This window comes from Vigna unguiculata, chromosome 5 (assembly GCF_004118075.2).
Source record: "Vigna unguiculata cultivar IT97K-499-35 chromosome 5, ASM411807v1, whole genome shotgun sequence".
NCBI classification, from domain to species: domain Eukaryota; kingdom Viridiplantae; phylum Streptophyta; class Magnoliopsida; order Fabales; family Fabaceae; genus Vigna; species Vigna unguiculata.
Genome location: NC_040283.1, coordinates 13522378 through 13594466, shown reverse-complemented (window position 1 = coordinate 13594466; position 72089 = coordinate 13522378). Strand labels below are relative to the sequence as shown.

The 72089-nt window shown below is 29.2% G+C and overlaps 7 protein-coding genes across 21 annotated transcripts in view; 4 read left to right on the top strand and 3 right to left on the bottom strand.

Annotated features, from left to right (window-relative positions):
* Nucleotides 1–709, top strand: part of LOC114184375 — a 2189-nt gene extending 1480 nt beyond the window's left edge. The window contains exons 2-3 of the mRNA XM_028071688.1: nucleotides 1–142; nucleotides 248–709. The exon at nucleotides 1–142 is cut by the window's left edge and continues 218 nt beyond it. Coding sequence (XP_027927489.1) covers nucleotides 1–142; nucleotides 248–709 — 604 coding nt within the window. The remainder of the gene's footprint in view (nucleotides 143–247) is intronic.
* Nucleotides 710–22198: 21489 nt separating this feature from the next.
* On the bottom strand, nucleotides 22199–24996 carry LOC114185912 (embryo-specific protein ATS3A-like). Its single transcript, XM_028073863.1, has 2 exons — nucleotides 24882–24996; nucleotides 22199–22862 (listed from the first exon to the last, which is right to left on the bottom strand). Exons 1-2 carry the CDS (start codon nucleotides 24984–24986, stop codon nucleotides 22401–22403), a joined length of 567 nt encoding a protein of 188 aa, XP_027929664.1. The 5' UTR covers nucleotides 24987–24996; the 3' UTR covers nucleotides 22199–22400.
* A 1763-nt stretch (nucleotides 24997–26759) lies between these two features.
* LOC114184005 (laccase-17-like) lies at nucleotides 26760–29393 on the top strand. The gene is made up of 6 exons (XM_028071231.1): nucleotides 26760–26957; nucleotides 27087–27238; nucleotides 27334–27578; nucleotides 27680–27808; nucleotides 27917–28891; nucleotides 29039–29393. Exons 1-6 carry the CDS (start codon nucleotides 26844–26846, stop codon nucleotides 29167–29169), a joined length of 1746 nt encoding a protein of 581 aa, XP_027927032.1. The 5' UTR covers nucleotides 26760–26843; the 3' UTR covers nucleotides 29170–29393.
* An 8372-nt stretch (nucleotides 29394–37765) lies between these two features.
* Nucleotides 37766–40098, top strand: LOC114186276. Of its 2 annotated transcripts, none has more exons than XM_028074334.1 (4): nucleotides 37766–37860; nucleotides 38974–39180; nucleotides 39262–39461; nucleotides 39897–40098. In XM_028074334.1, the coding sequence occupies exons 1-3, from the start codon at nucleotides 37824–37826 to the stop codon at nucleotides 39459–39461; spliced, it is 444 nt and encodes a 147-aa protein (XP_027930135.1). In that variant the 5' UTR covers nucleotides 37766–37823; the 3' UTR covers nucleotides 39897–40098. The 2 variants fall into 2 exon arrangements, 1 of the variants encoding a protein (XP_027930135.1); XR_003605002.1 differs by lacking the exon at nucleotides 37766–37860 and adding an exon at nucleotides 37955–38259.
* A 6087-nt stretch (nucleotides 40099–46185) lies between these two features.
* On the top strand, nucleotides 46186–49198 carry LOC114186275. The gene is made up of 4 exons (XM_028074333.1): nucleotides 46186–46286; nucleotides 47828–48070; nucleotides 48158–48376; nucleotides 48887–49198. Exons 2-4 carry the CDS (start codon nucleotides 47875–47877, stop codon nucleotides 48952–48954), a joined length of 483 nt encoding a protein of 160 aa, XP_027930134.1. The 5' UTR covers nucleotides 46186–46286; nucleotides 47828–47874; the 3' UTR covers nucleotides 48955–49198.
* Nucleotides 49199–50590: 1392 nt separating this feature from the next.
* Nucleotides 50591–56066, bottom strand: LOC114185515. 14 transcript variants are annotated; one of them, XR_003604832.1, is made up of 8 exons: nucleotides 55957–56066; nucleotides 54520–54714; nucleotides 54206–54438; nucleotides 52302–52502; nucleotides 52119–52223; nucleotides 51157–51344; nucleotides 50955–51062; nucleotides 50591–50876 (listed from the first exon to the last, which is right to left on the bottom strand). XR_003604832.1 is itself a non-coding variant. In XM_028073274.1 (4 exons), the coding sequence occupies exons 2-4, from the start codon at nucleotides 54710–54712 to the stop codon at nucleotides 53632–53634; spliced, it is 390 nt and encodes a 129-aa protein (XP_027929075.1). In that variant the 5' UTR covers nucleotides 54713–54714; nucleotides 55957–56066; the 3' UTR covers nucleotides 53288–53631. The 14 variants fall into 14 exon arrangements, 1 of the variants encoding a protein (XP_027929075.1); XR_003604829.1 differs by having other exon boundaries at nucleotides 51157–52223; XR_003604828.1 differs by having other exon boundaries at nucleotides 50955–51344.
* Nucleotides 56067–68761: 12695 nt separating this feature from the next.
* LOC114183299 lies at nucleotides 68762–69452 on the bottom strand. Its single transcript, XM_028070269.1, has 2 exons — nucleotides 69184–69452; nucleotides 68762–69094 (listed from the first exon to the last, which is right to left on the bottom strand). The coding sequence occupies exons 1-2, from the start codon at nucleotides 69406–69408 to the stop codon at nucleotides 68774–68776; spliced, it is 546 nt and encodes a 181-aa protein (XP_027926070.1). The 5' UTR covers nucleotides 69409–69452; the 3' UTR covers nucleotides 68762–68773.
* Nucleotides 69453–72089: the final 2637 nt, after the last annotated feature.

The window sequence follows — 72089 nt, the reverse complement described above, 5'->3', positions numbered from 1 at the left end:
AAAGAAAAACTCAAGCAGGTATACGCTGATAGATGGTCACTTATTTAGGTATGGATATTCCAGACCTTTGATGATTTGTGTAAGAAGGAGGGAGGCAGATCGGCTTATGGCCGAGCTTCATGAGGGAATCTGTGGGAGCCATGTAGGGGGAAGAGCATTGATGCTGCGAATAATCCGAGGAGGGTTCTTTTGGCCCACTATGAAAAGTGACTGTATAGAGTACGTCAAGAAATGTGAATCATGTTAGAAACATGCCGATTGGAGTCATGCTCCGCCAGAGGTACTGCACTCTATTAATACACCTTGGCCTTTTCACACTTGGGGAATAGATATTTTGGGTCCGTTTCCCAAAGCGGTGAGGCAATTCAAGTTTTTGATCGTGGCTGTAGAATATTTTACAAAGTGGATTGAAGCCGAGCCGGTTGCTGTCATCTCGGGTGGGCGAATTCGAGAGTTTATTTGGAAGAATATAATATGTCGATTTGGTGTGCCACGTCGAATTATTTCAGACAATGGAACTCAGTTTGCATGCTCACAGGTGAAGCAGTTGTGCGCTGAAGTCGGGATTAAACAGGTCTTCTCATCGGTGGAGCATCCCCAGACAAATGGGCAGGCGGAAGCAGCTAATAGGGTGATATTGAGGGGATTGAAGCGAAGACTGGCGGCGGCAGAGGGAGAATGGCCAAATGAGATACCTCGAGTGCTGTAGGCTTATCATACCACTCCTCAGACGACTACCCGAGAGACTCCTTTTTCTTTGGTGTATGGTACTGATGCTATGATCCCTATTGAGGTCATGGAAAACACTGGGAGAGTGAGGTTGTTTGACGAGGAGATTTCTGAGGTTGGTTTGAGGGCAAACCTTGACGTTATAGATGAGGTTCGGGATTTGGCTCAGATTTCTAATGAGGCAATGAAGAGAAGGTTAGAGAGAAGTTACAAGACTAAGGTAGTACCTCGGAAGTTCCAAGAACAAGATCTGGTATTAAGGAAAGCGCAATTAATTCAGATGGATAGCAAATTGGCACCGAAGTGGACTGGGCCCTATCGTGTTAAGCAAGTGTTGGGAGAAGGAGCTTATAAGTTGGAAACGTTAGAGGGGAAGGAAATCCCGCGAACATGGAATGCAGCCAATTTACGTTTTTATTTTAGTTAAAGTTTGGTTAAGTTGTTTTGCTTTTTGTAAAAACATTTATGCTTTGATTTCTAATACTACAATATTTTCGTTTCACATGTTCTATTCCGAGTTTGTACACTCGAGGTTAAAAATTCCGAGTTTGTACACTCGAGGTTAAAATTCCGAGTTTGTACACTCGAGGTTAAAATTCCGAGTTTGTACACTCGAGGTTAAAAAGAACCTATGAGTTCTATTCCGAGTTTATACACTCGAGGCTAAAAGAAGTTCCATTTTTATTAGTTTGGTGTTTGCAGGATTGAGAGCTCGGTTTATAAACGAGTTATTATTTTCTTTAGTTTGGTGTTTGCAGAATTGAGAGCTCAGTTTATAAACGAGTTATTATTTATTTTGGTTTGCTGTTTGAGGGCTCGGTTTATAAACGAGTTATTATTTTCTTTAGTTTGGTGTTTGCAGGATTGAGAGCTCGATTTATAAACGAGTTATTATTTTCTTTACTTTGGTGTTTGCAGAATTGAGAGCTCGGTTTATAAACGAGTTATTATTTATTTTGGTTTGCTGTTTGAGGGCTCGGTTTATAAACGAGTTATTATTTTCTTTAGTTTGGTGTTTGCAGGATTGAGAGCTCGATTTATAAACGAGTTATTATTTTCTTTAGTTTGGTGTTTGCAGGATTGAGAGCTCGATTTATAAACGAGTTATTATTTTCTTTAGTTTGGTGTTTGCAGGATTAAGAGCTTGGTTTATAAACAAGTTATTGTTTATTTTAGTTTAGTGTTTAAGGAACTCGGTTTATAAACGAGTTAGTATTTGTTTTAGTTTGTAGGACTGAGAGCTCGGTTTATAAACGAGTTATTATTTACTTTAGTTTGGTGTTTGCAGGATTAAGGGCTTGATTTATAAACGAGTTATTGTTTTGGTGTTTGAAAGATTGAGAGATCGGATTATAAACGAATTATTATTTGTTTTAGTTTGATATTAGCAGGTGTCATTGTTGGTTTTGTTTGTAGAGTTCGGTTTCTTAAAGCGAGTTATTGGAGCGCTTGTTTGCAGTGGGAAAAATCATCAACGTAAGGAGCTAAAAAGATTATTTAGTCGATTAAATTGATATAAGTTGCGAAAGAAGAGAATAGGGAAAAGTGAGACTGAAATTTAAAACATAATGTTTCAAGTAAGAGTTGGGAAGTAGAAATAACAAGTTATAAGTGCGAAGAGCAAAGGGAGAGCAAGAAAAAAGGAATGCTTAGTCGTCCGTGTCGACAAGTTGTCCATCAACCACCGACTTGGAGATGTCCGCTGGTGATAAATCTGCATCGGGGTAAAGAACTCGGACTTGCTCTAGGGCTAGTTGGAATCCCATGTTTAGCGAGGAACCGATCTGGTCTTTAAGGAGTTCTGAATTATGGAGAAAGTCTTTCTCTTTGAGAACCCAGTTTTCTTTCTCGGCTTCAAGGGTTTTCAGTTGATTCTGCAGATCGGCAAGTAGCTCGTCCGATTTTTTGACTTGGGTGGTCAGTTCAGCAACTTCGTTGGTCAGACGGGAGGTTTCAGTTTTGGAAAGAGCTAAGGCTCGGTCTTTTTGCTCCAGGTCAAGGGATTTCTGGGTGGATTGGAGACTGAACTGGTCCATTAGCATAATGCTAGATGCCTCTGCCCTATGGAGATCAGCCAGGAGATTCTCATGAAGAGTTTGGAGGTCTTGGGCTCTTAGCAAATTGACGTCGTGGCGAAGGTAATTGTGCTTCCGGCTATGCTGGGAATGAAGGAATTGAGGATGCCAGAAGCTTAGTTCAGTATCATCTGCGGTGTGAAGCGGGGCTATCGGTGTTTGGGAGGTCGAGTGTTGGGAGGTGCTTTCAACAACTTTCTTGCCTCGGGCTCTAGATCTGCGGGTTAAAGCTTCGAGGTCGAGTTCCGAGGTTTCTTCGTGGAGTTCGATTCGGGGAGGAGGAGCTGAAGGGCTAGCACCAGGGGTGGAGGTTTTTTGTCTTTTAAGTTGACGGGCTCGTTTCAACATGTCTTCGTGGGACATCGCCATCAGGTTCTCTGTAAAGATAAATAAGATCGGTTAAAAGGAGAGGGTCAATAGCAAATTTGTTATAATGAAGGAACAGTTATAAAGTAAGTACCGATGTGGAATTTTAGGTCTACCACTCGGAATTCCAGCTCTAAAAGTTTTCGAGTATCAAAAACAACATCCAGTTGTTCCAGCATCAGGCAGTCTTTTTTCTCGGAGGGGTCCAAGTCGTCTAATTGCCGAGGGGATTGAAGATTAGGTGATTGACACCAATACAAGGGGAAGCCTTCTAAAAGGGAAGGGCTCTGGTCGGGGGCGACTATTTTTATGAAGATACCTTTGAAACCTTTGTAAGAGGAGTTATATAAGGTTAGAAGGGCTCGACCGCTAACTCCGCTAAGAGAGGCTAGTAGTTGTTTATGAGGGGATCGCAACTCGAAAAAGTAGAGGAACATGTTGCTTGAGGGGGTAATACCGAAGTGGGTGCATAAAATTTGAAATGCACGGATAAAGGCCCAGCTGTTGGGGTGAAGTTGACAAGGAGAAACGTTCAAGACAGTGAGGAGTTCCTTTTCAAAGGTGTTAAAGGGAAGGCGTAAACCTAATTTCTCAAATAGGGTAACATACATAAAGGTAAATTTGTGAGGGGAAATGGGGAATAAGTTGCCGTCCCTACAGATGGGTTCATCGTTTTCACAAGCGACTACAGTTACGTCAGACTCATTGCTTTTACACAGCGTTTGGTGGCGCCTAAAAGCCCTAACCCTAGTAAGGGTGGTCATGGTGGAGGTTTCTCGCCGTAAGGCCAGGGGGGCCCAAGAATATAGGGTGTTATAATGATCGTTCATGAAGGGCGATTAAGCTATGTCAAAGGAGGGGTTTTCTCAAAATAAGTTAGGGTAATCGAAAAAGAAGGTGCAAGCTAAAACAGAGTACAGAGACAGAAACAATGTATAAGAAGCCAGTACAGGGAACCAGAAAATGCAGGTGTAGAATTTGAAAGGAGAAAAGAAGAAGTACCTGGAGGAAGGAAATGGCGGTTGAGCAAGATATTGGGAGGTGAAAAGCTTGAGTGAGACGAATGCAAGGGAGTGAGGAAATGGTTAATGGAGGGAGTTGAAAAGGGGGAAATGAGCGTCGTTTAATATTCAAAAAGGGGAAGTTGAAAGAGTGACCGTTGGATAGTTTACACGTGGGGGCGCAAATGCAGGGAGTAACGGCAAATAAGTTACATGTGGATGCGTAATTGTAGGGAGTAATGATGATTTTACGGGAAGTGGTGAAGGATAGGGGTGATAAGACAAATTCTGCTCTCTTCGTCTTAAGAGCGAGATCGTGCATAATTTGGAGAGCTATGTCCTAAACCAGAACAATATTAAACAAGTACCCATGAATAACAGGTAATTTGATACCCACTTATTAACATGTCAAAGGTGGATGTTATACTACCCCTAGTCATGGATATCCATCATTTGTTAAAACTTCAAATTACAATTTTATCCCAAACCAATTAGGTTACGTGAATGTGAGTGCATTTATCAAGAATTAGTCAATTTTTCTCCCTCCCTTTGCATCCTCTCTTCTCTCACTTCTTTCGTGTCCTCTCTTCTTCCACCCAATCAGTACACGTTCTCTCTTCTTCACATCATCTTTAACTCTAATTTCGTGCATTTTTTTAATTATCTTATAATGATTATTACTTTCAATTTTGACTTGTCTTTTTTTTTTTCGCATAGAAGTTATAATTCAATGAATATGTCATTTCATCCCTTCTTTGGTCCTATTGATTTTTTGCAATAGTTGACTAGTATTAGGGTGTTTGTGCTTTTAAGGCTTTGTAGTCTTTTAACAAAGTAAGCAATCCATTTTCGATTTGTGTGGGTAAATGCTACATTATGAATGGACTTTTCTTCTCGATAAAAATTTGTCGGTCATTTACTATGTTCTTGTAGTGGATAAAGCTTAATACAATATTAGAATAAATAATTGGTGATGATACTAGTGATTTTCTTTTTAATATTCCATTATATTTTTACTAAATAACATCATTATGCCACTTGTTCATGACTTTATTTGTATCAGAAATTAAGTGGTCAAAGTGAATACATTAAGAAGAAAAACACAAATTCACTAGTGCAGTTTTGACTATTTAACTCGCGTTATAGGCCTTGGTTATCAAGAAATCGAAGCATATAATGGCGCGATGATATTTTTGCAATTTCTGCTAGCTTTTCTACCTCGGTTCCCTCAATACCCGAAGTAGAATATGCTTTTCTGCCTCAGTTGCAATAGACTCGCTGCTATAAAGTCTTTTAGGCTTCGATTTCCCTGGCCTAAAGCAAAAAATTAATTTGGAGAGGGACATTTGGCCTCGGTTAAAATTGAATCGATGCCAAAAATCACTATTTAGATAGCATGTGCGAAATTTATAATTCAGTTGTACAATAGTATTGATTAGGATATTGACTTGTTGTTACAAGACACTTTTAAATGTATTTGGATTGTGGATGATGTTATGTTTCATAAAATGTATAGTTTTGTTTCTGGTTTGGTTTTCTGAAAAAATATACAGGTTAAAAAATGTGGGAATAACCAAAAACAAAAAATTTATTTAAAAAGTTAACAGGACATATGACCTCGATTCTCATGAGAACTGAGGCAAAAAAGGGAAGTATATGACTTTGATTCTTCTTAAAACCGAGGCAAAAATGTGAGTTTCTGTCTCGAGTAACACCTGAGGCCAAAAGCTGATCCTTTTTTGCCTCAGTCTTATAGGCGTCGGTGATTAGAATGTAACTTTTATAATTGAAGTTACTTCTATTTGAATGTATATTTTAAGTATTATTAATTTGGATTTATATTTTAACTTTTATTTAGTTGTCGTTTGAATTTATATTTTTTTAAATATTTAAGAGTTTTCATAAATATCCATGGATTTAGAAAATAAAAACTCACAATTTTTTTAAACAAATAATGAGATAATAGATGATTTTTTTAGTATGACCCATTGTCATTCCTAAATTTACAACACATATATTAACAATTAAATAGACTTTCAATTTGTAGATTCGTGTTTAAACTACAGGCCTAAACTGGATAAAAATATTGATCTTGATGATTTTTTTTATATGTGATCGAATAACCATTTTTATTAATAAATAGATATTAGTAGGAAAATATTTAATGATTTAATTTCAAAAAATAAAACTTAAATATATTTTTAGTCTATATTTTATAGTGATATGTTTTTATCTTTACGCTTTCTTTTTTTTTTTTTTTTTGAGATTTTACTTTTAGATTAGTTTCCGTAAAAAGGTATACCTTAAAATACTTTTCAAAGGCCTAAATTTAAAATGAAAGTTTATTGTAATGGCTAATAAAATATTTTACAGAAACTAGAATCGAATAATCTATATTATAAAGGAAAAATAAAAGGTAAATATTTTCGAGGGACTAATATAAAATAAGAAATGTTAAAAAAAATTACAGATACCCAAATTTAAATAAATTTATTAGCGCCAAATAAAAAATATATATGATCTGAGAAAAAAAATTAAGCCTAATGCATAGTGCCCAAATCTTCATGAAAACATTGTTCGTGTTTAAATAACAAACTACTAGAGTGATTAAACATTGGATTTGTTTGTGTTTAGATCACTCCAATCTTTTACCAAGCCTTAGCCAGAAATGATTGTTTTTCAAAAAATACTCATGATGAACTAGAAGTGGCCACATTTTAAAGAATAATTAGTGCTTTTGTTAGGATTGACCGCCTTCCAAGTAATAATGAGTGGGTTAGTTAGGAATGCCTAAGGTCCAAACAATACTTGGATTTTTGCTTAGAGTTGTTGCATGTTCAAATAACACTTGGGTTGTTTAGCCATGAGGGGTTGAGGTCTAAATAATACTTGTTTGTATCTTCATAATATCAATTTGCTTAATGAAATTTGATCAAATGATTAAGAACTGGGCAGTGTCTATTATTTATAGAGGAAATAGTATAAAAATACTTTGGGTAAATATTTCCTATCCCTTATCTTCTTGAGTTGCATTTTATTAATCTTCATTTGACTTAAGAAGGCAGGACTTGCTAAAAAAAGGTTTTGAAAAAAGTTATTTTGCAATGTATTTGTCATACTTATTATTATTAGACAATGTCTTTAAGAAAATTACTTGAGAGATCATTCGTCAAATAAAAAATTCGTCAGTCAACACTAACTAGATGATGCTTTACAAAAAAGTTTCAAAAAGTTTTAAAACACAATTCAACCATGTCTTCTTGTGTTTTGACATGTGTTTCACTTTCTACCTTTCTTGTGTGTAGATAGACATAGCAACAAAGAATACTTGAATTTTTTAATCTTAAAAAAAATAAAATAAGATAATTAGGAGTGATTTAATGCATTTATGTTTGTCAATAGTGACATTTTGTACTCAATTATGATTTTTTTTTTTGTTTATAGTGGAATCTTGTAGATCTTAGTGCAATAACTCTTTTTAGGATATACACTCTAGTTGTAGATATTTAGAAGGCAATCTAATGATGTTTAGCGATTAAATGATCTAACAAGATTTATAAAGTAGATTATTTAATGGTGTCAAATAGTAAACAATTTAATGAAAAAAATGGTAGATCATTTGATGAATTAGTAATCTTTGTATATACCTTGCTTATTAGTTTGGATTTTGTTTATCAATTTTAACTAAGGTTGTAATTATTTGGTGTCTTCTTTATAAAGGTGAATTATACAACAAAATGAGAGACATACAAGAGATGCAACTTATTACTTATCTTGTATAATATATAAGTTTTTTTTATTTTTTTTATCTTTGTGCTTATTAATAGCTTTTCATTTTCATTTAGTGTGATTCACAACTTTAAACATTTCTTTCATTGTTCGTGGACTTAATTCAATACTTGTTGTACAACAAATTGGAATTAGAGTTAATTTGATCTTTTTTACATCTAATAGTGATAAGTTATTGTAGAAATGAGTATCACTTCCAAGATTGAGAAGTTCCAAATAAGTTCATATTAGGCATCTTGCTATTACATGAAGATTTTATTAAAAAAATAAAATAAAAAAAAAGAAAAAGAAAAGAAAAATATGGGGAACCACACCAAGCTCATAATAAAATTACATCGCACTTATAGGAAAAAAACACCTATTGAAAAAAAAAACCATGATTTCCTTTCCAAAAATCATTTTATACTTTGAACTCCATATACTAGAAAAAAAAACAAATTCCTTACACATTAAAAAAATGGTTTAATTATTCATTTGCCCCTTGTTTTTGTTGAAAAATATTAAGTTAGTCCTCCTATTTTTCTTTGTCTCAATTTGGTTCTGACTTTTTTAAAAGTGATTCAATTTAGTCATTTTCGTTAGTATAGTACAAACGGTGATAAATTCACTGTTAGATGTCAATTTGTGGTTTTTTGGAATTTTTTGATTTTTTTGATTTTGTTTTAATTTTTTTTTGTTAATTTTTTTTTCCATGTATCACTTCAAAGTTGTGCCCCGTGGTTAGGGATGGCAACGGGACGGGGCGAGCACAAGTTTCGCTATCCCATACCCATCCCCGTAAAAAAAATCATCCCCATCCCCATTCTCAAACCCAACGGGTATCAAACTTTTGTCCCATCTCCACCGGGTAACGGGTATAATCTCATACCCATACCCATACCCATTTTCTTACTACTTCAATATTAATTTTAATTAATTTTTATATAATAATAAAAAAAGTATGATAAAGGAAACATAATATTATCAAATATTCAATATTAAAAGGATGGTTGTTTCTTCGATATCAAATACTTTAAAATAAATTATAATTGTTTACATTTTAGATTATAATACCAAATAAAATTTCATGAGAACCAAAACAATTATTAAATTTGCAAATATTAATGAAACATAGTTGATAAAATTTAAAAATATTTTTTAAAAATATAAAAGAAAAACAAATATTCAAATTAAAATATATTTTAAATGTTTGTTTACTTCAATCTTTTAAATTTTAATAAATCTCTTTTTTATACACTAATAAAAGTTATAATACATCATTTGATCAAAATGATACAAAGAATAAATAATAATCATAATAAAAGTTTAAAATAAATTATAATTGTTTACATTTTAGATTATAATACTAAATAAAATTTCATGAGAACCAACATATTTATTAAATTTACAAACATTAATGAAACCTGGTTGATAAGATTTAAAAATATTTTTTTAAAAATATAAAAGGAAAACAAATATTCAAATTAAAATATATTTTAAATGTTTGTTTATTTCAATCTTTTAAATCTTAATGAATATTTTTTTCATACACTGATAAAAGTTATAATACATCATTTGATCAAAATGATACAAAGAACAAATTATAATCATAATAAAAGTTTAAAATAAATTATAATTGTTTATATTTTAGATTGTAATACCAAGTAAAAGTTTATGAGAACCAACACATTTATTAAATTTACAAACATTAATGAAACCTAGTTGATAAAATTTAAAAATATTTTTTAAAAAATATAAAAGGTCAAAAAATATTCAAATTAAAATATATTTTAAATGTTTGTTTACTTCAATCTTTTAAATTTTAATGAATCTCTTTTTTATACACTAATAAAAGTTATAATACATCACTTGATTAAAATGATACAAAAAACAAATAATAATCATAATAATAAAATTTTAACATAGATCTTGTATCTTTTGAACTTCAATTATGTTGGATGGTGATAAAAAATAATTCATGACAATTACATTAAATTTTTATATTGTAGTAAATAAAAGTTATTTATACAATTATAGTGAAAAAATTACAGTATGATTGATAATGAGTTAGAAAATAAAAAATAATTAGATAAAATATATTGAAATAATATTCTACATAATGAAAACAAACAAGAAATAAAAATATTAACAAAATTAACAAATATTTACAAATAATTTTAGAGACTATTGAAAGAAATCGCACAAAGGAAAACAAATGTATAATTAAGGGTATGATAAGTTAAAAAATATCTTAGAAATCTAAGAAAACTTTTCAAATATCAATACAGTGGTTGAGAAATAATAAAAATTATTTTAGTGAAAGAAAAAAGTTCTTCAAATCAAACAAAAACTAATAATAAGAATAATAAGTAAATGATTTTTTTTCTATTACCTAGTAAACAAAAGGTTTGTGCTATTAAATACTTAAATTGAGAGTATTAAACATTCTCATGTGAAAGAAAAATATACAATAAATGAAAATATTAAAAAATAATAGAAATATTCAAATGTGAGACATAAAAATTTTTAATTGACATACATCTTTTAAACATAATTACATAAAGGTTATGATAAGATGAAAAATATAATTGAAATGTGAATGATTTTCATGACAAACCAAATAATTAGAAGAAATAAAAATAATATATATATATATATATGATTATTTAATTAATTGGGAATATTTTAATAATTTAAACGGGGACGATTATTATGACGGGGATATGTACATCCCCATACCCAATTGAAAAGGTCGAGGATTCTCCATACACATACCCATACCCATACCCAGTCAATGCGGGGATTCCCATCAAAATAGGGATGGGTTCGAGCAATACCCACGTGGACGGATTTATTTGTGACATGGTAGTGCCACATGGCATAATCTAAATTTAGTCTCTATATTAAATTCTTTTATTCAGTTTAGTCCCAAGTTTTGTAGAAATTGAGCAATGATGCCCCCTCTCAAATTGGCACAAAATCTATTTTTTTTATGTAAATCTTATGCTAATAATTTTATTAAAGTTAACATTTTTAATAAATATTTCTGAAAAAGAATTTAAACTAACTTTAAAATCTATACCAAATTAAAACTAAGAAATAATTTTTGAACGGGACAATAATTATAAAAAAAAATATTAAATATATATATATATATATATATATATATAAATAAGTATGTGAAGTCATATTTCAATCTTAAGAAATTATACCATTCAATTAATTAATTTCAAATTTTTCATTGTCTGGTTTATGTTTCGTTCCACATTAGATTTAATATTCACATTCAAACTCTAAATAACGTGTCTTCAAAAAAATGTATATAGATTTTGAAGGTAGTTCAAAAATATTTAATAAAAATGTCAATTTTAATAAAAATAGTAGCACAAGATTTATACAAAAAATAAATTTTGTCCAAATTGGATTGGGACAATATTACTCAATTTTTACAAAAGACAATTATAGGGATTAAATTGATACTCTGCCACATGGCATTGTCACATCACACGACTACTTGTCATGTTACACTAACAATGTCACATGACACAACTTTGAAGTGACACGTAAAAATAATTCAAGATAAAAATAAATTAAATTAAATTAAAAAAAATCACAATTTGACATGTGGCAGTGACTCTAACACCATCTTTACAATCCTAATACAAAGGAGCAAATTGAATCACTTTTAAAAAACACAAGACAAAATTGAGACAAAAAAAAATACTAGAGGACTAATTTAACAATTTTCGACAAAAGCAAAGATCAAATAAATAATTATACCTAAAAAAATATATAATTAGAAAATCCTCTCACATTCCAAAACCGGCCTTTAATTTTTAGAAGTTTTTGCTTTGGAGGATTTAATATTAGCTTTCTTTGGCATGCCCTTACTATGTTTCCTTGTAGTTTGAATCGGCTCATGATCTTCTTCAGTATTAGAATCTTTCCTATTATCAAACATATTCGCCCATTTAGAAGCTATTTTTAATTCCTCCACAAAACGAGCCTCCTTAGATGCTAAAGGATTAGGATCTGTCATTGAACTACTATGAGTTGGATCTAATTATTGTAAATCTTGCAAACTATTGACAATGGAAGTGACATCCTCCAAAATATGCATACCGATCAAGAAATCAGATTCCACTAGCATTGACACACCACCATCAAGATTCTTAACAAGAGAAGATCCATTCACATCACAAATATTATCATGATTATCCACCATTGGGTCAAATTGTGACTGAGTAACAAGTTGTACCATAATAGGCTATAACACAAAAGGTTGCACCATAAAAGATTGAACCACAGACTGCACCACATCCACCACCATAAGCTCCACTACAGGCTCTATCACAGACTTCATCACAGGCTCTACCACATGCTCCACCACTTAAGCTAAAGAGCCCTTAGCACCATCATGTGCATCAACCACCTTAGAAGGATAATGTTGTTGTATTTTTGTGCCAACGGTCTTTTTCCCACTAGAAATAACATTGGCATCCTACGATAACCATCTACAATTAGATATATCATATTCAATCATTTTACAATTTAAACAAAATAAAGACAATTTCTCATATTCCACATCTACAACAAATGCATATCCTGGTCTTTCCACTAAAATTTGATTAGATAAATCAAATAACAAATTAACATCAACTAAGACACGTGCAAAGAAACCTCAAGACTTATTCTTGGTATAATCATCTAAAGATAAATGCTTACCAGTTTCACATGCTATTAAGAAAATCACTTTTGACTGTCAATACTCTAAAGGAAGGCCATGAAAGAGAACCCAACATTGAGATTTTGTGAGTTTCATGGAACCCGAGACAAAATCTTTTATCCAAGAACAAAACTTGAAGAATGCTACGAGATAAATTTCAAGTTTCACCAGTAAAAAACCTTCGTATATCTTATAATTCTAAAGAAGAGAAAGCAAATTCACAAAACTCTTTGTCAAATGGAATTGCCTTCCGTTGACTAAAATGCTTCCAAGTCACATCAAGTTTTTTGACAAAGATCTAAATGTGTAAGCGATTTATCCCCTCTTGTGAACAAAATATACCCATGCAAATTATTTTTATGCTCCTCTAGACTAGCAAAATAAACTTCTTCATAAATCTGCATAGAGACCATATCTCCCTTTATATAAGAAGGTAATTGTGACAAAAAAAAATCACACACATTATTGAGAAAATAGACAAATGTACGTTTTTGTGCCCACACATTTGAAGAAAATTTAGAAGAAAATGATTTTCTCTGATATTGATTATGTAAGCAACCCCTAAAGAATATGAAATCTCAAAAAAGAAGTCATATCTATGTTTCATCGAGCGGTGTACCTCTCTCCAACTAACCACCCGTACCAAAGATGTCAAATTCACACCCTATTCTACTAATACATTCCACTAATATAAGTGAACACAATCACAGACTAGCACTTCACAATGCAACTTTTAATTGAACTAGTTTTAATGATAAAAGTTGATAGTCCAGCCTACCAAAATCCGAAACATATTTACTTGATTTTGCTTACATGACCCGAATTATCTAACATGTCCAAAAAGGCCAATAGTTTGTATTGAGATATTTGGCTTTGTATGAATGAACAATTGACTTGGAAAAGTACAATCTCCTAGGTTGTTTTTTTAGAATAAAAAACTATTTCTGCGTTGAAAAAGTTGTATTCAAATATGAAATTTAAATATTTGAGGGAGTGACGCTTCTTTAGTTCCCACTAAACTCCTAACAAAGTTTTTACATAAATTTAAAACAAAAATAATAAACTTTTTAAATGTAATCAGTCTCATAAAATGAAGGGATCGTTCTAAAAGAGTTGGAGCTTGTAATTTATCTCAACTCGTATATATTTCACTCCATTTTTAATTTATATTTCACTCTCATTAAATATTTATTGATGTTATTTTGCAAAAAATGAAGGAGCATTTTCAGCACAATTGCTTTGTTTTTCTCAAATTATTATAACAATGAACAATTTCTGAAAATGAATCCTCTGGGCATGCTATTGATTGGGATAAAAATAATGAAAGAAAAGAAAAAAGAGTATTATAATGATGAGAGGATGATTAGTGTGGAGCTGAATGAGATGGTTTTTGGAAGAGAATGTCTTGTTGGAATGGCAGTGACCATGTCGTCCACTACCTGCTGTCGCTTCCTATTGACTTGTTCTAATCAGAACAACACAAAACAACTCACATTAACAATAATGCATCCTTTTCTTCTTTCATTACCCTTTTTTCTTCCCACTTTTCCCATGCCTTTTTCTCATCCCTTTTCTCACCTCAAATTCTCTATAACACTATCCTTCTGCATCATTGCTCATGATTTTGGTCAACACCACTTTAAATTAATTACATTTTCACTTTCTCATTAATTCTGTTTAATTACTTTCTCATTTTATTTTTAAAAGATGAATTTTAAGTTTAACTCAATTTTATATAATCGACATGTAAATTAATATTTACATCTCTTTCGACAATTATTGTCATAGATCAAAATTTAGAAGAAGATATATCGAAAAAAAAATCTTACAAACTTGTTAAATCAAAGTTGATAGTATAAGATATTTTATACATAAATTTGTTAAAAAAAATTTAGGTATATAAGTTGAAAAGATTGAGTAATTTTAAAAATATAAATTGCTTATATAAGAGATTTATACACTACTTCTGCTATAAACTTTTTAAAACATAATGTCGGTTGCATTTCTTTTATATCACTTAATTTTTTCATTTTTATTTAATATTACTCAGGCTTAAATTTCTAATAAAATTAACTCAGGGTTCGACACATAATGTATATCTATGTGAGAGAAAGTTATATGAAAAAAAAAATATCCTCATATAATCTGATTACTATTTTAAAATGTTTTTTTTTTTAACTTTATAAAGTTGAATGATATATATATTTTTATTGAAGTCACGAAGATCCTAGGCAATAGCACTATAGAAAGTAATATTGATTTATTAGATAAATATGAAAGTTGAGAGTAGTACAATTGGAGCAAAGCAAAGCGTGCAAGACCCCAAAATCATATTTTTATTCTACCTTGTGATTTGGACCTTCATGACCTTTGTGAAAAGTGGGCATAAATTTTAGCTCCATTTGTATAGTGATTTGATGTTACAATGCAATGCAACTGAACTATGAACATTATAACCTTGTGGACCATGGAAAAGACATTATACTTTTTATTCATTCAAGAACCTTCTTTGGCTAAATAATGCTCTCGTATTTCTACATATTCATTTCAACCAACACAATCCAATACCAATTAGTCCTTTTAAATCATAGTTCGTTTCACATGCAATAAAAACAATATATAGGAGAATTCATTAATTGATTGTTTGGTATGAGCTTTATTTTATCCACCCAACAACTTATATAAATTAAGGACATGAAAAGTTTGGTTTGTTTTTTATTGAAAGTTTAATTATATTTATATATAAAACATTATTAAACTTGAAAATGGGTTGATGATTCTCATAAAGGCATTAAGTACCAACATGTATCAAAAATATCAATGATGTATGCACCACCACCCTTTGCCTCTGTAAAAGTATTGGTGAACTTAATTATAGCCATTAATTTGTATTTGCACTAATATACATTTTTTAATCATTATTATGAAAGTCAACAGACTATTGGCCAATAGTTTTCTACTCTACCTCTAATCGAATCATTTGCTATTTATTAATTGGCTAATCGGTTCATTTCTTAGTTATTAAAAAAAATACTTCTTTTATTTTGGCAGATGAAACCATATATTAAAAATTACTTCATAGCTAAATTAATAATATTATTGACTTTTATAATAATGATTTTATAAGTTATATCTTTGATCGATAACAATCCAAAACAAATTTATATTGTCAAATACGACTATGCATGAAAAGGGTGGTTTTTATTTTTTAATTTATTGAAATGGGTATTTTTTTTCTTTTTACGAAAATGAGTAAATCGTGTTTGGAATGATGACTTTAAAATAAAAAAGAATATCAAAGTCGTGTTTGAAATCACAAGTTTTAAATGGAGAATATTAAGGTGAAATATCAAACGAAGCAAAGTGAATGAAATAACATATTATATAAAAGTGAAATAACAAAGATAAAAATTTTTGATGGTGTATTATATTTTAGAAGAGTATTATTGTAATTGAATTTTTTATTAATTATTTTGAATATTTTACTTTGATTAATAAATGTACGTAAATATTGTGTAAAGGGTAAAAAAATTCATTGTTCAAGGTTTAGTTAAGTTTAACTTGGTCCCATAATATTGTTTTTTTATTTCTACGTTTAAAGAATGTGCGAAGTTGAGATTAATATATAAGTGATAAAAGGCATTTTTCGTTTTATATTAACCACAACATTATTTTATATTAATAAAAACTTCACATTTCTTAACACACAAAAAAATAACATAATACGATAAAATAATAATCATATACATATTTAATAAAAAATTAAATAACAAATATTTAATTGAAAAACATTTTTTTAAATATTCAATAGAAAGTGCACCTGATCGGAATTGTTTTAGTATGAAACCAAACGATCTCAAAAATCTTGTATTGATCCTCCTTCCACATACATATGGGTCGGGATGTGACCGATCTTCTCTACAGACAGATGAGCTTGGATGACGTGGCATGTTACCCATACAGAAAGTAAATTAATATAATACTGACTCAATTGAAAATATATATAAAAAGAAACTTAAAAAAATATAATACATTATAAAAAAATAACTAATTTTAGTGATTAAAAATAATTAGTCATTTATAGTGACCAATTTAGATATCAATTTATAAATTAAAAATTATTGATAACTAAAATTGTTTTTGTTATGAATTAATATTTAATTTGGTTACTAAACATTAGATACCAAAGTTTTGACTACGAAAGAAATTAGTTTATAAAAGGAATTTTCTTATGAGAGGTGAATTGGTTAAAAAATGATCCTTAAAAATTTCAAAGAAAATTTTGCTTAAAAAACTAAGAAATTTATATGTAACTAATCTTACAATGAAAATCCTATAACATTATTATTTTTCTTTGTTCAATTTTAAGCACTTATTTTCCCAACAAGATATAACGTATCACGCTTTAATAATATCTTTCTCATAAAATAGCAAGGACTTTTTTTGAAACGTACTAAATGCATGTCATGAATAAGAGAGATTTTTTTAAAAGAGGTTTAAGCTACGGAATAATATAATAAATTACGTTTAAATATAATCGATTATTATATTTTTAGTATAACTAAATATTTTGAATCAACATAATCGATTATTATTAAATATAATTGATTACTTATGAATTGAGATTTTTTTTAATGAATATATAACATAAATGATTATTTTTTGAAATAATTAATTATTTATGAAACGTGTGAAATTCATATTTTGACCAAATTAATTTATCATTTTTTAACATAATTAATTATTTTTCAACAAAATCGATTATCGATTATTATGTTCAGAAACGTGAGATTGATTAATGTTTTATATTTTAAAAATGAGCCATCAGCGATGCGAGAGGTACAAACATCATAAAAATTATCATGAAATTAATACATCATACTTTGCCAACAAAATATGGTACTTTGATTAATTTGTTACAAAATATGTGATTTTTTTAAGTTGTTTTCTATAAAAAAAAATTCTCACAAACCAAAATTCGCTTTCAATATGTAGTCATCTCCACTAATTCAATAACAAATTTTCACTAAAAAAATATATACTAAAAGTTGAAATTCACATTGCAAGTAAATAAATATTGAACACTACCACTAATAATTTCTACCACACAGAAAAGGGAAATTGTCGACTTTCTTCAATTGTTAGTATGGTAAATAACTCATAATAAGTAAATAGCTATAACATTTAATAGGTATTAATTTTATATTATAGTAAATATTAATAAACAAATGAGGATGTTCATAAAATTTAAAATATATTTACCTAATGCTAATAATATGTAATGAAGTATGAACATTTACATTAGAAAATCTCAACGAAAACATACATATTTATATTATTCAATTGGCTTAAATATACATTCAGTTCCTATTTTTGTTGATTTTATTCAATTTGGTCCCTATTTTTGTTTTATATTCAATTAAATCATCATTTCCGTCAAATTGTTGTTAATTTGGTCTTTTCACTAAAGGTGTTTAAATAGTTAACATTTTTTAACAGTACATGCCACGTGTCAGCTCCTAATTTTTTTGATTTTTTTTTTATCTTTTTTAATTTTTTTTAATTTTTTTTAATTTCAAAACAAGTGTCCACGTGTCAAGTCACAATTGTGCCACGTGTCAATACTAGTACCACGTATCAGTTTGTAGTTGTATTATTTATTTTTGTTTAATTTAGTCTCGATATTCGATATTTTTGTTCAATTCAGTCCCTATATTCGTTATTTTATTTAATTTAGTCCCAAATTTTGTTAAAATGAAACCATTAAATTTTTAAAATTGACATTATTATTAGATATTTTTTAAATTTAATTATAAATTATAATATTTAATTATTAATTGAATATAATTCTTAGATTCAATTGTTAAATAGAATATAATTATTTAAATATTATTAAAATATATATTAACATTTGTAAAATTCACATTTAAATTTAAAATATTTAACATTTTTATTGCATTTTAGATATTAAAATCTAAAATATTTTATATGTAAATGTTAATTTTATAAATATTAGTTTATTTTTATAAAATATTTTTATATATCAATTTTAAAAATATTTTAGAATATAAATATTAGAAAAAAAATTATATTCTTATAATATTTTAAATAATTATATTCTATTTAGCAATTAAATATAAGAATTTATTCAATTTATAATTAATTTAATAATTTATAATTGAATTTAAAAAATAATAAATTCAAAGGTCAATTTTAGAAAAAATATTAATATAATTTGTATAAAAGATATTAAATTTAGTGTCAATTTGAAAGGGACAAAATTGATTTATTTTAACAAAAATTGGGACTAAATTGAACAAAAATAACGAATTTTGGGATTAATTTGAAAAAAAAAATAATACTACCACAAACTAACATGTGGTACTAGCATTAACATGTGGCACAACTGTAATTTGACACGTAGACCATTTTTTTGAAATTAAAAAAATTTAAAAAAAAAATAAAAAAAATTAAAAAAACCAGGAGATGACATGTGACATGTACTGTTCAAAAACGTTAACTATTTAAACACCGTTAGTGAAAATGATCAAATTGACCACAATTTGACAAAAAATGAGAACCTAATTGAATATAAAACGAAAATAGGGACCAAATTAAATAAAATCAACAAAAATAAGCCTACTCAATTTTGTTTTGAAACTACCATCCAACATCTTTTCCAAATATAATTTATTTTAAAAATACCTAATCAAATAACGTATTATAGACTATATATATATATATACTTAAAATATTATTTAGAAATACTTTTAACATATAATTAAATAAATGATGTAAAATCTGTCTCATAAATTACTCCCACACCAGTTTCTAAAATAATTCTCTGTAATGCCATGTAATAATTGTGTTGTAGAAAAAAATGAGGATATGTACGGTTAATTTTAGAATATGTTTTTGTTTTTCTAACTTTCGATAAAGATCAAGATTAATTTTGTTTTGAAATTTTGTTCAATATAATCTTTCAATTTTATAAAAGTATAAATTCAGTTAATTTAACTAAATTTTATTAAGTTTTTCCAATATTTTAAACGTGTTTTATGACAATATTTGAGTTATTTACACCGTTTGACACATTTCTGTCTTAATGTTAATTAAGAAATACGTTTAAAATGTAAAATAAACTTAACAATTTTTTGCTAAAAGGACTAATTCCATATACTTCTGAAGTTGATAAATTAAATTGAGTCAAAATTTCAAACATGAACCAATTTTAATTTTCACTAAAAGTTAAATATCAAAACAATATTTAACCCTGAATTTTATAAGTCACAATTATCAAGAATAAAAAGTGAAAAAAATCAATGGAAGAATTATTTAATAAAAATGAATAATAAAAATATATGACAAAAGTGGAACGACAAAAGTGGAAAGAAAAATGGAAATCTTTTATTTATATATATATATATATATATATATATATATATATATATATATATATATATAAAAGAAAGAGGATTTTCTGTTTTGTATTCACATAATTTTTTTTCAATTTTACTTTTAATTATTATTTTATAAATAACTTATTTTTAACCATTATTTTATTTTTTTTTTGTTTTTTAATCATTATTTTAAAAACATCTTTTAAATATATTTTTTATTTTTCTAATTTTACATTTAACAATTATTTTAAAATTAACTATTTTAAAAATAAATATTATTAATTTTAACGCAAATCTCTATAAAAATTAAAAAAATACAAATATACAACCATGCCAACACATGTATTTTCACCGGTAAATAATAATAAGAATGTAAAAATGAATGTTTAAATTTAATATGCAAAAGGTTTTAAACAATTTGGACTATGACCCACACCATATATGAATGTTTAAATTTAAGTTGTTACTTTCTTCCATGAATAGCTGCTCCCAAATCTCCCTTACTTCATCTTCTTCCGGTTGTGAGTAGGTTGCGGATCATATAATCTAAAATGTATTATCATATAATTTGGAATATGCTTTCAGATTCGGAATCACATTTCATATTGTACATTTTGAAAAATATGTTTGTGTTTTGGAATGTTCAATCCAGATTATCTTACTAGATACCAAAATATATTTCGAAGGTTCAATTTAAAATACAAACTTATAAAATGTTTCAGAATATTTAATTTAAAATATTTTAATCAGGTAACAGATTTTAAATTACGTAATCCGTAACCTACTTAAAATCTTCAAACGCCACACACACTCACTCCCACAGGAATAAGGATAAGAAAGGGAAGTTTATGAGTGACGCGGTTCAACAAAGAAAGTGACAAGATTAACTTCTCATAAATTTATAAGGGTAAAATTGAAATAGAAAAATTTGAGGGAGTGCAGGAAGGAAACATTGAGGTGCAGGAAGAAGGGGCAGCACAAATTTGGGTTGTTATGACCCATTTTAACATAGTCCAATCTGGATTATATTTTCGTCTGTCTCTTTTAACAACTTGGAATTGAAAAAAAAAAACCACAATTCGAAATATTTAAGGATCATTTTACACACTACGAGAAAAAAAAAAACAAAATCAATAATATCAATTATAGGATTGAAAATAAAGGCAGTCAAAGAATTAGAAAAGCGGTGAAAAGTTGGTAAAAAACTTTTTATAATAGTTGGGTTAAAATATTTCTATTTTTCCCTTAAATTACAACATATAAAGTAGAGTTATTATGCTTAGCTATTTGATATAACAATTTTGGACTTATAAGTTGTGGTCGGTAAAGTTAAGCTTGATTTTACGTCTAATTACACTATAAGAAAATATTTCAATAACAATCAATTTTAGTGATCAAAAGTTATTAGTCATTATAATAACCAATTTAAATACCAATTTACAAAATAAAAGTTATTAGTTACTAAATAGTTACTATTATGAATAAAAAATTATAATTGATCTCTACATTGTTTTCTAAAATTTAACTACCAAGATTTTAACTATTAAAGAAAATTGGTCACTAAACATTAGCTACTAAGGTTTTTTCTACTAGAAGAATTGATTTTTAAATGAGCATCTAGCTAATTAGTGACCAATTTAGCGACTAATTATAATTTTTATTCATAATAATAACTATTTTAGTAATAAATAGTTTTTTATTTTGTAAATTGGTATCTAAATTGATCACTATGGTGACTAATAACATTTAGTCACTAAAATTGGATTTTAATGAAACAATTGCTTGTTGTGTTAGAAACAATTTGTTTTAATTTTGTTGGTCTAACTCAAACATTTTATTTAAATTATTCCGTCACAAAGAACTCCTTTTCTGACCTCTAATACTTAAATATGGACTTTACAAATTTCAAGATGTTAACTAATTAGTAAATAGATTAAAAAAGTTTGTTAATTTTGAATTCTTAATATTTTTCTATAAACTAATTAATAACATCTGAATAACATATTCAATAGACTTCCAAAAATTGAGCACACAAGAAACATTAAGGAAACCCAGACAACAAATGAATTTGATTTTCAAATAACTTTAAGAATTCAACACATTAAACTAAAATTCATTTAGTGAAAAAAAAAATAAAAAACAAAAAACATTTCCTTTACATTATCTAATTTATTACGTTATTTACCAGTAAGGTAAGGTACATTTTACAATATTGCTATACATTTACACTTTACTTTAAAGACACTATTGAGTTAGTTTATACATAAATAAGAACCGATTTTTCTTTTTTCACTTAGTCAAAAGAAAGATCGAAAATGAAATTACATGACTAAACTCATGGAGTGTTGACATAGACCTTGGTCTTCTTCTTGAGTCCAAAGGGTGTAACCTCACTGTCACACACATCAGAGCCATGCCAGACATGTCTAGGCACAAATCTTCTGAAATAGAAGTAATTAGAGTTGAGATGAGAGCCTTCAAGAACCTGAATATGAGCAAAACCTGGTCTCCAATCATCGTTTCCTATGAGCTTGAGGTACAAGTAACAAATGGGGGACTCAACACATGGTGCTGTGACCTCAAATTGGTCCACCATACATGCTTGGAATGGTTTCCTTGGGATGTCATCAAGAACCACAGGATACAAAGGGTCAACTTTCCTTAAGTGCTTGGAGTTTAGGTGCCTCACCAATATGCCATTGGAGTTTGTGTCACCAAACCTTAGACTCACAAGGTTTGAGGTTTCAGCTCCCCATGTGCACGTGGTTTCTATAGTGATCACATAGGTGCAATTTTTCTGCATTGTGCATACACACGTTTAATTAATCAGTTAGAAAATGAAAATAATGGAAGTAGAAACAACATAATATGTACATGATAATACCTAAAGAGAAAAATACATATGTTGAAGGAAAATTTACCATACTAGTGTAATTTTGCATTAAAATTATGGGGAGTTGAGAAAATTTTAAAGTTTTACACATATAGGTATGTTGTGTTTCCGCAACATAACCTAAAAAGAAGTTGTGTTATGAAAATACAACTTTAGACTATACAAAGTGAAATCATGTCAACACGATTTTTATATGAATGAACAAGTTGTATAAGTCAAATATAACTTTGATTAATCTTAATTCTTTTTTTTATTGAACTAAAATTGTTAAATTTGCAAAACTACGGTTCAAATCAAAATATATTAAAATTGTGTTACTTATAGAACATTTTAATTCAAATCAAAATACACTCGTTAAATACTATCTAAAGTCATGTTTGCATAACACATTTTTTCAACAATAAAGTCATGTAATACAAGTTCAACTTACTCATACACATAAAATTTTATAATTTTGCACATTTTAGCAATTTTAGTGCAAAATTACACTAGTATAACAATTTTGTCCATGTCATGTATAAACAAGAATTAGGACACATGTCATCACTCTCTTTTGGAATTATGTTTTGACTTAATTCAGTTATACAAAGTAGATTTGATAGTTTTTCTTATAAGCAAAGAAAAAGATTTATTTATGAAAAACGAAAGAAGTACCTGAATCCATATACATAAAGACAAAAGTTAGAGTTATATACAATGGTTATGCTTTAAAAGTATGCTTACAGAAATAAATAGAAGAATTCTTCATATTTTTATATACCTATAAGCATGATTCGAAATAGCATAATCAATCATTAAACTATTATTTGATGTTTTCTCTCTAAAATTGACATTGTTTCTATATGCCAAGATTCACCAAACAGTTGCAAACCAAACAACTGTTCAAAGAACTTTCTTAATGTTTTCTAAACCTGTTAAATTCTTTTAAACCTGCTAGGAATGAAAAGTTAGAAAAGAAAAGACTTTTGTATGATGTATTCTTTTGTAAAAATGACAGAAAAATGATATAGGATTTTTCTAACCAAATGTCTCAAATTTCTTACTTTTAGGAAAATATGTAGATTTGATCATCTTTACCTAAACAACTACTTTTTAAAGTAAAATATTATATTAAAATAATAATAATTAATATAAATAAAATATTACTCAATAAAATAATAATTTATGTCGTTTTTGTAATTTAAGTATAAGAGAAAAATGAAATGTAAGAAAGTGAAAGGAATTGTACCTTAGTTGGTGACATGTCAAATCTTGTTACTATATAAAATTAAGTACGATAAATTTTAGTCGTAAATGAAAAACAACTAACCGATGAAGTTATATTGCAGTGATTTTATAATCACATTTAGTTAACATGCTTAAAAATGAAGGTTTAAATTACATCTAATTATAATAAATTAATTAAATAATATTTTAATATTTGAAATAAATCATCTGAAGTAAAATATATCATTCTTTTATAGTTTGTTAAAATGTAAAGCGTAAAATTCATGTTAATTAATATTATGAAATAGTAAATTGATCTAAAGAAAAAATGATACTTTAAATTTGATTTTGTATCTAAAGATTTTAAAATTAAATAAAAAATAAAAATTGAATTAATACTATTTAAAAAGAGTTATACGTATGCCTTTAACGGGGATGGCAATAGCTCTTGAAAAAAAAAAACTCTCTATTTAAAGAAAGAGAATTCAAAATTATAATATAGAATGGAACAAAGTAAGAAAATTGTAAAGGAGTTTAACTATGATCAAATAATAAACCTATTACTTTAATTTTGTAAGAATTAATGTTTTCAAGATATGAGCATATATATATATATATATATATATATATATATATATATATATATATATATATCCTAGTAAACAACAAAAGTTATAATATTGTTAAAAACAAAAAGAAAAAGACATTTTTGGTTACCTTAAGTTCTGGTGCTTCTAGACTCTCACCACCAGCAACAAGAACATGCAGAAGTACACAACAGAAAATAAATTGTCCTCCAATGATCTTCATCAACATCCCCATTTTTAATCTTCGAAGCACAATGCACTTATTCATCTTAACATGGAATATATAAGACATTCTGCATTTTTATTCTTAGCTTGATCCATTCATAAAGTGCATATTCCTAAATCTTTAAAATGTCATAGCTCAATATATATGTGTTCTGATATTTTATTGAAAAATGTTCCTTTAATTTTACTTATGCTTCCTCACCTTCACCAGAGCTAATTTTTTCTTCATTAACGAAAAGTATCTCTGACTAATCTTAGGTTAAAGCTAGATTCCGTCACCTTTTAGTTACTTCATTAGGAGGCAACCAAGTCATGTTTATATTCCCTGTTCGACTTTAACTCTTTTACTACGAAGCCTTCATGGTTTCCAACCATGTAATTTATGCTAAAACAGTATAAATATATCGATTAATGCTAACAAACCTTGATTAGATTATGGAAAAAATTTCTTAGTTTAAAATTCACTTCTAATGATAATACTAAAAGCTCTATTTTATGTAGTGTGGAGATGAACATCAGAACTCTGCATATTAATGAAGGAGAATGCGGTGCCGTACATTATCAATTATACTTTCCTTGGTAAAATCTAAAAACTGAAAAGCCATTCATCCACTGACACAACAATCTCGTATCTTCAACTAAACTCATCATGCAGAAATATATACTAAAACGTAAATTTGATGAACAAGAAAGGCTTAATTTAATGAATCATGCAAACAGAACCATTTGATTTGAACAATGTATTGTGTACGTATGCTTCGAACACAAGAAGATAGGTTGCGTGATAAAGATAGCAGTTAAGGCAACGTAAATGTTCAATTTGGTTAATTATATATCATTTCAACCATGTTATTTCTACATCTAAACCGGTGCACCTTACCTTACACCTACCATTTTGGAGAAAATAGAGGACACAGTTATAGTGGGGACACTGAGGGTGGTTGAATTTTGTATTTTTTATCTTCTTAAAGTGATAGGTGTGTGTGTAGGGGTTGAAGTGTGTAGAAATGAAAAAAATAGTTGTATCTTGTTTTTCTAAGATTACGACTTAACATGCTTTCTTGAAAGGGAGCTAAGTTCATTGTGGTTTCCTTGCTGTGGCATGCATGTTATCTGTCAAAGAATGTGGTAAACAACGAGGATACAGTGACTACTTGATAGGATCTTCTTATCAGTTACTTTGGCTCCAAGAACATTGGTTGTGGGAGTTACATCTCACCAAAACTTCTCAAGCTTTTTCTGCGGATAATGAAGCTCTAATGTCGGTGGCTTTTGAGGTTTCAAACTGGTTTAAAACTGTGGTAAAAAGAGTCCTTTCAAATTGATTTGGAGATGTCAGATAAGGGATATATACGGATAAACATAGCCTTAATTCAAAAAACGACTAGGAAACTGAAGTTAAGAATTGCATGATGAACTAAAAAGTTTACAATATACTTTTCCTTCATGTGCTATGATTTTGCTGATTTCACCTTTTTACTTTTTCTATCATGATAAAAAGTATACAAACCAGTTCCTTTTTACTTGAACATACTTGACTTGAATATGTCACTTTTAATACACTATGTTCTCAATGAGTTCTGAAAGATCGGTGTCAATGGTTTGTCTTCTACAAGAATTCAAATGGACAAGTGAAATAGATTGTCTTGGACACCACTCTAGAGTTGTTCTAACAACTGATCTCATTAAAAAAATGAAAAACAGCACACTTGAAGATCTTATGAAGACTTTACAAATTGCAACAACCACAAGCTATCATTCTATAAATGACCTACCAATGAGTTCTACATCATCCACAGTTCATATACACAAAAAACAGTGTGTAAAGTTTACATTTTCTGTTTTGCACTCTCGAGAACAAAGAAACATGGGTGCTCCTTCTCTACAATCATTTGCATTACCAGCAATGTTGTTTCTCTTCTCATTGATCATAATCCCTCAGCATGCAGAAGGGGGCATTACCAGACACTACCATTTTGATGTACATTCGAAAGGCCTTAAGCTACCTTACGTTTTCAAAAGCAAAAGTCATTTGAAGTTAACATTCTTTTTGGCATACTTTTCCCGTTATGTGTGGTTTGTATCTCATAATTACTTATTTTTTATGTAGATAAAGTACCAGAATGTTTCGAGACTGTGCCACACAAAGAGCATGGTCACAGTGAATGGTCTGTTTCCTGGGCCCCGCATAGTTGCTAGGGAGGGTGATCGTCTTCTTATCAAAGTGGTTAACCATGTTCAGAACAACATCTCCATCCATTGGTAAAATCATTTTGCTTTGGAAAACTTAGTTAAGAAGAGATTGAACGTATTACATTAAATGGTTTATAAGTTGAACTTGATTACATTCCAAATAGGCATGGCATTCGACAACTTAGATCAGGGTGGGCTGATGGACCTGCCTACGTGACTCAATGCCCCATTCAAACAGGCCAAAGCTATGTCTATAATTTCACCATTGTTGGTCAGAGAGGCACTCTCTTTTGGCATGCTCACATTTCATGGCTAAGATCAACTGTGTATGGTCCTCTCATCATTCTACCTAAGCATGGAGTTCCATATCCTTTTACCAAACCTTACAAGGAAGTTCCCATTATCTTTGGTAATAATGCACATGTGATTGTGACATCACCATAATGTTCCTATAATACCTGCATGTACTTAAGAATGAAGCTAACATTGACATGTAACAAACATTTTCAGGAGAATGGTGGAATGCAGATCCAGAAGCAGTCATAACACAAGCATTGCAAACAGGTGGAGGACCAAATGTGTCTGATGCCTACACCATTAATGGACTTCCAGGGCCACTCTATAACTGTTCTTCAAAAGGTATGAGTACTTAATAGTGGTAAAATTTCAAGATTATCAACAGTACTACTTTACCATATCCCTTCTTGAGAGGTGAATATTCTGAATGAAAATATTGGTCTTTTTCAGATACGTTGAAGCTAAAGGTGAAGGCAGGGAAGACATACCTTCTCCGGTTGATCAATGCTGCACTCAATGACGAACTCTTCTTCAGCATTGCAAATCACACTCTCACAGTAGTTGACGTAGATGCAATCTATGTTAAGCCATTTGACACTGACACCATTCTCATTGCTCCTGGACAAACCACCAATGTTCTTCTCAAAACCAAATCCAAATACCCCAATGCCACATTCTTCATGAGTGCCAGACCATATGCCACTGGCCAGGGCACTTTTGACAACTCAACTGTTGCTGGGATCCTTGAATATGAAGTTCCACCTCACTCTCTTCACTCCACAAATTCACTCAAGAACCTTTCACTCTTCAAACCTATTCTCCCTGCACTCAACGACACTTCTTTTGCCACAAAATTCTCCAACAAACTCCGTAGCTTGGCAAGCCCTCAGTTTCCTGCAAATGTTCCCCAGAAAGTAGATAAGCAGTTTTTCTTCACAGTTGGCCTTGGCACCACTCCCTGCCAGAAGAACCAAACTTGTCAAGGACCCACCAATGCAACAAAATTTGCAGCATCAGTGAATAATGTGTCTTTCACACTCCCAACCACTGCTCTTCTTCAAGCACACTTCTTTGGGCAATCCAATGGGGTTTACACCCCTGACTTTCCAACCAAACCACTGTTTCCATTCAACTATACAGGCACCCCACCAAACAACACCATGGTGAGCAATGGAACAAAGGTGGTGGTTCTTCCCTTCAACACCAGTGTAGAGCTCGTGATGCAGGACACCAGCATTCTCGGTGCTGAGAGTCACCCTCTCCATTTGCATGGCTTTAACTTCTTTGTTGTTGGTCAAGGTTTTGGGAACTTTGACCCAAATAAGGACCCAAAAAACTTCAATCTTGTTGATCCCGTTGAGAGAAACACAGTTGGTGTCCCTTCCGGTGGATGGGTTGCCATCAGATTCTTAGCAGATAATCCAGGTAAGTGGTGTTATTCCCTTCCTTAATGTGTGATTCACACAAAACTATACAAAAAGTTACTGGATGTAACACAGACATAAAATGAATACTCCAACATAATATAAGAATACTAAGATGTTTTTATTTTTAATAATGCGTGCATTGCAGGGGTATGGTTCATGCATTGCCATCTTGAAGTGCACACGAGCTGGGGTCTAAAGATGGCATGGATAGTGTTGGATGGAAAACTTCCAAATCAGAAGCTGCTTCCCCCACCGGCTGATCTTCCAAAGTGTTAAATACTTCATGTCATAGCTTTCTGAATGTTTTTGGTGTTTCCTTTATATCTTTTTCTCCTTCAAATGGCCCTTTTTGTGATTCTTCATGGGCTAACTCACGGTCATTAGTTCCATTTTTTTTTTCTTGTTCGGAGATGAGGTTAAAGTGTGGAAAGAGTATTAGGTGTGCCCACAATAACAAATTTGCTCTCAACATTGTAATATTCTTTCATTTCAATCAGGAATCTAAGTTTTTAATCCTACGAGGTACAAAAACTCACTATTATATTTAATATTTGATAATAACTATCAAATATAATTTATTTAGAGACTATTATAATATTTGCGTAAAAATTATTTAATTATATTATTAGAAATGATTAAATAATCTTATATATTATTAAAGAAATCCTGTACATTGTCAAATGACCTAATTCCTTAGAAATACTTCATTGTATTAACTCAATTATCGTACGTGTAATTTATTATGTATATAAACCTAATTAAGAAACTAGCTAGTACGACAATTGTTGTGAGAAATTAAAATTAAATAAGCTGGCAACATCAATTTTGAACAGATTTAATTAGAATATACTTTTATTTATATATAATAATAATTTAAATGTGAGTTTAAATTTCATATTAAATAAAAATGAACAAAATTAAACAAGAAAATAGAATCATAAAAGTCATTATCTTGAAATTTTAAATTGATGTTAATTTCTATGTGAAATGGATTGAAATCAATATATACATATAATATAATATAATATAATATAATATAATATAATATAATATAATATAATATAATATAATTTCATGATCTACCTATTCTAAAACCCCATACTAAAGTAAAAACATTACACATAATTTCATGATCTACCTATTCTAAAACCCCATACATCATTGCTACGACTTAATACTTGAACATCCTCTTGTCACTTGAGTTTCATTTACTCTAGTTTCATTCACCGTAGAGGAGAAATATATATAGTTTAGATCTCTCGCTCAAACCTTCAAAAAAAGTTACCAAAAAGATGCAAATTTTCAATTTTTTCCACCCATCTATCTAACCAAAAGAAAAAAAAAATCTTTAAAGGATTATGTTCATATAATAAACAGTGAAACATATAGATTTTTTATAATAACGAAAGAAGATGGGCATTTTATGGCTAAAATGAAAAGGAAAAAATGAATTTGTTATCAAAATTAGCAGCGGACCTTAATAGGTCTATAGGGGCCTCGGCCCCCCTTCCCCAAATTTTTCCACTCTTCATGAAAATTTTATAATATATTTTTATTATTTTAAAATAGGATATGAACAAGAAAAGTTAAAGATAAAATTCAAACAATTATAAAATTTAAAAACATGAACAAAGATGATAACATTTATTATGACTTTTTTATATACTTGCTATTAATTAAAAATTTGGTTATTAAGTTTCTAATATAATATTAAAAAAAGAACTAGTTGAAAAGTTCAATTTTACTATTTTATTGTAAATGCTCTCAATCATTTAAATTTGTAAAATTTATCGATCATATTTGAAATTATATCAATCTTTGATAATTAGAAAATACATAATAGAAATTTGTTTTTTCTATAATAATTATTACAACAAGATTGCAAAGTAAAATATGAGATAAATTTCTTGCATATCATATGATTATCAACATTGAAAGTTAAATAGTTAAAAATTTTAGATTTGATTTAATTATTGATAGACTCTATAATTTGAAAAAACAAAAAACAATCAATTATGTGTGTGTAAATAATAATTAATTTTAGTGACAAAAAAATATTTAAAGAACAATTTCTTTGATGGTCAAAATCTTAGTAGCTAATGTTAGTGACAAATTTAGAGACCAATTCATAATAGAAATTACTTAGTTACAAATTTAGAGATTAATTATAACTTTTTATTCATAATAAAAATTGTTTTAGTTACCAATAGTTTTTAGTTTCTAAATTAGTGATCAGTATAATGACTACTTATTTTTAGTCATTAAATTGTCATTATTTAAGATTTTTTTAGTGTGTGATTTCTTTTATAACTATATATTAAATTATATATTCAATTTTTTTATATTAATTATAATGATAAAATATATCAATTTTCTAATATATTATTTTGACTCTTCAAAATTAGTGCCGAAGATCCGTCGGCCATCAAAATGTCTATGCTAATAGGCCACGGTGTAAGAAATTGCCTAATAACACGACTTATAAAACTAAATCAAGACTATATAGCAATACAATCAAATTTATTTTCACTGTCAAAAGAGACGCCAATATAGACAACTCTATGAAACTAAATTAATATAACAAAAAATGGTCAAAATCCAAATTAATATAACACCCTTCACCCGTAAAAGTTAATATATAGATTTCTTCCATTATCATAGAAATATTCTTATAGGCATAAAACAATGATCTCCCCAAAGAAAAACAAACTGGTGTCTTCTAATTTCATCACACTTTTCACGTATAAATAGTTCACTTTATCAACATGGGCTTTGTTCAAGTGTTACTTTTATTTCTGTCAGATTATAATGTGATGTCCCACTTGGGTTTTGTAGGTGTGTTACTATTGTTATGGCCTCAAAACCAACCTATATTTTGAATTCAATAACACATTTTTTCGATACATACTTGTGCAACCTGCGATTCCAAAATTTGATGATTATTATGATCATCGGAATTTTCCTTTGTTCCAAAGAATGGGATCTACATAGTACGAGATTGACCAATATAGTCAGGCACGTCTGGGTTATTGGACCCGTCAGGACTGTTTGGCTCACTCAGACTGTTCTGGTTGTCGGGTCTGTTTAGTCGTTGGATCTGTTCGGTTGTCGGGTCTGTCCTATCGTCGAGCCCGTCTAAATCATTGAGTCTACCCGTTCGGATCGTCGAGCATGTCCGTTTTGTCCGGATTGACGGCTCGTTCGTCCCTTCCGAGTCGTCGAGTCCGTCTGACTTGTCTAGGTTGTCGGGCTCGTCTAACCTGTCTAGGCTGTATCGACGTCCGAGACGACCCGAGCTGACATCCTAGATGTGTCGACCCAAAGTTGAGGACAAAAAGTTTAATAATATATTTTAAAAAAGTAATATATTTTTTGTGTAGAAGAATAAAGTCCATGGGTTGGCCCTAACCCATAGGGCTTTTGTGGAGTTTTTGACCATGTGTGTGGACTTCTTTAAAGCAGAGCTTTTTTGTTCTGTGGGCTTTCTCGATCTTAGCCCACGTGGACCAGGGTCAAACCTTGTGGACTGCACCAAATTGACACCTCTAATTATATGGCTTGATTATGAAATTTTGGACACAATACTTAATACAATACATATAAAAACATTTAGGATTCAATCATACAAAATTTCTAAGATTTATTAAGTTTGCATTGTTTCTTTTCTTTATTGTCCATGAAGGAAGGAAGAAAGCTCCAATAATTAAATGGTGGAGCTTCTGAATCATCTTGAGCCACATGCGCTTCAACATCATCTAAGACCTTTTTCTGCTTCCCTCTTCCATGCCAATAATCTGCTACATAATGGCCCCATTTTCACAATTATAACACTGAATTTTCTTCATGTCAACATTCTTTCTTCCTCCTCTTCCTCTATTATTTCAAGATCCACGTCCACCCTGCACTTTCTGTTATGATTGCTCACCAGAACCTGATTCTTGGACTGAGGAATGAGCACCTCTACCAAATCTGCCACCACCTCTATTACTTGTTGATCTGGGCTTTTAAAGCCTGTTCTTCACCCTTTTTCTCTGAACTCCTTACTGAACGCTTCATCTCATGTGCTTTTTATGTGGCATGCAGCTCCTTTATTGACAGAGTCTTCAAATCTCTGCCACACTCTTCAATGGTTGTAACCATGTTATCAAATTTATCACTCAGAGTGCGTAGAACCTTTTCCACCACACTAATATCTGTGATAGCCTCCCCACAACTTTTAATCTGATTCACTAATAATTGCAGTCTATTAAAATAGTCTGCTACCTTTTCTGAATCTTCCATCCCAGCCAGCTCAAATTGCCTTCTTATACATTGCAGCCTTACTTTCTTGATTTTTTTAACACCACCGTGAGCCCTCTGCAAGATTTCCCAACATTCTTTTGCTGTCTTAGTCTTGACAATCTTTTCAAAATTCACTGGATCTACGCATTGATGCAAGAGACATCGAGCCTTGCAATCTTTCTTCTTATTTGCGGCTTCGTCCTTCTCCTTAGCACCCTCCGTGACAACCTCCCACAATTCTTGATAACCAAGAATGGCCTCCATTCTTATGACCCAATGATCATAATTCTTTCCATCAAGAATAGGTAAGTTTGAAAAGAAACCCATTACTATTACTAGCAGCCATGCCTGCAGCTTCTCTTCCCAGAATCGAACCTTGCTCTCGATACCACTGTTAAACCCGACCCACTTCTTTGGCCCAACTATCTTGTATGCCACGTGCTTGAAACTAAAGGTTCAAGCTACTGTCCAAAAACACGACACACTAACCTTCACCTTTTAGAAGCTACGCGAGAGAAAAACACCATTGTGCGCCTCTGTTGTTAGGGTTCAAAACCCAGTGCATTCCACAATCACGCACTCCCTTTTCCACCGTCACAGGTAAGTGCTTCACACTCCCCTCTCTCTATTTCTCACACGTATGACACACACAAACACTGATCTGAAATGAAACTGAGAATTATTTTTTATTCACTGTGGATGTGATACATATTTATTTGAATAACCTATGGGTTTATATATTTTAGTCATACTGATCAAAGAAGTAAATGTTTCTCAGTATGCTATACTTCCATGATTTTTAGGATTTATACATGTTACTAACTAATGGCATACAAATTCTTACGTCCTTCGGCAAGATAGTGAGTATGTAAAGTTGGTGTGTTAGAATAAAAGATTTCATTCATCTTTGATATGCCTATCCCACAGTGTTTTAGATCAATTATTATTTTTTATTTATAATAATGATTATTTTAGTAAACAATAATTTTTTATTTTATAAATTGGTATCTAAATTTATTATTATAGTAATTAATAATTTTAATCATTAAAATTGATTGTTAATGAGACATTTTCTTTATAATGTAACTTAGTTATAAGTAACTTAAGATTGCCAAATCTAGTAAGAAAGAAAAGAATGGGCTAGACTCTTTTTATAGTAAAGAAATATAAAGAATGTATTTTGATTTTAATGAAGTTAGAGAAACAAATATATTAAGAAAAATCTAACTATTGTATATATCATATATTAAAATGTGAAGTGATATGTTATTTATTTATTAACTTTTAAATAAAAAATTGAATGTTTTGTCTCTATAAACCTTTTATTGCATGTTAAATATTTGTATTCGCGGGGTAAATCATAGATCACTAGAAAGAAAGTGAATCTTTGATATGAAAGTTAAAATTACAAGTTTTAGTAGTTCAAAATCGTAACAAATAAAATTTTTGACGATTTATAAAATTGTCAGAATTACACATATGAAAAACAGTTTGTGATAAAAAAAAATTAATTGTCAATATTGTTGTTAGAAAAGAAAAAAAATTGTAGTAAAATCGCTATAAAATTGACTTTTATTTTATGAAATTTTTATAGTTAAAAACCATCATAGAATATACATGTTTTTTTTATTTTATGATATTTTATCATATTTTTAGAGTTAAAAACCATCATAGAATATACATGTTTTGATTGTTAAAAATCACTATAAAATATATCATATTTTAACAATTAAAAAACACAAAAGAATGCTTAAAATATTTTTAATTTTTTAAAATTCTAGAAATATTTATTATTTTTCATTCATATGATAACCAATATTTTAATTATCTATTTTATTTAAAATTATTCTTTATTTATTTATTTATTACAGAAAATATCCTACTTTTCACTTATCATCTGTACGATGATCAATAAATGAATATCATTGATCTTATATGCTACACTTAGATGATAATCAACAAACAGAAACAGAGAGTTCTGCTATTCTTGAATATCGTAATGGATGTTGGACAATTAAGAAATGAGTCTTCTTTCAAAGAATATCCGTCCCTAGTCCATACCCATGTCTGGAAAACTTCTAACATTGTTATCCTGATGATAAATTATCATAAACACAGTTACACTAACTCTAAATGATTTATGTCAAAGCAAATGGGAAAGAGAAAACGAACTATACATAAATCATTTTATACTATGTAATATGGTTAGTATTTATTTTACAATTCACAAGCGTGATAATTAGAACACGTAATGATTTATGTGATTTTTCGGCTATCTGCTTTGACATACAAGAAATTGAAGTGTACAGGATAGTAACTTCTAGCTCTCTCAAACAACAACTATGATAGTTTGAAATACATCTCATCAGAAATTACAAATTAAAAAGAGTTTAGCATTTATTGTAACAAAATTAGAAATCAAAAAGTTATTTTAACACACAAAAGAAAATCATGTAAAACATAACATTCATATGAAATTAAAGAGAGAGCATATTCGCTTAGGGAGGATTTGTTTATAATAAGTGACAAGAATAAATCTTATACAATTTAAATGTAGCGTAAAAGGTCACATTTGCTAATGGTTTAATCCTGACTATTTATGTTAGGTCCAATATTTTTTTCTCAAATAATAAAATACTATTTACTTTATATCATTCTTATATTTGTTTTAGTTTTCGGGACTGACAAAACTACAGAGAGGCACAGAGGATGTACCTGTGTCCACAAAAGTAACACTAGTACGGCAGGAAAAAGTTCTAAACATATGTGTGCACATAAACCATATCTTTGTGAAAGTGGTTTAAATTCAAAGTTCTCATATTGCAACTAGAAAGTGAGATTATGTTCGATACATTAATCACTTGCAGTTGGGAAGTGAAATCATGTCTCGTGAAGGGTTAAGAAAAACAATTATCAAATGTTTAAGATTTGCCATTAGATACACAATTTCTAAATGATCAATAGTGAACTTTTGAAATTTAATGAAGTTATAAAAGGTGTAAAAATATGTAATACTCTTATTGTCCAATTTACCAAATTCAACTACTCATTCAACGTAGGATATCATATGAAGTTTTCAGTACATCGTAAGTTGAATGAGTCATCTCTAAGTTATTAAAGGTTAAGCTCTGAATTTAGACAGTGCTATGCAAGATGTAGTATGAAATACACTTGGTAACAAATATGTACAAATAAAAACAACATTCACTGATAGAATTTTCAATATTTTATGAAAAATATCTTGTATTAAAATGCTAGTCATTAACCAGATCAATCTTTCAATATCTGTGAGCCACTTTGAAGAACTGATAAAAAAAATACATGTAACAAAAATCAATTAATTTCTCAATCGTTAATGGAGATTAAAAAGACAATTATAGATTATAAAAAATATGTACAACTTAAGTCTATCGTTAAAATTAGAGATAATAAAATGGGTCAAACCAACGGATCAATTCGTATAGAAAATAATGGATTAGATCAGAGTTTTTAACTAGTCAGCTTGTCACAAGCCACTTCGTTCGGTTCATGAACCTATCGGGCCAACCCGTACGTAAAGGCATGTCAACCCGCAGCCTGTTCTCAAATTGAAAAAAAATAATAATAATGTTATATATTTTCGTTAAGGATGACAAAATGGACCGAGCATGACAGACAGGCCCGCCAGTCCAACTCAAAAAGCACAGGCTAGGCTAAGAACTTCAACCCGCCAATCCGAGACATCCAGTATCAAGAAACCAGTTTTCACGTCCAAACTCTTCCTCACTAGTTGTCACCATTAGCATCACAGGTTCCTATAGTAAAGTATTTTTAGTAGGGTTAAATATGTTTTTGGTCCCTTAAATTTCAGTGAATTTTGGAATTAGTTAATTTCAAAACTTTGAACCAATTTAGTCTTTCATCTTTCGAGAATGAATAGGAAAAAAAAGCTTCATGTATGGAGCATGCCCATAAAGCTTCGCAATTTCACAAGAAAAAAATAAGTAAGAAAACGGGATTGGTTGAATTTCAAAAATTTGACCAAAATATAGATAAGAAGATTTAGCTTCTATAAATCTTTATTAGTTTGATACCCATTATATAAACTGTTTTAGTATAATAAGGATATATAGGTATTTCTGTGTGAAAATTCGTTAATCTAATTTTGTTTTCTATTTAATATATGTATCTATAGTAGATACATAGGTTAAAAAAATACATGTATTTTGGTACGACAATGATTTTAATTCAATAATGTATATATTAAAAAAAACATAAAAATGATTATTATTTTATTAAAATTTATCTATCAAATTAATCTCCTTTGCACTATATTTATTTAAATTGAATATTTCAGTTATACAAAAAAGAAAATTAGATTCCTGTCTGTCTCCTTTTAAATCTTGGTTTGTAAATAATTGTTTGGCGCTATTGGGATCCATGCCATGGCCTAGGACATAATTAGGACATAATTAGGACATAATTAGAGTGACGTTGATTTCAATTTAATTAGCCTGTTTGTCATTTTGAGATTAATCTGATGAACTTTGAGTCTTTTATTAAAATGCATAATATCATCCTTGAACGTTGTTAGAAAGGGAACATCACAGTGTAAAGCACATCAAACACAGAAAGTCGCAGAAGACTATATGAGTAACATTTTTTCATAGATGTTTTCTCTTGTAATGATTGGCATAATGATATCGGGTAAGGATTGAAATTTCGGAAATAGTCTCTTAGGGAATAAAATTGTGCATATTTAGCCTTCATTCATTACTGTTTTTTGTTTTTTTATCATGTGAATTGAAATTTGACTCCTATTTTACTATATTTACACCCTTATGCCCCAGACAAAAATACTCCCCATTCTCCACTCACAGAGGGCGCATGACCTCTGATCATGTTAATTCTCTTCTTCCCCGTTAACAACCAGTCCCCATTCTCCACTCACAGAGGGCGCATGACCTCTGATCATGTTAATTCTCTTCTTCTTCCCTAATTTATCATCACAACATCATTTTTCTCTCCTAACTCCTCCCTTCCTCCTTCTCTAATTGGCGGACGATTGGCGGACGATTCCGACCGCCACGACTACAGCCAAGACAGGTTTGTTCGTAATTTTCGTTCTGGTTCCTTTCTCCCGATTTGTAACCTAAATTCCTGATTTTCATAACCTTAGATTTCTGATTTTGTGATTTCCGATCAGGACGACCCATTTTGTGAATCCTAATTATTGTTGTAGCTGCTGCCATTAATCGCTGTTTATCCTTCAATCTTCTTCCAATTTCAATTTCGTAGTTGCTGCCATTAATTCCCTAATCTATCATATTTTATGAGTCCCCTAATCTATCATATTTTATGAGTCAATTCCATCAGAATTTTATCTCCAAAGTGCATCAATCTCCATCATCTTACAAACGGCTAATATTGTTGACTTTGGTTTGGTTCTAAAAATTATGAAAAAAGAATATATTTATTATTTGTGATGCGTCCGTGATTGCATTTCCATGTCCTCTCTTCATTACAACATTATGATTATGATGAGTATCAAGTGTAAGTGGTACTGGTACTGGTGCCTAGGGATGGAGATTGTTCTGTGGAACCTTTTTAGACAACTAGTGTGCATGGTGCGGATATAACGGGGCATTTTCTTCGCCCCCTTCTCACGCTCACCAGATAACGTTCAATTCATATAGGTAGCAGAAACTAATTAGTTCTGTACTAGGTTACTGTTATAAATTTTTTGGGTAACATGTGTCAAGCATATAATCATACCATTTAAGAATTGAGGTTACTAAAATTGTCAATTATCATTGATAGGTATGGATTATGACAAATTTAAAACCCAGCAGAAAGAGCATACTAATCATATGGATGCTCTTGAAGAAAACTATCTATACGATCGCCGGGTCATGAATTTGCTCTCTAAAGACATTAGAGAGGAGATGGAAAAATTTCAGTGTAAGCATTCCAAAAACTTAGAAGCTTTGATGCAAGGAAATGAGGAAGGGCTGTCAGTGTTGTCAGGTAATTTTATTTATTTTTATTAAAAAAAAAGAATTGAAATTTTTTATTTATTTGCATTTATTTATTTATTTATTTTTTCAGATAAAGAAATGTTGGATATGGAAAGGGAGAGAATGGATAAAACCTTCAAAAAGCTGAAAATTTGTAGAATGGAAAGAGAACCGAAGTTGGAGCGAATGAAGGACCATATTTCAGAGCTAGAAACGGGTGTGAAAACGGTAAACATGGATAATGAAGTTATGATCAGAGATTTATCCGAAAAGATTGAAAACTTGAAGTAGGTATGTGATGTTTGTAATTAGTCCTGAGTTATTTGATTTGCAAATTTATAGCTGCAATGTAGGCTGATTGATTGGAGCTGGTTTGTAGGACATTGCATACTTGTTTGTTTTATAATTTGGCGTGAACTAGTTTGTTTTATAATTTGGCGTGAACTAGGCTTGGATGTGTGGGATCATGATTTGATATATAGGCTGCAGTTATTGGTAATACACTAGTATGGCCACCTATCCACACACTTGACACCTTTGCACTTTGTCATGGTGATCTAGTGTAACCGTTTTACAAATACATACATTTTCTGTGGTGGTATAGTATGGAATATGGAATTTAATTTGCATTTGACCTGGTATTATATAGGTGAAATATTATCTTTCCTTTGCTGCATATTGAATTTATATGTATTTTCTGTATTCTTTTAATTTTTTTGTGAGCAGAGGAGGGCTGAGGCTGCATGGATATGGTGGAGTGTTCATGACTACGTTACTTTTAATTACATTTTAATTGAATTTATATGTATTTTCTGTATTTTTCAATTTATAGTCTTTGATTTTGAACAATGATTACGAGTTGTTTAGTTTTTTTAACCATGAGCATGGTCTAATAAATAGTTTCTGTATCACCAGCTTTTTTTTCCTACCTAAGGCAGTCTATTTTTAAAATTTAATTGTGTTTACTTGTTAAGGTTGGCTGGTCCGTACAATGTTTATATCTTTTATTTATTTTATTTAGTTTCCTAATAAGCTGACAAGTGTATTTAATTATATTTTAAAATCTCATTAACAAATATTAAGGAATGTCTCCCGAACATTAAACTTATTTTTCTCCTCTTCATTAATAAATATATATACTTAATAATTATAATTATTCCAATATGAAAACAGTACTACAATGATTCTTTTTTCTCTTCATTAATTCATATTTAATAGTTATAAATGAAAATTTTCTTATTAAAACACTCCCACTCTAAAAAATCATTTTTTAATGATAACTCTTATTTTACTTTATAAAAAATATATTATAGATAGATATATTTAGATGTACTTATTTATAACATTAGTATTGTAACTGATATTATTTATAGTAATTAAGTTCTAAATTTTAATGCAATATTACAAGTTTTTTACAAAAAATTTTAATATTTATTTATGTTTCATTAATTTTTTTAATGATTTAAATTTACTTTTTAAAATATTAATTAATTTTTCATATAAATAGTCGTATACTTATTTATAATACTTATTTATAATACATATTGAATAGAAGTAGAATACATATTGAATATAAAGTAAAATAAATTTAAATATAGTTACATTTAAATGTTAGTATGTGTTTTATTATTTATTACACACCTGTTTATGAAAAATTAATTGAAATTTTAAAGAATTAAAATTTATATTTTTCAAAATTCTAAATTTGATTATTAAAAAATTAATTAAAATATAAAGAAATATTAGAATCGCTTATATATTTTATAAACATATAACAATGTAATATATATATATATATATATATATATATATATATATATATATATAAATACATATAATTAAATTTTAAAATAATAATAATGTAAAGACATCTAATTAAAAATGCATATATCTTTTTAAAATAAAGTAAAATCTTTAGTAAAAATAATTACTTCAATCTAATAATAAAGAGGAAACACATTTCTCCCTAGATATGATTTTCTTATTTAGAATTAAGTGTGCCACTTTAAATTAAAATAAAGTGGAAAGCTATGGTTAGTCACTTGTAAATTAAACTAGGTGAACCTTCTTTGGTCTTCTCTTCATTTCTACGTTTTTCTACATCTGTAAATTAAACTTTATTTATTTTAATAAATAAACCTAGTTGGAAGCTACTATCACAATTCAGAAGCTTTCAAATGCATATTTATTGACAAAAGGAAACATTGTTACAACTAAAATTGGTTTTATTAATTAACAGATAATTTTTATCAACAAAACTCACTATCACATGTAAGATCTACTTTTATGCCTTTCACGTTATTATAATTTGTTTGTCTATTTTGTGGGATCACATAACACTCATTAAGAATAATTAATATACATTAAATTTTATAATTATTTATAATATAAAATAAATTTTAACTTTAACTAAGTTTTGACCCGTACACGTGTCATTGATTTTTCCTTTTTATTTAAACATGATTTTTATATATAATTATTTAATGAATTAATATTTGATTGTTAGCTAATTTTATTATTTAATTATTATTTTAGTATTGATTTATTTTTTTAGAAATAAATATAAAATGCTAATACAGAATGCCTTTTCAGATGTCAAAATAAAATTTTTGGATTGTATAAAAATTTATCTGTGAGGTTATATATAGTGTGTAAAAGCATTTTTCAAGATTTATTATGGAATTTTAAATATAATATTTAAGTTAATAATTAAATGATATCATAAAGTTAAAACTTTTGAATTTGGTATATATTTTTATAATAATAATCATTTAACTTTAAATAAGTAATATTTTTTATTATTGATTTCTTATTAATGTAATAGATCATATTGATCTTAGTAGTCATTTACATTACGGTACTTTGTTTATTTATTTTTGATTAATAAGAATAACATTAATTGATGGGAAGCTAGAAGTTGGAACGTTTAAATATTTTAGTATTTAGAATATCTTTAATTAGTTATTATTGTTTGGTTAAAATTGAATTATTAATGTTTAGTAGACCAATATTAAATAAAAATGTGTTTGTTAAGGTATTATTGTACGGGTTAATTTTTTTTTTCTGTTTTCTTTTAAACTTAGATTAAGAAAATTATTATAATTATTATTAATTTTAAATAAATAATTTATTTATATAATTATATTTAAGTGTTATAATTGTTTATAATTATATTTATATAAATATATATAATATTTAAAAAATGATAATAATTTTTAATTATACTAATAATAAGTCTACTATTAATATTAATAATACCAATATTAAAACAATATTATTCTATATTATCATGAGCATAGATATAAATATTTAAACCAATATTTAAAATGAATTGTGTATGTGAAATTATAAAAATATTAAGTTAAAAATAAATTATTCTAATCAATATCCCGTATAAAATAAATATAAGATATAATTGATTTTAAAATTTGTTAACAAAATAATATATATAAAAATTTAGACCAATATTTAAAATAAATTGTTGATGTAGAATAATTAATATATAGAGTTAAACATAAATTATATAAAAAGTAATATATATATATATATATATATATATATATATATATATATATATTTTGTAGTGGATCTCGTACAAAATAATAATAATAATAGTATGAAAAAATTAAATAATTAGTCACAGGTATTATTTTAACAAATTAATTAAAAATAAATAACATTATTTTATAATAATATTATCACAAAATGCGTTTAAAATATCAAATAAACTTCATAAAATTTGATAAAAATGACTAAATTCATGTATTTCTAAAGATGAATGACTAAATTGGTATAAAGTTTTGAAGAGGGACTAATTCTAAAATTCACTGAAACTTGAGGGACCAAAAATATATTTAACCCAAAAATTAATTATATTATCTTACATTAAAAATAGTTTTAACATCAATACTAATAATAATAATAATACTAATACTTTATATTTTATATTAGTACTAATAATAATAATAATAAAAATAATAATAATGATAATAATGTAAGGATATTGTACAACATAAATTAACACAACTAAAGTTGAGCTTAAAATTTGTCAATAAAAAACACATTCAATATATATTCATTGCTAAACTAAATTGTAAACATAATATGCATTAAAGTTTTTCTGAAAATAATAATAATAATAATAATAATAATAATAATAGAACAATGTAGACATATTGTGATTGACATTAATATCATAGTGTACACATATGATAAATTATGATCTCGTACAAAAAAAAAAAAAAATAATAATAATAATAATAATAATAATAATAATAATAATAATACCATAATGTAAGTATATAGTATATAAGACTATGGATCCCGTATAAAGTAAATACATAATCAAGTCAAGATTAAGCTTAAAAATTGTCAATAAAAACATGTATAAATACAAAAAACTTTAAACAATATTTATATATATATATATATAAAATTTTCTTTCATAATTATCTATTCCTAATTTATTATTTACAATATAATTATTTATCCATTCTTTAAAGAGTAACAATTATTTTTGCATAATAATAAACTAATTTATAAAAAAATCTTCAAAAATTAATCATATATTTATTAATTGCAAGATATAAATTTAAAAGATTTCAAAACGTTTGAAATACATAAAATTCATTCATAATTAAAGAATTCAAAGTAATTAATAAAATTAATTAGTCAATTATTAAAAGTAAATAGAAACAAATCTTATAATTATGGATCGTAAAAATAAATGTTTTAATCCTTAAAAATATTTTCTCAAAATAAAATAATTATTTTTTAAAGTAATAAAATATAAAATATTTGTAATAAATATTATTTTAAAATTTGTTGATTAATAATTAAGTGAATGATTTAAAATAAAATATATTTATTCAAATAACATTAACAAAAATAATAAAAATTATAATATTATCAATATTATCGATTACCAATAAAAACTACATTCATAATTAAATAAAATTAAAATAATTAATGAAATCAACTAATTAATAAAAAAAATAAAAATTAATTATATAATTATTAATTGCAACTGTATATATTTAAAAGGTTTCAAAATGTATGGAATTAAAAACAATCCATCCATAATTAAAAAATTAAAATCAATTAATAAAATTAATTGATCAAATATTAACAAAAATTAGAAAAAAAATCATATAATTATGGATCGTAAAAATAAATGCTTTATTAAAAATATTCTAAACCATGTTTCAAATTAAAATAATTATATTTCAAGTAATAGAATATGTAATAAATATTTTCAATATTTGTTGACTAATAATGAAAAACATAATTCAAAATAAAAAATACTAATTAATTCAAATAATAATAACAAAAATAATAGCAAGTATAATAGTATAATCATTGCAACATATAAAATTTAAAAGATTTCAAAACCTTTACAATAAAAAAACTCCATTCATAATTATAAAATAAAAAGCAATTAATAAAATTAATTTGTCAATTATTAAAAAATAAATAGAAACAAATCATATAATTATAGATGTAAAAAATAAATCTTTAAATCTTTAAAAATATTCTCAATCATGTTTTAAAATAGAATAATTATTACTTTGAAATAACAAAATATTTTCAATAAATATTAATTCAAAATTTGTTGACTAAATGAATGATTTAAAATAAAATATATTTATTGATTGAAATAATAATAACAATTATAATAGTATTATTAATTACCAATAAAAATTCCCTCCATAATTAAAGAAATTTAATATAATTAATGAAATCAACTAATTTAATAAAAAATTTAGAAATTAATCATATATTTATTAATCGTAACCGTATTTTCAAAACGTACAGAATAAAAATCAATTCATTCATAATTAGAAAATTAAAAGCAATTAATAAAATTAATTGATCAATTATTAAAAAATTTAAAAACAAATCATATAATTATGAATTATAAAAATAAATATTTTAATATTTTCAAATTATTCTCAATCATGTTTCAGAATAAAATTATTATTATTTTGGAAAGTCTAAATTTATATACATTTAAAAGAGAAATTACTATATACAACTGTCATTTAGTACGAAGGGCAAAAAATCATAAAGTAGAAGAGATCAATATTTTTTCAATCAACCTAATTTGAATTAAAATGGTAAGTTGCTTTTATTAAACTAAAACATCAATCTCAATTTTTACTATTTTTCTTCTTAACAATAATTTTCTTTTTTTACAAATGATTACTTTACTTACCAATAAGATTTCATAATATTTCAACACTTCTACTCCTTCTAAGTATGACTTCAATCTCTTCGTCGGTATAGCTTTTGCCTTTAAAACCTTGAATGGTGGCCTCTACACAAATAAATATCTCAAGTTCAGCATTAGCAACAAACAAAAAAGAAATATGACACCCTTAAACCAACTCACCGCGATTATAGTGTCTGCATATTTTTTAGGTAATCAAGGTTCACATGCTCCATTTAGTAACTCAATCATTATTAACTCAACTTGAAAATGAATGACAATGGAAAAAGAAAAAGATATCATTTAACTAAGCTAAGAAATTTAACGTTTAAAGAACTGTTTAATAGTATATAGATACAAATAAAGTAAATAAAACGAAAGAATCACTGAAAAATTGAGATATATGGATATAAGGAAATAGAATAAGTTAATGTTTAGTGATACAAGAATAGATGACCAAAGGTTAGTGGGGATTTAAGTGGAAACTTGCTACTCTAAACACAAGGAACCTATGAAAGCTGTAAAATGATTAAACAAATGAATTTAAAGAAACTTTGAATCAGGAAGAATTAACATTGCATTAGAAAGCCAGAAACCAATGGATAACAAATAGGGATAACAAAACTCAGTATTATCACATCAAAACTATTGCCCTGAATCCAAACGATAAAGAAATCATAATGTTCAGTGATGATGCAAATGAGGTATGACAAAAACTGGAGAATTTGTGAAAGCTAGTTCACTAAAATTAAGATTGAAAAATAACCTGATTGAGGCAACGTGTAACCTGATTGAAAAATATGAAAAATCATTTTTCTCTCCTAACTCCTCCCTTCCTCCTTCTCTAATTGGCGGACGATTGGCGGACGATTCCGACCGCCACGACTACAGCCAAGACAGGTTTTTTCGTAATTTTCGTTCTGGTTCCTTTCTCCCGATTTGTAACCTAAATTCCTGATTTTCATAACCTTAGATTTCTGATTTTGTGATTTCCGATCAGGACGACCCATTTTGTGAATCCTAATTATTGTTATAGCTGCTGCCATTAATCGCTGTTTATCCTTCAATCTTCTCCCAATTTCAATTTCGTAGTTGCCGCCATTAATTCCCTAATCTATCATATTTTATGAGTCCCCTAATCTATCATATTTTATGAGTCAATTCCATCAGAATTTTATCTCCAAAGTGCATCAATCTCCATCATCTTACAAACGGCTAATATTGTTGACTTTGGTTTGGTTCTAAAAATTATGAAAAAAGAATATATTTATTATTTGTGATGCTTCCGTGATTGCATTTCCATGTCCTCTCTTCATTACAACATTATGATTATGATGAGTATCAAGTGTAAGTGGTACTGGTACTGGTGCCTAGGGATGGAGATTGTTCTGTGGAACCTTTTTAGACAACTAGTGTGCATGGTGCGGATATAACGGGGCATTTTCTTCGCCCCCTTCTCACGCTCACCAGATAACGTTCAATTCATATAGGTAGCAGAAACTAATTAGTTCTGTACTAGGTTACTGTTATAAATTTTTTGGGTAACATGTGTCAAGCATATAAGCATCCCATTTAAGAATTGAGGTTACTAATAATTTATAAGCATTTTCTTGTTTTAGTCTATCAAGATATATTTTCGTATGGTAACAGAATTATCAAATTTTAAATTGTATATAATTCGTAAGCGTATACTTATAAATTTGAAATGAAACATTGGTGTTGAAAGAGAACCAATCACTTGGTTTTAACTTGAGATTTGTTCTGGTAGACTAGTTGTCATGTCAAAACTAAAAAAAAATTAAAAATATTTCTCTACCTGAAATTGTGAATCATAGTATATCTTATAAATTTATGGGATGATTCCTTAATGTGTCAGCAAATTGCATATCACTGAAACATTCGATAAAAAAAAACAAGAAACAAAGATAGAGACGCACTTTCAGTGTAGCTTTTACTGTATGTTTATTATTAAATTTTGTGGCTAACGAATTTTATGGTTAGTTGGATATATGTTGAAAATAATCTCCACACACACTAATTTATGATTCAGAGTTGTGCTAGGTAAGAAAACAAAAATGAAAATATTTCATTTTTGTTGCTTTGTATGAATCTACAATAGCTTGTATTGCTGCTGAATTGGTGTTGATTGCTGAATTGATTTGCTATTGAAATTGGGTTCGTTTGAAATGTGTCTTGCTGCTGAATTGTGTGTTGCTGCTGCTCTGCTGAATTAGTATACTGTTTGAAATTTATTTCGTTGTTGCTGTGTGTTGCTGCTGCTCAATTGGTGGCTGCTGCTGATTTGGTTTGGTAATGTATGTATTGTATTAGAAAATTGAATTCGGATTAATTTAGAAAAAATATTGGCTGATAAGGATGATGTGTAAGGAGAAATAATTGAAATAAGGGTTAATTATGTTTTTCGTCTCTTGATTTTCGTTTTTCGCAGTGAGGTGTTGTACGAGGGATTGCAACGAACTCAGAAGCCAGACAGGCATGGAATATGATAATCTTAAAACCCAGCTGAAAGAGTGCAGTGGTCGTATAAATGCTCTTCAAAGCAGATTGGAAGGTCATGGCTTGTCCATGAATATGCAGATGAAGGTCCTTGAAGAGAGGATTGAATCCATTTATGCTAAGTATTTCAAAGTCATAGAAGCTTTGAAGGAAAAAAATGATGATCTGTTATCAGGTAATTTATTTATTTTTATTTTTATAAACAACAAGAGGAATTAATTTTTTTTTATTTGCTACTATTTTTTGTGTTTTTTTTTTTCAGAGACTGGAGCAATGAAGAAGCTGGATAGGGAATGGAAGGAATTGAAGGAAGGGAAGGAAAAATTATTAAAGTTGGAGGCTAAGATGAAGGCGGACAAAGAAGTGCTGGTGGGGGAAATAAATGAGCGGTTATCAAAGCTCAAAGATTACATGAGGACATCAGAGAAGGATACTGCAGCTATGATTGCAGCTATGATTGCAAATTTAACTGAAAAGCTGAGTAAGGTTGTAAAGCCTAGGGTACTTGTTTGTAGGACATTGCATACTTGTTTGTTTTATAATTTGGGGTGAACTAGGCTTGGATGTGTGGTATCATGATTTGATATATAGGCTGCTGTTATTGGTAATAAACTAGTATGGCCACCTATCCACACACACTTGGCACCTTTGCACACACTTGGCACCTTTGCACTTTGTCATGGTGATCTAGTGTAACCGTGTTACAAATCCAGACATTTTCTGTGGTGGTATAGTATGGAATATGGAATTTAATTGCTATTTGAGACAAATAACATTAAGAAGCTAACAATACCACTTGGTAATAAAATAACTCAACTCAGGTAGGTAACCTTGTTATGTATATGATAGTGAACAATTTGCATTTGACCTGGTATTATATAGGTGAAATATTATCTTTCCTGTGCTGTATATTGAATTTATATGTATTTTCTGTATTCTTTTAATTTTTTTTGTGAGCAACTATCCTTATTCTTCATATTTAATAATGCAGTTTTCAATTTTAAGTGGAGCAGAGGAGGGCTGAGGCTGCATGGATATGGTGGAGTGGTGAAGTCATGACCTACATTACATTTTTGCAAGAGGCATGATAAACATGGTGACAAGTAGTCTTTGATTTTGTAAGTTTTTTTGTGTGAATATGATACAATACGGGTTAACAAGAGCCTACAAGAGTGCATAGCAAACCTCAGTGGCTGAAAATCTTTACTTTAAAATGATTACGGGTTGTTTAATTTTCTTGAACAATGATTACGAGTTGTTTAGTTTCTTTACTTTAAAATGATGAGTTGTTTAGTTTTTTTAACCATGAGCATAGTCCAATAAATAGTTTCTCTGTATCACCATCTTTTTTTTTTATAGTTTTTAAAAATGTATTTAAATATTTTGAAAATTATAAAACTTTTTGTTTCGGAGGTTGGATGGTCCGTACAATGTTTATATCTTTTATTGTATCATGTTGTTTTTGGATTAGGTTTGCGTTGCTTTTCTCACTGTGTTTATGGATTGTTATTGTGTATGATGAGTCAATTGTGTTGTGATATTGTGTATGTTTCATGATTGAATTAATTTGTAGTCTGAGTATGGTATGGCAGAATCTTTTAAACTCTGTGATTTACATTTTAGAAAGAAATAGCGAAGAAATAAAACTATACTTAGGTTGTAACAAAATAACTATAAATTTATTAAAAAAATATATTTGTAGTTAATCATTCTCAATTAAAGGGACTATTTACCTAATATATATATATATATATATATAATATTTATTCATAAATAAAACTTGTAAATATTTAAGCTCTTAAAAAGACCAAAGAAGGTTCACCTAGTTTAATCTACAAGTGACTAATCATAGCTTTCCACTTTATTTTAAGTTAAAGTGGCGCACTCAATTCTAAATAAGATAAGAAAATCATATCTAGTGAGAAATGTGTTTCCTCTTTATTTTTAATTATTTTTACTAAAGATTTTACTTTATTTTAAAAAGATATATACCTTTTTAATGAGATATCTTTACATTATTATTATTTTAAAATTTAATTAAATGTATTTATATATATTACATTGTTATATGTTTATAAAATATATAAGCGATTCTAATATTTATTTATATTTTAATTAATTTTTAATAATCAAATTTAGATTTTTTTTAAAATACAAATTTTAATTCTTTAAAATTTCAATTAATTTTTCATAAACAGGTGTGTAATAAATAATAAAACACATACTAACATTTTAAATGTGACTATATTTAAATTTATTTTACTTTATATTCAATATGTATTCTACTTCTATTCAATATGTATTATAAATAAATATACGACTATTTATATGAAAAATTAATTAATATTTTAAAAATTAAATTTAAATCATTAAAAAAATGAATGAAACATAAATAAATATTAAAAATATTAATAACTTTTTTAATAAACTTGTAATATTGCATTAAAATTTAGAAATATCAGTTACAATACTAATGTTATAAATAAGTACATTTAAATATATCTATCTATAATATATTTTAGAGAGTGGGGGTGTTTTAATAAGAAAAATTTCATTTATAACTATTAAATATGTATTGATGAAGAGAAAAAAGAATGATTGTAGTACGGTTTTCATATGGGAATAATTATAATTATTAAGTATATATATATATATATATATATATATATATATTTATTTATTTATTTATGTTTCAGCCACTGAAGGTTTGTTATGCACTCTTGAGGGCTTATTTTCTGGTTAACCCGTATTGTATCATATTCAAAAAAAACCCTACAAAATCAAAGAATACTTGTCTAACATGTCTGTCAAAGACTACAGAAGGTTATGACTTGACCACTCCATATCCATGCAGCCTCAGCCCTCCTCTGCTACACTTAAAATTGAAAACTGCATTATTAACTATGAAACAAAAGGTCATGACTTGACCACTCCATATCCATGCAGCCTCAGCCCTCCTCTGCTACACTTAAAATTGAAAACTGAAAACTGCATTATTAACTATGAAACAGAAAGTACATATAAATTCAATGTGCAGCACAGGAAAGATAATATTTCACCTATATAATAACAAAACTCAGCTGCATTCCACATTTTAAATATATGTCACCAAAATGAGCATAGTGTTTTCATGAAACCCACATGACCAAATTCCATGATTTATATATCTGAAAATAGTCCATCACAGAACAAAAAATGAATATATTGAAAGATCCAAAAACAAGTTTGAAAGGTTTAGTTGTTTAGTTGTTTCATTCTAACTTTTTGAGCTCTAAAGAAGTGAAAAACATCGGGAATCCATGTTGCTTGAATTTGTTCATTTGCATAATCAATCTTTGAGTGTGTTTCATTTCTTCTAACATAACCAAGACAAGGGAAACTTGATATTAGAGCCCCAAAATCTGTTTTATTAGGTATTCTTCCACTTAGAAAGGACCTGAGAAAATCCACTGTAACAATAAATCAGTAATCAACATAGCTCATAACACTGTCAAGCATGATAGACCAAGAACGTTGAAGTAAATAGGCATTTTAGTTAGGAAAAACTTGATAGAGGCTTATCAATTACTCTACATGTACCCACCCAAGAACAGCTTGCACAAATCTCAAGAAGGGTTGAACAGTTTCACATTTGACAGAATTGTAACCAAGATAGGGATGACAGAATCTGTATGCTGTTAGTTAGTAACCGGTATAAAGCTTATTGAGAGACATTTACTTCCTTGATCAGTAGGACTAAAGTATGTAAATCCATATGTTATTCAGAGACATATGTATCCCATCCTAATTTTCAAGCCTAACTAAATTATCCTCAAGAGTTGTGCCTAAGTTAATAATATTTTTTTTCTGCATCTCTTGCTACTCTGCTATACCAATAAAAACATCAATACTAATAATATAATTTGCATATAAACAAGTTTCATTATGTAACGTTTTCATGTTCCTAACGCCAGTTCAATCTATCCCAACACAGATGATGGATGGACCTGCTTTACATATTTACATATTGAAAACACGATACATAACTTTGCATAACATATATCACCATTCTAGTGCATTTTAGTTAGATCAGTTTGTACATCCAAATCTTAACTTTTCTTCCTACATGTTGGTTACGTTCAAATACGCATTCAAGCACCAATCAATCAGCATGTATTGCAGCTATAAATTTGAAAATCAAATATAAAGGTCAGAACTCGAAACTAATTACAAACAACACATACCTGCTCCAAGTTTTCAACCTTTTCAGATAAATCTCTACTCATATTTTCATTATCCATGTTTAATGTTTTCACACATTTGTTTCTTCGTCTTCCCTGGTTCAACTTCTGAAAAAAACATAAAAAGTAAAAGCAAATAAATAAAAAATTTCAATTCTTTTTTTAAATAAAAATAAATAAAATTACCTGACAACAACAATTCCTCATTTTCTTGCATCAACGCTTCTAAGTCTGTGGAACGCTTACAATGAAACATTTCAATCTCCTCTTTAATGTCTTTCAAGAGGATATTCATGACCCGACGATCGTATCGCAAGTTGTCTTCAAGAGCATTTATATGATTATTGTGCTCTTTCTACTGGGTTTTAAATTTATCATAATCCATGCCTATCAATGATAATTAACAATTTTCAATATCATCATAGAAATCTAAATAGTAAAAATAGATTAAAAAAAGAAAAGAAAAACAGGACTTATTCATATATTATTCGAGATCGTGTAATAATTTTTCAATTGCATGATACGTAACTTACAAAGTAAGAGAGGTAATTGTGATGTTCAAATGAAACAAAGGAAGCAAATTGATGATAGCCCATATATGAGAGATAATGAAAGTGTTAAGAGTATATAAAGCAGTGATAAAGAAGAGTAGTTGCCAAGCTGAATAACGATGGCGTGTGATCCAAGTGAGGGCATTAAGGTGATGGAAGAAGCAATATTGAACTGAGTTAAATAGACTTAAGTGGTGTGACTGTGTACTTATATAATAATATTTGTATACATTTGTATCAATGTATCTTAAAAAAAAAATCGCACAGCCCAAAAACAGAGACCAAACACTTCACGGCCTCCCCAAATTATAAAACAAACAAGTATGCAATGTCCTACAAACCAGCTCCAATTTTCTCTCATCTCTGCCCATGCATCCTTTTTCAAACTCTTAAAACACAAGACTTCATTCTTTTGGAAACCAATATTTGCCGAAGGCAAGAAAACTAGAGCAACAACTACTAGCTGCCTTTTTAACATAGCCTTGCTAGATGGATTGTTTAACTTAGTCCTTGTCTATCATTTTACTAAGACTCTACCTCAAAGTTTAGGGAATTAAGTGCATAACATTCAGTAATGAATTACTTTCTGACAGCTAAATGCATTTTTGTAAGTCAACTTTAGAGTTCAAGAATAAAACAACCATGAAAATACAATATTTACAAGTATTCTTCCCTTTTGAAAGGACCTGAGAAAATCTACTGTGACAGTAAATCAGTAATCAACATAGCTCATAACATTGTTAAACATGGTAAGACTAAGAACGTTGAAGTGAATAGGCATCTTATCAAGGAGAAACTTGATATTGGCTTATCAATTGCTCTACATGTACCCACTCAAGAACAGCTTACACAAATCTCAAGAAGGGTTGAACAGCTTCACATTTGACAGAATTGTGACCAAGATAGGGATGAAGAATACATACTCACTATCTTGCAGAGGGGCGTAAGAATCTATATGCCGTTAGTTAGTAACCTGTATAAATCCCAAAAATCATGGGAGTACAGCTTACTGAGACATTTACTTCCTTGATCAGTAGGACTAAAGTATATAAACCCATAGATTATTTAAAGAAATATGTATCCCATCCTAATTTTCAAGCCTAACTAAATTATCTTCCAGAGTTGTGCCTAAGTTGAATAATATTTTTTTTCAGCATTCTCTTGCTTCACTCTGCTATACCAATAAAAGCATCAATAGCAATAATATAATTTGCATATAAACAAGTTTCATTAGTAACGTTTTCATGTTCCTAACGGTAGTTCAATCTATCCCAACAGAGATGATGGATGGACTGCTTTATATGTTGAAAACACTGATACATAACTTTGCATAATAATATATATCACGATTCTGGTGCATTTTAGTTAAATTAGTGTGGAGATCCAAATCGTAACTTTTCATTCATATATATTGGTTACTTTCAAATACTCATTCTAGTACCGATCAATCAGCTACAAATTTAAAAATTAAATATAAAGGTTAGAACTCTGGACTAATTACATTAAATATTAACAAACATTAAATAAAATATCACATACCTACTTCAACTTAACAATCAGTTTAGCATGCTTTGAAAATAAACCTGCAATCGTATCTGTAGTACTCTTTTTTGATGTCTCCATTTCAGCATCCAGCATTGAGATACGGTCATAAGCTTCCCCCAACAACCTTTCTCCCTCCATCTTATCAGTTTTCAGCTTTTCTAAAGTTTTGTTTATTTCCTTCATCTCCCCACGTATCATTTCTCTCTCTGTTTTCATTGATTTAACATCTGAAAAGAAAAACACATCAAAAATAAAAACAAATAAATAAAAAATTTCAATTTTTTTTAAATAAAAATAAATAAAATTACCTGACAATAGTTTCTCATCCTCTTGCCCCAAGGCTCCTATGGCTTCAGAATGTTGAGCATGACTCGATTCAATCTTGACGGAAAGGTTTTTCATGAGCATATTTATGGACCCGCTGTATTGCATATTGCGTTCCAGAGCACTTATGTTATCACTGTGCTTTTTCAGCTGAGTTTTAAAGTTATTCACATCCATTCCTATCCATGATAATTAACAATTTTCAATATCATCATAGAAAACTAAATAGTAAAATTTGATAAAAATAAAGAAACATGACTCATTTATATATAATACGAGATGATTTGTAGCTTCCAAAGTAAGAGAGGTAATTGTGATGTTCAAATGAAACAAAGGAAGCAAATTGATGATAGCTCATATATGAGAGATTATGGAAGTGTTAAGAGTATAGAAAGCAGTGATAAAGAAGAGTAGTTGCCAAGCTAAGTAAAAGAGGCTTGTGATCCAACTGGGGGCATTAAGGTGATGGAAAAAGCAATATTGAATTGAGCTAAATAGACTTAAGTGGTGTGCACCGTGTACTTCTATAATAACATTTACATATATAGTTGTATAATTGTATCTTAGAAAAAAATCTCTCGGTCCCAAAAATAAAAACCAAACACTATACGGCCTCCCCAATAATAATAATAATAATGCTTCAACCATCACCTTTTTACACTTACACTTGTCTAAACACTCTCATCTTTTCTAACTGCACCACTTTATTTCCTAAGCTCTTTATGTTTTCTCTTCCTAAATATTATGGAAATCTTATGGAGTACCAATAGAGGTTGAAACCATGCATGGTCTCATTTAAATGGATTTGCTAATGCGTCTGCAATGACATGGCCTTTTCCAACCGACCCCTAAGACACTGTTGCAAAATTATTCCTATGCATTGATATTGCATTTGGAAACTTGAAGTCAGAAGAGGAAAGTATGAGCTTATGAACTTCTAAGCCTGAAACTGGTTCAATCATTTCAAAAACTGAGGGTGGAAGAAGTCCCCAAATTGGTGAAAAAGGTAAAAGACTTTAATGTCAAGCTCTATTCAGTTTCAAATCATTAATAATAACTTCCTAATTTATTTTTTCTTGACAGAAGTAAACCTCCAATTGAATTTACTGGAAAACCAAAACTAAGATAAAGAAACGATGAAGTAATCAAAGCTATTTACTTTGATGGGAAAAACATACACAATAACACAACACAATTGACTCATCATACACAATAACAATCCATAAACATGAGAAAAGCAACGCAAACCTAATCCAAAAACAACATGATACAATAAACAATTTGAAATTGGATGAACACAAAACCGCAATTCAACAGCAGAATCATTCAACACAATCAGTCCAGAAACAGCGGAAAATCACAACGTGAAATAGGGCAACATCGAAAAATTTGGGTTTTCCATTTTGAGAAATCAAACTGACCTCAAATTTGCAGTTTCGTCGATGTCGAGAGTCGGTTTGGAAACGAAACTCTGGATCGAAGGATGAAGGTGAGGCCAACTTTTCGTTCTGCATTTTTAAAGTTGGGCCCACCTACGAACTGGATCCAAAATAAGTAATTAAATATTAAAATCTTTAAAATTAATTTTATTGCTATATTAGTATTTTACAATTTTATTAAATATAACTTCGTCACTATTAACAATTTTATTTAAAATAATTAAAATTTGTAGTAGTTAATATACACTTAGAAAAATGTTTTTTTAGCAATTATTTTGTGACGGTCAAAAAAATTGTTAAAATTATATTTTATTCCGGTTAATTTTTTAGCCGTCACAAATTTATATGTATTATTTTAAATTTGGTTATTTTCTTTACAAGTTACAATATTTTTTATACTATAATAATTTGTAGCATAGCTCCTTCATTAGTACGAAGTCTTCTTCTTTCGTTCTTCTACTAATCTCTACACAGTTTATGAAACAAAAATCGTGGCTCTACTGAACTTTTCTCCCTTCTAAACATTCTTCCGAGCATGAACTGAACGACAGCAACGAGGACCGCGAGCCGTATGAGTGTTCGGAGGCAAAGGATCTGAATCCAATATACGTTGTAGATGTTACGGTTACGATTGTGATTTGAGTATGGAAATTGTATCTGACGTTTTGAGATTATTGTATTGTGGTGTCGATTATTGATGCAGATTGAAATTCGAAATAGTGATATGTTAGAATTTTTATTTTTTATATCATGTTTTAGGAAATATATGCATTAAAAAAGTGTAACAACTAAAATTAAGGGGTAAAAACATTATAACAGGGTTTAAATTTAAATTATAGGGGTAAAAACATTATAATAGGGTTGAAACGTAAACAAAAACATCAGCGACTAATGAATTGCATCGTAAGGATAAAAAAACACTTAAAAGATGCTTTTAGTATTGACATACATTATAAAGAATTTAAATTTGCTTACAACGAGCAGAGGTGTGCAAAACTTCTACAAAGTACTAAAGGTTCCAGAACTATCGGTAAATAACAGGTGTTCAAGAACTGTCAGTACATACTAAAGGTTCTAAAACTGACGATAAATACTAGGGGTTTCAAACCGCCGGTAAATACACAGGATTTCAAAATCGCTGGTAAGTACTACTTTATCAGAGATTAGTTGAAACTACCAGTAATTCAATAACGACAATGGTTTTTATAGGGAAAAAGTAAAAAACGGATAACTTCTTTAGCAGTGGTTAAAACATCCGAAAATGCAAAAAATAACTCCTAATATAAATTATTTTTCTTGTAGTGATTTTTAGAGTTGTCAAACCGAGTAACTTGGCTCGACCTGATCCAACTCGGTCCGATCCACCACGAGTTGTCCACTTAGTGAACCAATCTAACCCGGCTCACTTATTAGTGAGCTAAAAAAATTTGAACCCAGCCCGACCCACCATGGGTTGACAGGTTAAATGGATTGGTTCACTGACTCACTTAATTAAAAAGAATACAATTTTTTTTCTTTAGCTCAAAAAAACTAAATTATAATTATGAATAAAATCTAAATAAACATTAATAGAATCAAAATACAATTCAAAAAGATGTTAAACTCCAAATACAAATTAAAATCACAAAAATACAAATTACCAATGTGTTAGATAAAAAAACAACCTAATTTGACTTAAATGCAAAACCTAATATAATAAAAAATATTTATATGATCTTTTATATCCGGATCGATAAAAATAAAAAAATATTAAAATAACGATTTCAATTTCGATCTTTGTTAAATTTAAAATTCCTAATTAAAAATGTCAAAATCTGTAAAAGTATGTTTGAATTTAAAATTTAAAATCCAAATTATTCTACAAAAATTAATTCTTTTTACTATATTATTTTAATACTCTTAAATAACTTTCACATGTTTTTAACATATGAAAAGAGTCTGTATTTAGAATATAAACAAATTCGTAATAATGAAAAATTCAACAAATTTATTGGTTCTTAAAAATTAATATTTTAGTATAAAAATTCATTATATTTAATAATAATATAATAATATCATAACATTATAATAATAAAAATTAAATAGTAATATAAAATATAAAATAAATAATATAATAATAATATTGATAACAAATTACATAATTAAACATTAGAAATAGCACTTCATTAAAATTGCAATATAACTACGTCAAATTTAAATAAAAATTTTAAAAGTAAATTTAATAATGTAGGTATAGATGTAATATTAAAAGTGAAAATAATAAAATTTTAAACTTTTGAAGATAAAAAAGAAGTAACTAAACATTTCAATTTCATTTTGTTTCTAAAATTTAGATTCACATTGTTAAAGATAAATTTAAAATGATAAAAAAGTTTGAATTTGAGAATTGAAATTACAAAAGATTGTAAAACTTTGGTAACAAAATTTGTATTTGATATTTAAAATGAAAAAACGGTAAAAGATTGGAACTTTCATTTATTGCAAACCTTTTTCAAAAGAGTTCACATTTAAAATAAAAACAAACTTTAGCAACAGAAAAATCTAAAACATTTATGCGTTATTAAAAATATAATAATATATTAAAATAAATAATAATACTTAATAATAATAACATAATATTACAAATATAATAATAAAATTGAATTATTATATAAAAATTAAATAAATAATAATTAAATTGACATCTTTAATAAACTAAAAATAAATTAAATAATTAAATATTTGAAAAATACTCAATTTAAATAAGAGTATACTTATGTTAAACTTAAATAATAACTTAAAAATTCATTTCTATATTATAGACATAATCATATTATTAAAATGTGAAAATCATGAATTATTTAAAAAAATTTAAATATAAAAATAAGTAACGATTTCAATGTCAATTTATTTTTTTAATTTTAATATCATTTTTTTTAAATTAAGATTCATATTATCAAAAATATTAAAAATTTGAAATTCAGAATATATGATAATAAAGTTTAAATTTAGAATTTGAAATAAAAAAATTGTAAAACTGTGGTAATAAATTTGAATTTAAAATTCAAAATCCAAAAAATTAAAAAATTATAATTTTTTTAATGAATATTTTTAATGTTTTTAAGTGTACTTTCGCATATTTTTAACCTATGGAGAATAATTTGCATTTGAAATGGAAACAAAATCTAGAAACCGGAGAATTAAAAATATTTTATTTTTCTTAACATTATAATAATATATTATAATATGTAATAATATTTAATAAAAATATTATAACAATACTAATATAATAATAATAATTAAAATATGATGTAAAATAATAAATAAATTATTAAGTAATGATGTCATTAATGTACTAAAAATAAATTAAATAATAAAATATGTGAAATAATACTTCATTTAAAATTATAATATATTTATGTCAAATTTTAATAATAATCTAAAAATATTTAATAAGAGGTGTATAAATTAATCTTATAGGATTGTGATTTTTTGTCAAGAATTGTATTCTTTTATTTATTTTTTTGTTTTTAATCTCATTTTAAATGCATTAAAGTTATACGTGTTCAACATGTGAACATTAAAATGAAGTTATCCATATTGAAATTCAAAATATTTACGTTTCAAGTTTGTCCTTTCTGTTAAGTTTGGGTTGACGCCGTTAGAGGGAGTGTTTTCTCAATTTTTTGATTTTTATTTTTATTTTTTTGAATTCTTTTAAAAAAATCAAAAAAACTGCCACGTGTCAAGCTGTCGTTGTGCCACGTGGCAGTGACAGAGTGATGTGGTAGTGATAATGTCAGGTGTCAGTGTTATGCCAGATGTTATTTCCTTAGTCTCAATTTGTCCCTGTATTTCAATTTTTGTCTCAATTTAGTCCTTATTTTTGTAAAAATAATCCAATTTCGTCCCTCTCCAAATTAAAACAAAAATTAATTTTTATATAAATGTTATACAAATATTTTTATTAAATTTGATATTTTTATTATATATTTTTAACATAGCTAAATTTATTTAAAATTGTATTTCACATTCAACTTTACTTAAAATTGTTTTAAAATTTTAAATTTATATGTTTTTTATTGTTACATGAACTAGTTAATTTATGATTTTTTTCTATTAATATTATTTTCTATTAACAACTTTAAAACAATTCGGGTACCAAGTTGAGATTTTGACTCCAAAATGGGGATCAAAGACATGATTAAACGAACATAATATTATCAAATATTATATATTAGGAGGATGATTGTTTCTTCAATATCAAATACTTTGAAATAAATTATAATTGTTTACATTTTAGATTAGAATACCAAATAAAATTTCATGAGAACCAAAACTTTCATGAGAACCAAAACATTTATTAAATTTGCAAACATTAATGAAATCTAGTTGATAAAGTTTAGAACTATTTTTAAAAAAATATGAAAGGAAAACAAATATTCAAATTAAAATATATTTTAAATGTTTGTTTACTTAAATTTTTTAAATTCTAATGAATCTCTTTTTTATACACTAATAAAAATTATAATACATTACTTGATCAAAATGGCGCAAAAAAAAATAAAAATAAACATAATAATAAAATTTTGACATAAATCTTGTATCTTTTGAACTCCAATATATGTTGGATGGTGATAAAAAATATTCATGAAAATTACATTAAATTTTTATATTGTAGTAAATACAATTTATTTATACAATTATAGTGAAAAGGATTACAATATGATTGATAATGAGTTAGAAAATAAAAAATAATTAGATAAAATATATCAAAACAATATTTTATATGATGAAAATAAACAACAAATAAAAATATTAAAAAATTAACAAATATGTGTCTTAAAAACAATGAGAGATTATTGAAAGAAATTGTATAAAGAAAAACAAATGTATAATTAAGGGTATGATAAGATGAAAAATACCTCAGAGATCTAAGAAAACTTATCAAATATCAACATATATATACTCAATGGTTGAGAAATAACAAAAATTATTTTAGCGAAACAAAATAGTTCTTTAAATGAAACAAAAATGAATAATAATAAGTAAATAAAATTTTTTTATATTACATAGTAAATGAAAAATTTATGCTATTAAACACTTAAATTGAGAGTATTAAACATTCTTATGTAAAAGGAAAATATACAATAAATAAAAATATTAAAAAATAATAGAAATATTCAAATGTGAGACATAAAAATGGCGGGGACGGGTATTATGGCGGGGATATGTACATCCCCATACCCATCACCATACCCAATTGAAAAAGTTGGGGATTCCCCATACCCATACCCAGTCAATGTGGAGATTCCCCGTCAAAACGGGGACGAGTTCGAGCAATACCCACGGGACGGGTGTATTTGCCATCTCTAGTGTTATTTATATCAATAGAGCAAATTATCTTTATTAACAATTTAATTTTGATGAAAATTTTTTAATCTATTTTAAACAATTTAAGAAAAATGATATCAATATTTTGAAAATCAAAACTAAATTGAAATTTACAAATTTGAAGGATTAGTATAATATTTAAAATAAAACAATCAGAAAAAAAAGGTAATTTAATCTAAAATTTATTTTGATACTTATATATGTGGGCTATGGTATTGTTTAAATGTTTATTTTGTCCTGTTACATGATGGGATGGATGCATATCACAGAATTTGGATTCTCTGTTGAGTTTTTTTGTGTTCTTCCTCTACTTTGCCTTCATAATATATTGATTATCACTAATTTTAACGTTTTAAAATATATTAAAAATATATTTAAAATATCAATACAATATATTTTTAATGCTCAGCAGAAGACATCACAAAAAAATCAGTAGAAAATCTAGTCAGAGAAGCTACTTGATGACCCCATTTCAACCAAAGCAAGAGTAAACCTTAAAAAAATATTTATCATATATATTGAAGAAATATACTTTTAGGATATTATTTGACTCATGAGACTTATTTTCAATTCTTTTTTAGCAGAAATGTTTATCAGGGTAGGTGAGCTTGCTCAATTATTTATTTGCTACTATAGATGAAACGGTAGGTTCCTTACTAAAGTACGATTCTCCTGGTCAAAAAAGTAATATTAAGAATGATAATGGAGCTTAACCAAATAACTAAATCAGAGTTTTAAATTTGAATATGATTCATTAGAAAGATGACATTCAATGCTGAGAAGATACTCCTATTTACCTACAATACACGTGTACATAGTATAAGTAGATAGATTCTTCATTGGATCCAATTTGTTTATGTAGTTCTGGCAAGTAGAAGAATTAAAAGACCGTAGATAGCAAAACCTTAAATAATAGGGATAAATGATTATAATTAAGGTGGACATAAAATCTAGTTTGTTTGATCCGATATAGTTTTGATCTGAGCTGTTTCACTAAAAGTTAATTTTTTAGAATCTTTGAGTTTGAATTCATATTTCTTAATTTTTCAAATCAAATTTTTTATTTTATTTTTATGAATTTTAAATTTTGGACAGTCTAAATTTAAATTTAGTATTTGGATCAAACTATAATCTACTAAAATCTGAACCATGTAAGTCCCATTTTCAGTTATATATGTTTGGGCCTAGCTATTTGTGGGCCTAAGGTCGGTCCAGTAAGGGGACCCCAATACACAGAGCCAACTTCTCACTCTCACTTGGTCACTTTTTCAGAAAACAGTTTCCTCTCCTCTCTTGTCTTCTGCTAGGAGCTCTGCTAGGAGCTCTGCTAGGGCACGCTCTTCATCCACCTTCGAGCTAACGAAACCCATCTAGTACCTTATGGTAAGTTGAACTTCAGAGTTCTTTGGTCTATTCCCTCCTCATTTCGTTATTTGGGCATGTTGGTTGGGTAGGGTTCCAAGTATTTACCTCGTTTTGCCCTGGTTTTCACTTTTCAGCTCACTACTCGAGTTCCTGGAGCTGTGGTACCCCCCTTAGTTAGGATCTGTTGCTTTTGGTGCTCAAAATAGAGGTAAGGGAAGCTAGGGTTTCAAGTTTAAAGTTATTATTTCATGTGTCTGTTCTGCTCCATGTGGTGGGTGCTTAAATGGTGTTTAAATCATGTGCAAATAGTTGGTTTACGTTCTGGATATTGCTCTGTGTTGTTTTTCTGCCTTGCATGTGTGGAATAGTGGGGGAGAACTGATATTCTCGCCCAGGCGAGCTCGTCTCGCCTAGACGAGAATACCAGCAACTCGCTCAGGGTTCTGCCTCGAGCACTCGCCTAGGAGAGGGGCTGCGTTTTAAGTGACAGGCCAACTCGCTTAGATGAGACAACCTCACCTAAGCGAGATATCGTGAAACCTCCTAGGACCCACTGTTGTAGGCTCGCCTAAGCGAGAGCCCGTCGCCTGAGTGAGACAACTTCTCTCGTCTGGGCGACGACTCCTAGCTTGAGCGAGGCTGCTACAACGGGTGGCTTCAACTCTGTTTTTCTCTCTGTTTTGATGGGTGAATTGTGTGATTTATTTACTTACCCTCTTCCAAAACCTGAAGCATGTGAATATATATGGTTGTTTGATTTTTATGAACTAAAAGTTGGTATGTTGGCATGAGTAACACTTGGATTTTGGTTGGTTGGTTGAGAACTTGCATGAGAATTGGATGTATGAAATAAAGGTGGTGGTTATGGTATAAGAGACATGAACTGTGTATGTGTTAGGCGTAATTCCATGAGTCTCGTGGGAAGATCTCATGGTGGTGTATAGTGTATATGTTAAGATATGGATTCAAGTAAGGACCGCATCCCGAAACTCTAATGGGTCAGTGAGTCTCAGGTAAAGCAAACTGACCCAAGTGGTGAAAGCGGCGGGAGGCCCTAGTCTCTGGCAGGATAATGGCCTTAGACGCTTAAAGGCTAACCTTGTGTGTGGTAGGGTGAAACCCATTGGCAATGGCTCTGCAGAGTAGTAGAGGCCACCACAAGTGTAAGCTTCCAGTGAATCCGATCTTAGCATATTTATCCGAATAATTGAGTCATAGTGTCCTGCTTGTCTGTCATAACATGATTCTCGGTGCTTACTGATTTGCATGCTTGGACTGTCTTACGTACTTGTCTGTTATAATATGTTAAATTTAAATTACACTAGCTTATCCTTGCATTTTGTGTATGTTTCTGTTATATTTTCTCCTTTGCGATGATCACCTTTTGGTGAGAGTAGACGAGAGGGATGTTTGAGATGGATCCGGGGGTAGCAGCGGTGCAACTTAGATTATTCTGTCCTGGTGACTCTTAGGAGCAGTTTCACGACCATGGGGCCTTTTGTAATAGTTGCCTTGGTGGCAACCCCTTTTGCAAAACCGTTGAACTTTTAGATTTTCTTTTGGTTATGGCATGGTTATATGCCTATGGTTCCTTTTAAGTACTCCTATGGATAACTGTAATAGAAATCGATACGTGTTCTGTTCATCTGATTGCTTCTCATTATTATAATCATGCGATGTTTTATTGAGTAGATTATTCTATTTAAATGGGATGTCACATTTTTATGGTATCAGAGCCTTCGTTCCTTAGCTTCTATGGGCTTTGTGCTTAGCTTTCGTTGTGCCTTTCTTGTCGTGTTTAAATTAGTTCCCAGTCTAACCCAGTTTCTAATGGTTCTTTTTGTGTGTCCAATGATATGGCATCCCCACGTATAGCTGCTCCTCCACCCCCTCAGGGCGACGGGCAAGACCTTGCTAGGGCAATCGAGGCAATGGCTACAGCTTTGACCCAGCAAAACAATGCCATGTTGCAGCAGCACGAGGCGGCTATACAATGCTAAGAAGCCTCTCTTGAACAATAGAACCTTGTGATGCAGCAGATGAAGGCTGCTAGGCAGGCTGCTGATGATGCTTAGAGGCAGCACATGGATGCTCTTCGCCAGTTGGGGGAGAATGCTGCTGGTGCTCAGATGTATGGTCCTCATCCCCAACCTCCACCCCCTGAATGGAGTTTGGAAGATTTCTTGAAGCACCAACCTGCCAAGTTTGATGGCAAGACGAGTCCTGACCAGGCGGACCAATGGATGAAGGATATGGAGCGCATCTTTGATGCCAAGAGGTGCCCCGATGAGAGCAGGCTTGCTTTCATGATCTACTTGCTCACTGGAGAGGCTGAGCATTGGTGGGCCAGTATGAGGTTAGTGATGGAAGAGAAGCATGAGGATGTCTCATGGGAAGCCTTCAAGAGGAGGTTTCTTTCAGAGTACTTCCCAAACAGCGTGAGATACGCAAAGGAGGTGGAGTTCCTCCAGTTGACACAAGGGAACAAGTCAATGGCCGAATACGCCGAGAGGTTCAAGCATCTGGGGCATTTTTACACCATGCCGCTTGATGAGGAGTGGCGTTGCAGGAAGTTTGAGAATGGCCTCAGAGGAGACATTCGCTTGATGGTGGCCCCATTGTCCATCAAGGACTTTGATAAAGAGGTAGGAGCTGGTAATGGTTTAGGTCAACATGAGGTGGAGGATGGTTTGGGTGGAGGTGAACATGAGGTGGAGGATGGTGTGGGTGGAGGTGAACATGAGGTGGAGGATGATAGTGAGGGTAGAAAAGAAAATGTAGATGTTTGTGAAGAAGAGGAGGAAGATGATACATATGTTGATGATGTACTTCTGGAAGAGGATACTGAATCTGAGACTTGTAGTGATAAGGGACTAATTGATGTTAGCATTGAATGTGAAGTTCACAGTGATATGGAAGATGAGTGGGTTGATGATATTGAATGTGAAGTTGAAAATGTTTCACAGCAGGATGCTGAGTGTGCAAAGACAAAAGATAGAAAAAAACCACAACGGTCCTCTAGGAAAAATGTGAAACATCAGCAAAGTGATTCAGATAGTGTTGAAGACAGTCCTGTTTCTGATAATGAGTGGCATTCTGATGAGTTAATTAGTGCATCAGAAAGTGAGGAGGATACCTTTGATAAAGAAAGTTATGGTAGGTTTCCAACGTTTTGTATGCCAAAAAAAATGTATGATTTCAAATGGGAAGTAGGAACTTTTTTTACTGAGAAGAAGGAGTTCACAGATGCCATGCGCACTTATTCACTTCAAAATGGGAAAAATTTGAAATTTGTTAAGAATGATAAGAAGAGAGTTTCAATGAAATGTGTGGGTGCTGGTGGAAAATGCACATGGTATGCTTATTGTGCATACATGTCTGCTATAAACACATGGCAACTAAGGAAAATAATTGATGTTCATACCTGTAGCAGAGATTTCAACTTAAAATTGATGAATTCAGAATGGTTAAGTAAGCACATGGAAAAAACTGTTAGGGAAAATCCACATATGAAAGTTACTGATATGTGTGAGAAAGTGAGCAGAAAATGGAATATAGGAATATCTAGGAATATGGCATATAGGGCTAAAGCAATGGCAGCAAAAAATGTGGAGGGTTCATATAAAGAGCAATTCAAGAGAATCTATGACTATGCACACGAACTCTTGAGAACCAATCCAGGGTCAACAGTGAAGATCAAAGTTGAGGAAATAAATGGTGAATTAATTTTCAGGAGATTTTATGCTTGTTTGAAGGCATGCAAGGATAGTTTCACAAGCTGTAGGCCTTTCATTGGGTTAGATGGGTGCTTCCTGAAAGGTAAATATGGAGGGGAGTTATTGACAGCAATTGGAAGAGACGGTAATGAACAAATATTACCTATTGCATATGTCGTTGTAGAGGTCGAGAATAAGGACTCTTGGTCATGGTTTTTGGACCTACTCATTGAAGACATAGGTGGGGAAACAGTGGCCGCAACATGCACCTTTATTTCGGACCAACAGAAGGTGAATTGCACGTATAACTTTCATTTTATTTATCTCATATTTTAGTCAATTTTTTCATGACTTGATTTTTAATGCTTATAATTTTTGACATGTAAGGGTTTGTTACCTGCAATACAAGAGCTTTTACCAGGAGTGGACCAGCGCTTTTGTGTCAGGCACTTATACTCCAACTTTAGAAAAAAATTTCCAGGGAAAAAACTGCATCAACTCATGTGGAAGGCTGCAAGAGCCACATATCCACAAGCTTGGGAGGCCCACATGAAAAACATTAAGGAGGTCAATGTGGATGCTTTCAAACATTTGATTGCAATTCCACCAAGGCACGTCATCCTCCATATACTTTGTATTTTTTGTTTCCTGAATTGATTTTGAAAATTTAGTGTAATCAACAGGTTTTGGTCAAGGTCAAGATTCACTTCAAGAGCTCATTGTGACACATTAGTGAACAATATGTGTGAGGGATTCAACAGTGCAATAGTTCATACCAGAAGTAAACCCATCATTAGCATGTTGGAGGATGTTAGAGTTTACATAATGAAAAGATGGGCATACAACAGAACAAAGCTCAAATCATGTCAAGGCTCAATCTGCCCAAAAGTTCAAAACAGGCTTGATAAGGAATCATGGTTAACAAGATATTGGATACCAAGGTCAGTTTTAATATCTGGTCCACATTGTGCTTTAAGTTATTTATTTTCCTCCTTACTTGTACATAACATGTTCTTATTACAAATCAGGTGGTCAGCAGATAAGTTATTTGAAGTTAGGCACATTTCTCAACTTGGGGAGCAGTTTGCTGTGAACATTGACAAAAGGGACTGCACATGCAGAAAGTGGGCCATTAGTGGCATGCCCTGTTGTCACGCACTTACTGCAATGAAATTTCTCAACTTAAATGGAGAGGACTTCATGTCTGACTGGTTTAGAAAGACCACATATGAAGAAACTTACAATTCTATCATCTACCCCATCAATGGTCAACAAGCATGGGAAAGAACTCCATATCCAGATGTATTTCCCCCAAAAAAAAGAGTGATGCCAGGAAGGCCTAAAAAGAAGAGGAGACTAGAGGCTTGGGAGATTAAGAAGGATGACACTCAGTTAAGAAAGGGAGGTTACAAGAAAAGATGTACTGTGTGCAGGGGTGTTGGACACAATAGAACATTCTGTCCCCATAACACTTAGCCAAAGGAGCCTCAATCAACACAATCTGCAGCAGGACCATCCAAGCAGACAGGACAACCCATGCAGCCACGACCACCTACCCAAACTGGCTCAATCAACTGTACTGCTACATTATCTGGCCCACAACGAACTGCATCAACTCCCTCAACCCAGGCAACACCACACCCCAAAGCAGGACCATCCACCCATCCACGACCATCACCTCATCCAACACCATCAACACAACCTACACCCACACCACAAATGAGGGAAAAATTGAAGCCAAGGAGGGGTCCTATTTGATTCACACCAAATGCAGTTGTGTACTGGAAGTGACTTTTTTTTTGGATGGATCTCTTTAGACCTTTATTTTGTGGGCATTTCTTTTGTTTGGATGCCTTTATTTTCTACGTATGTTATGATATCTCTTTTATGGGCTTTGATTAATGTATTGTATTTGGTGCACTTTCATGTTTAAGTACAATGGTTGGATTCAAAGAATTGACAGGATGAATGATTATGTATTTTGGTGCACTTTCATGTTTAAGTGAAATTGTTGGATTCAAAACATTGACAGGATGACTGATTATGTATTTTGGTACATTTTCAGTTTAGTGCATTGACAGGATATAAAAACATTAAATATGACTCATACCGCATAATTTATGACTCATACCGCATAATTTATGGCTCATACCGTATAATTTATGACTCATATCGCATAATTTATGACTCATACCGTATAATTTATGACTCATACCGCATAATTTATGACTCATACCGTATAATTTATGACTCATACCGCATAATTTAGAACTAAATCTGTTTAATTCATTTGAAAACATTAAATAACACAAAAGTTCAACCACCCCATACAACACGTTAGGTCTTTACAATAATAGTGATATAACTATCACATTCATAACGCATACAACAACCATCATCCCTAACATCAACTTCATCCACTTTTGCAAACGAACTATAGTCTCATCTAGTTTCCTAGTTATGATCCATCCACCATCTCTTTCTCTCATATTTACCACATCTTTTTCTTCAATCTTCTCTACTTTCAGCACTTTATTCCCTCCAAAATCTTTTTCTTCCATTTTCACCACATCTTTTTCTTCCATCTGCATCATATCTCTTTCTTCGATTTCCTGTTCAATAAACCATTGGAAAAAATTGCAGCCACCCAAATCTTGAGACCCACTCTGTTCCACAAAATACCACAATCACGTTATCATTTTTTCATGCCAGAAAACTTAAATTGAACAAAAAATGAATTTTTCCCACATCTTACCTTAAACTTAGGACATCCCCAAAATTGTTTGCCCCTATTCTTAGGGGTTTTTGCTGTTCTCAATACAGCTGTCTGACCACAGTAGCACATGGGCTTAATAGCAAAAATCCTTGCGCCACAGCCATGGGAAGATCCACCACCGTGAGATGAACGACCACCATCATACCCACCACTAGGTTGCTTCCCCCCACATGTGCAAGATCCAGACGAATTTGAAAATGACATAGCTACTTTACTTTTTCTTTCTTCAATTGCTAGGGCAAAGTCATAAGCATTGCCTCTTCTTATATACACGTCAACAACAATGAAATTTATCAACAAATTACACGTGTACTGTTCAATATTACATCACAGCAACATCAAACGCCGTTTCACAGTACCTGACGGAAATGGTTTATTTAATACAAATTTTCAAACTTAAGGACTCAATTGGGACAATTTTGAAGCTGAGGACCCAATTGAGATTTCTTAACCAAAACGAGAACTTTGCGTGTCATTAAACCTTATTTCAACTTCGGTTCAAGTATTTTGGGTGAGAAAAAAAAATTAAACAATACAGTTCCTAAGCCAACACATTAAGACAAAGAATCAATTTAGACGAAAGTCATCCGCATAAATGGAGAAGAACCCTAAACCCTAATCCTAACATTTTTATTGAAACAAACCAAATCAAGTTCTGACCTTCATAAAAATCGAACTTAACGATGAAGTTCCCAAGCGCTACGATACACCGCAGTTGCGGCGGAGCGGAGCGGTGCAATTCCAACGATGCGGTGCAGGTCCAGTGAGATGCAATGTATGGAGATGGGATTGAGGTGCAGTGGAAGTTTCTGTGAGACCTAACCTAACGGATACAAATAAGAGAGGAAGGGAAAGAAGAAAGGGAGAAAGAAAAGCTTCCAGAAAAAAACTTAAGGAGCTTTAAAAATTCAAACATTAAAATGATATAAATTTTTCACATATTACTAATTTTTAATTTCTCTAGTGAAAAATAAAATAATATATATAAAACTGTTACAAATATTTTAAAAAAGAAGAAATATAAATAAAAATAAGTCAAAAATAAACATATGCAAAATTATGTTTAATGGGATTAGGAAATAAGGTTTTGAACAATTCTAAATATAACAAATATAATTTTTAAATAAAAAAATTAAATTATATATAATAATAAAGTATATTTTTATAATTTGTTAATATATTGATAGCTTTTTTATTTTTTTATAAATTTTTTTCTTTAGAATAGTTTTATTTTTTAAATATAAATTATATTTGTTAGTTACCGAAAAACACGTGTCTTATTTTATTATATATTTTAATTAAATTATTAATATTTATCATTTATCATTTATATTTCAATATATATAATTATATTTAAAAAATTAATTTTAAAATATTTAAATTAAAAATAATTTTAAAATATTTAAATTAAATGTAATTTTAAAATATTTAAATTAAAAATAGTTTTAAAATATTTAAATTAAATGTAATTTAAAATATTTAAATTAAAAATAGTTTTAAAATATTTAAATTGAAAGTAATTTTAAAATATTTAAATTAAAAATAATTTTCCAATGTTTAAATTATTTTTGTTTTAAATATTTAAATTAATTATAATTTTAAAATATTTAAACTAAAAATAATATTTAAATATTTAAATTTAAATATATATATATATATATATATATATATATACTAAAATTAAAAATAGATTTAGTATGATTTTAATTGAGAATGATTGACTACAAATATATTCTTTAGTAAATTTATAGCTATTTTGCTACGAACTAGCTATTTTTTAGAATGATTAACTCCCTTGGTCCATGTTTTTGTTGAAAAATATTAAATAGGTCCTAAGATTTTTTTTAGTCTCAATTAGGTCCATATTTTTGAAAATGTGTAATAGGCTCATTCTGTTAGTATAAAGTTAACGGTGTTAAGGATATGTCACGTGTCAGCTCCACATTTTTTTGAATTTTTTTGATTTTTTTTAAAATTTTTTAATTTTTAAATTTTTTTTTTGAATTTTTTTTTTGAAAATTATTCATGCCACGTGTCACGTCAATATTGTGCCACGTGTCAAGTCAGTAAGGTGACACGTGTCAAATCATGATCTGAATCTCAATTTGGTCCATATATTTGTTATTTTTATTACATTTCAGTCCAATTTAAAAAAAAATTAAAATATATTTATTTTAACTTTTTACAAAATTATTTTAAAATTTTATATTTAAATTTATAAAATTGTTAATTTTAAACCAACTCTAACATTTGTATATAAATTATTTAAAACAATTTTGTAACAAGTTAAAATAAATATTTTAAAATTTTAAAAAAAATATATAAAATAAACTTAATATTATTAAAATGTTTAATAAAAATATCATCATAAAATTTATAGAAAAGTTAAATTTGATCTCAATTTGGAAAGGATAAAATTTAAAATTTAAAAAAAATGGACTGAAATATAATTAAAATAACAAATATATGGACCAAATTGATATTCAAACAATGACTTGACACGTGTCACCTTACTGATTTGAAACGTGACACAATATTGATGCGACACGTGGCATGAATAATTTTCAAAAAAAAATTAAAAAAATAATAAAAAAAATTAAAAAATTCAAAAAAATGAGAAGTTGACACGTGGCATATCCTTAACACTGTTAACTCTATATTGACGGAATGGGCCCAATTGTTACACATTTTCAAAAATATGGACCTAATTGAGACTAAAAAAAATCTTAGGACCTATTTGAGATTTTTTAACAAAAATATGGACCAAGGGAGTATTTTAACCTTTAAAATATTTAAATTAAAAATAGTTTTAAAATATTTAAATTAAATGTAATTTTAAAATATTTAAATTAAAAATAGTTTTAAAATATTTAAATTGAAAGTAA

Bases quoted from the DNA above. Each gene is read 5' to 3' on its own strand.
- LOC114185912 (XM_028073863.1), bottom strand. From the start codon at position 24,986: ATGGGGATGTTGATGAAGATCATTGGAGGACAATTTATTTTCTGTTGT. The intron at 22,863-24,881 runs GTAACCAAAAAT...TGCACAATGCAG, and splicing joins TAGAAGCACCAGAACTTAAG to AAAAATTGCACCTATGTGAT.
- LOC114184005 (XM_028071231.1), top strand. From the start codon at position 26,844: ATGGGTGCTCCTTCTCTACAATCATTTGCATTACCAGCAATGTTGTTT. The intron at 26,958-27,086 runs GTACATTCGAAA...TTTTTTATGTAG, and splicing joins CCAGACACTACCATTTTGAT to ATAAAGTACCAGAATGTTTC. The intron at 27,239-27,333 runs GTAAAATCATTT...CATTCCAAATAG, and splicing joins AACAACATCTCCATCCATTG to GCATGGCATTCGACAACTTA.
- LOC114186276 (XM_028074334.1), top strand. From the start codon at position 37,824: ATGTTTTCTCTTGTAATGATTGGCATAATGATATCGG. The intron at 37,861-38,973 runs GTAAGGATTGAA...TATCATTGATAG, and splicing joins GATTGGCATAATGATATCGG to GTATGGATTATGACAAATTT. The intron at 39,181-39,261 runs GTAATTTTATTT...TTATTTTTTCAG, and splicing joins AGGGCTGTCAGTGTTGTCAG to ATAAAGAAATGTTGGATATG.
- LOC114186275 (XM_028074333.1), top strand. From the start codon at position 47,875: ATGGAATATGATAATCTTAAAACCCAGCTGAAAGAGTGCAGTGGTCGT. The intron at 48,071-48,157 runs GTAATTTATTTA...TTTTTTTTTCAG, and splicing joins AAATGATGATCTGTTATCAG to AGACTGGAGCAATGAAGAAG. The intron at 48,377-48,886 runs GTAAGGTTGTAA...TTAATAATGCAG, and splicing joins AAATTTAACTGAAAAGCTGA to TTTTCAATTTTAAGTGGAGC.
- LOC114185515 (XM_028073274.1), bottom strand. From the start codon at position 54,712: ATGGATGTGAATAACTTTAAAACTCAGCTGAAAAAGCACAGTGATAAC. The intron at 54,439-54,519 runs GTAATTTTATTT...TTTTCTTTTCAG, and splicing joins GGATGAGAAACTATTGTCAG to ATGTTAAATCAATGAAAACA.
- LOC114183299 (XM_028070269.1), bottom strand. From the start codon at position 69,408: ATGTCATTTTCAAATTCGTCTGGATCTTGCACATGTGGGGGGAAGCAA. The intron at 69,095-69,183 runs GTAAGATGTGGG...TTTGTGGAACAG, and splicing joins GGGGATGTCCTAAGTTTAAG to AGTGGGTCTCAAGATTTGGG.